We start from the raw sequence: 67,593 nt of genomic DNA on the forward strand, positions 1-67,593 counted from the left end.
CCTATGTTGAAGTCCTAACCCCCAGTACCTGGGGATGGGACTGTATTTGGAAACAGGGCCTTTAAAGAGGCAATTAAGTTAAAATGAGGTCATTATGTGGGCCTTAATTCAGTATGACTGATGTGTTTATAAGAAGAGGCGATTAAGACACAGACGCACACAGAGGGAAGACCATGTGAAGACATAGGGAGAAGGCGGCTGTCTACAAACCGAGGAGAGAGGCCTCAGAAGAAATCAACCCTGCCAGTGCCTTAATCTTGATCTTGAAAGCTCCAGAACCAGTGAAGGAATAAATTTCTGTTGTTGAAGCCACCTGGTCTGTGGTACTTTCTTATGACAGCCTGAGTAAACTAATACAGTCCCCAAGTGACCACAGTGAGCAAAGCCCTCCCACACCCTGCATTTGACATGTAACATAAGCTGGAAATAAACTTTGATCGTGTAAGCCACTAGAACTCTGTAGTTGTTTGTTATAGCAGCATAACCTGCTGTATCTGAACTGAAAAGGATGTATCTCACAGTGGATGTAACAAGAAGGCAGGCAACATTTTTCTTTCTTAGAGAAAATAAGATAATCATCTTGCAACCGATATCATTTTATGTTGATTGAAACATGGTACATGCAGCACTTAATGGTTGATCAAATATGTATATATCCGTTACTCCTTTGCATTTCCACAATTACACAGTTATAGAAGAATGATAATAGTGATAGCAACAATAATAATAGCTAACATATTCAAGTACTTACCTTGTGATAGCTACAATGCTGGGCACTTTCTATATTTTATATTTGTAATCCTCTCCAAAAACCTATGAGGTATTTTTATCATGACCATTCGAAGATGAGGAAATTTAAAGAGGTAAAATGAATCCCTGTACTCCCCACTGCCCCCCAGTAAATTGTAGAACTCAAACCAAGTTCTCTAAACCGAAGGTCTCTGCTTCATTCCAGGAGGCTGTCTATTGATAAAACTTTCCTTTTTATTATGGAAACCTCACTTATATTTTATTTTAGAATATGTAATATACTTGATAGTAATAAAACTTTCATTTTTTAGTTTAGTAATTTAGGCTTTCCAGTGAAATCTAGGAAGCTTTCCTCCTTCGTCTGACTTAATACAACTTCAAATATCTAAATATATGGAGTTAACTGCCACATATAAATACAGGGGAATTTTTTACGCTTCCCATCCGTAGCTCACGATATGCTATTTTTTTGTTCTGCCTGGAAAAACAGCCATTCTCTACATACTGTGGGATGATTTATTCGATTGTTGTTATTCATGGCTAGGAAAAACTTAGAATGCTCAAAATAAGCAAAAACATTTCTGCAGCTGCTGCTGATGCTCTACTCCCCAATACAAAGTTGGCCTCCAATAGCGGTGATCATGCAGAAGTACCAGCCTCACATTGAAGCCATTAGCACTTTAAAAGGAGCGTGTGCTAATGGGGATGTCCTTGTGAACATTCTGATTACTGGGAGAGCGCCCAAGCTAATCTTTGACCCTGAAGTAAGCCCTGATCTCCATCTCGGGGGTGTGGGGGGGCGGTCCTTGAATGCTAGAGCACCCCTTCTCATGTAACTGGAGCTGCGTGGAGCAGGGAAGGATGAGGTGTTAAGAGAGTCCTAATGAGCCATGTTACAGATGTATAAAACAGCTGGGGGGATGATGTCACTAGGCTCACCCTGCTGCCTCTGCTACTTGCTGCTGTTATTAGAAACAGACACTGGAAGAGGGCACCTAGAATGTGTGCCTGTCCCTTCGCGACCACTCTCTGGTCCTAATTAGGTAGGCTGGGCCCCAGCTGCTACACATAAACCTCACCAGGTGACTCCAAACCGCCTAGGTTTATAATCCAGATGAGCTCTGCTGCAGCTTGCACTAGAAGGAGGCCATCTTCAGTGAGGGATTTATTGTACTTGTTACACTGTAAGCCTGACCCCTGGGTGGGTGGGGAGAAAAATGAAATTCTCAGGGAAAGGATCTGAAAAGACTACAATTAATCACAAACTCAGAAAATGTTCAATTAAGAGTGTGATTCTTAAACTGTCTGATATCGGGTGATGTCAGACTCTGTCATGGCTGTGAGTTTAAGACTTATTTTCCAAAACAAACAGGAGGAATCAACCTGTCCTGTTGCTAACTCCAAACATACTTATTTTTCCCCTCATTAAGTCAGAATAGGAACCATTTAAATGCTCACTATGTGCCAAGGGTTTACATAGAGTGGCTCCTTTAACAACTTTAGGAAAGATTGCTGCAGAAGATGTTGGGCTCAGAGAGGTGAAGTGACTTACCCAAAGTCACACAGCCAGGAAGTGGAGTGGAATTTTAATCCAGCCCAGCTATTCTGCAGACCACGTTTCTGGCTTCCCCGACCACATTCATCACTCCCACTTCCATCCTAGGAGTGTTTCCTTGTTATACATTATCATACCACTGGCTTTCCTTTCCTCTTCCAATAATGGTAGAGTACCTTGTATTGTAATAATCCTTCTGCAAATAACAGTACGCCCTGGACAAATCAACTATTTGAAGGCAATGGAGAGTTACCAAAAGCAGAAAGAAACAAAAGGGAAGTTGACTAGGTTTTTTCCTGAGAATATACCCCAATCTACTTAGCCCAGAGTGGTTAGAACTCAAGTAAAAAGCTTCACTTATACTGGATTGAAGAGTCAGAGGATGGAGTTTGAGGCTGCCAGAGGGTAGAAATCAACGGAGAAATTACTGGAAAGGAGGGAGCCACAAAATGTGAAACCTCAAAAATCTGCATCAAAACTACCTCAAATTCTTGTTGACTCCTGAACTGTGTGTGTGTAGGGAAGATTGCAAGATTCTCAGTAAAAAGCAGTATTTGGGAAGTTGAAGAAATTGAGCAGTTTCAGCTTCTATTCATAACAGAGGAGACTGAGTTTGGATTTTAAACTGAACCAAGTCATCTGCTTGCTAGAACAAGAATCAACATTCTTCAAAGGAAGATAACTGAATCCAGAGGCTGTATAAGATATTGCTTAGGGCTTCCCTGGTGGCACAGTGGTTGAGAGTCCGCCTGCCGATGCAGGGGATGCAGGTTCGTGCCCCGGTCCGGGAACATCCCACATGCTGCGGAGTGGCTGGGCCTGTGAGACATGGCCACTGAGCCTGCGCGTCTGAAGCCTGTGCTCCGCAACAGGAGAGGCCACAACAGTGAGAGGCCCGCATACCGCAAAAAAAAAAAAAAAAGATAGTTTAAAATCTTCAATATACAATAAAAAATTATTAGACATTCAAAGAAACAAAAAAAGTGTGACTCAATAGAAACTAACTCTGAGACTATCTAAATGTCTGAATTAGCAGAAGAACGCCTCTAAGGGGTTTTATAAATATGTTCAAGGATTTAAAGGAAAACATTGTTATAATTATAGAACAGATGAAGAATTTCAGCTAAGAAGCTGAAACTAATGAAAAGAAGTAATAACACAATACCCACACAAAGGAATAAATGTACAAATGATGGCCAACTCCTCGTCAAAACAATAACATCCAGAAGGCAATGAAAATGTATCTTTAAAGTGTGAGTGAAAAAAATTATTAACCTAGGATTCTATGTTAAGTACAAATACCCTTCAAAAATGAAGGTAAAATAAAAATTTGGGGGGGGTGGTAAATAAAAATGTAGAGACTTTCTTATCAGTCAGCTTGAAATATAAAAATGCTAAATTAAGTTTTTTCAGGTTGAAAAGAAATGGCATCAGATGGAAACCCAGGTCTACTAGAAGGCTTGAAGAGCATCAGAAATAATAAATATGTGAGTAAGAACAAAAGGTTATATTTTTTCTTCTATTAATTAAAAAAGTCAGTTTAAGAAAAAAAGAATATATTGTGGGATTTATACATATATATAGGCAATGTATATGATAATAATGGCACGATAGGGTAATCACATCAGATTTTTTTTCAGGCTGCATTAATTTATTTATTGCCAAGAGATTACCTACAACCATAACAAGGCATAAAAATTTCACTGTAATTTTTTCACTTTTTATGTAGAAATAATTTCAAAATTAGAGAAAAGTTGCAAAACTGGAAACAATATATAGAACATTCATGTACCCTTTACCCATATTTACCCCCATTTGCTTTATCATATGTTCCCTCTCGTTTCCCCCCGCACACACACACACAATTTTTTCCCCCTGAATCACTTGAGGGTAGGTTGTATACTTGTATACCTCATGGCTCTTTACCCCTAAGTATTTCAGTGTGTATTTCCTAAGAATAAAGATATTTCCTGGGAGTTCCCTGGTGGCCTAGTGGTTAGGATTCTGGGCTTTCACTGTCATGGCCTTGGTTCAATCCCTGGTCAGGGAACTGAGATCCCACAAGTTGCACAGCGTGGATAAAGGGAAAAAAAAAAAAAAAGATATTTCCTTAGGTAACCATAGTTTAGTTATCAAGTTCAGTACATTGTAAGTTGATATAATATTTTAGTCCAATTTTTACCTAATTTAACATTGATACAAACTTTTATTCAATTCTAATTTTATCCATTTTGTCTAAATAATGTGCTATACAGAATTTTTTGTCTTTATTTTAGGATCCAGCCTGGGATCAGGTATTGAACTTAATTGTCATGTCTTTTTAGTCTCCTTTAATCTGGAATAAATCCAAAGCCTTCTGTCTTTTACAACACTGATATTTTTAAAGAATTCAGTTCCTTCTTTTTTTAAAATAGATTTTCCCCCCATAATCTCCTTATAGTTAGATTCAGCTTTTGTATTCCAGGCTGTGATACTGTGTCCTTCTCAGCTCATTGCATCTGAGGGTAAATAATGTCCATCTACCCCTCAAAGTTGACGTTAATTTTGATCATGCAGAGAAGGTGTTCTGCAATTTCTCTACTGTATAGTTACTATTCTTCACTTCCAACTAATACATGATCTGTGGAGAGACACCTTAACATCATGCAAATATACTGCTCCTTATCAAAATCCCCTCCTAGATTCAGCAGCTATTGAGTAAGTATCCTTGCCTGGACCGTCTTTACCATGATGGTTGCAGAATGATTTTTTAACTCTAGCATCCTCCACATTAATCAGTCAGTCAACAACATTCTGCTGTAAGCAAGAGCTCTCCTTACTCCCCATGTACTTTTCTATCTATTTATTATCAGTATTAACTCATGAATCATTATTTTTCAATGTCTTAAAATTAATTGTTGTCCTTAATTTTCTTGGTGCTCAGGTTGTCCCTCATTTGACCAGCGAGAGCCCCTTCAAATGGGCTCCAATGCCTTGTGACTTGTATAGGCAAGTCACATTTTATTTTCCAGCATAACAAAATACTTCAGGCTTATCTTGTACTCACCCTGCCTCAGCCCTGAAATCAGCCATTTCTCTGAGGATCCCTGGTTCCTTTAAGAGACAAGATCTGGACACTAGGTGTGCTCATTGCTCCATCAAAATATTTTACAGAATTCAACAAAGTGATTCTACAATTTATGGGAGGGCTTCCCTGGTGGCGCAGTGGTTGAGAGTCCGCCTGCCGATGCAGGGGACACGGGTTCATGACCCGGTCCGAGAAGATCCCACATGCCGCGGAGTGGCTGGCCCCGTGAGCCATGGCCGCTGAGCCTGCGCGTCCGGAGCCTGTGCTCCGCAATGGGAGAGGCCACAACAGTGAGAGGCCCGCGTACCGCAAAAAAAAAAGCCCAAAAACCTGGGAGACAGCAACCCCATGTGCCTCCAGACACAAAGCCTTCAAAAAGACACACCATCACTTTGATGGTATTCCTGCCCCAAAAGGCATAATGTGAATATAATTGTGAGAAAACACCAGGTAAACTCAGATTTAGGGACACTCTGCAAAATAACTAGCCTTTCATTTTCAAAGAGGTTATGGTCACAAAACACAAAGTAAGGCTGAGGGCCTATTCTATATTAAAGAAGACTAAAAAAATGTAACAAGAAACACAATCCTGGTCCTGAATTGCCTCCTGGTCTGTATAAAAATGACTATTAAATACTAGATTAATTGGGTCAACTGATAAAATGTGAACATGGTCTGTGTGTTATATAACAGAATTGTATTAATGTTAATTTTCCTGGTTTTAATCCTTATATTGTTGTTATGAAAGAGGATGTTTTTGTTCTTAGGCAAGACAGACTGAAATAATTAGAATTAAAGGAGCATCATATATATATGTAGAGAGAGAAAGTAGTATGAATGAATGAATGATAAAGCAAATGGGGCAGCAGATAATAACTGGTGAATCATGGTCAAGGATGTTTAAGAATTCTTTATCTTGGTCTTGCAACTTTTCTGTAAGTTTGAAATTACATCAAAATAAAAAGTTTAAAACTATTCAACTACACATGCTGATAAGTACAATGAAGAGATAAGGCATGGGAAGCCTTTAGCCCAGGGTAAGCCCCTAATCGATAGTACCTATTGTATTGATTCTTGTAGGTAGAAGAAAATGGGAAGGAAGGAGCTGAGTTTCACAACAGTTAGATAACTCCTTTCACTTTTTGCCTAGCTCTCTCCTTACAGATGAGGTGGATGAGGCCCAGAGATGGGGAGCTCCTGAGAAGGGGCAGGGTTCCGTTGGGTTTTGGGTTTTTTACCCTATATCAGGAATATCCACAGTCTCCAGGGAAATGGGGGCTGCATGACATTTCCCTTGATAATATGGGGAGATCTTTTTTGAAGTAGGCCTTAGCTGTTATGTAATGTAATCCAAATATCGAAATGCATCTGCCTTATTCCTGCAGTGATACACAGTAATAGGCCTAGAACAGGTGATGGCTCCGTCCACCAATGTCGATGGGTCTACACTCATGTAGCTGACAAGTCCGTCACTCTTCTGTTACAATATGTTGGTCAGGACGCTGATCAAGACCTTTTAAGCACACAGTAACAGAAAACCCAAACTAGAATGGGCTAAAATAACAGGAAATATATGTAAATAAATAGTCCAGGATCAGACTGAGTTCAGGCATGGTTTGATTCAGCACCTTAGACACTGGAATCTCGTCTGCCTCAGCATTCCACTCTGCTCTCCTGGGTCTGCAGGCTCCACTAGCTGGCAAGCTCCAGGTCCAAACTCAGTAAGAGAGAGCCAACATGCTTCTGTGGTGACAAGAAACAGCCTTAGTGCTGTCTTTGATTGGCCTAGTTTGGTGCGGTTTGAAGCGCGTGCCCATTCCTGAACCAATGACTCTGGTTAGGAGCATAACACACACTGACTGGCTTAGGGCAAAGGTAAGCACTGTACTCCTGGAACAGCTGAAGGACTCACATACAGTCTAAGTGGAAACCATCGTCCAAACTAAAATTGGGAGTTGACTTAAGAGTAAATGGATGTTTGAACATTTCTGAGTTAACCTGACCCAACAATAGCTACTGGAAGGAGCACACCAATAGCTCCTGTGACCCTCCCACTCCACTTACACACACATCCAAACCATAGAGAACTGAGCACCTGAACCAAAAGGAGCCAGTCCAAGCCAATCAGATTCCCTCTCTGTGATAGAGCGATTGTGAATGTGGCCCCAATTCTTCATCCCTTCCAGTAGCCATACCCTTTGCAATGTAACTTCACAGCTTCACCCGTCAAAAGGTAGAGCCTACAACAGGCACATGAAAAGATGTTCAACATAGCTAATTATTAGAGAGATGCAAATCAAAACTACAGTGAGGTACCACTGCACACCAGTCAGAATGGCCATCATTCAAAAGTCTACAGATAACAAATGCTGGAGAGGGTGTGGAGAAAAGGGAACCCTCCTACATTGTTGATGGGAATGCAAATTGGTGCAGTCACTATGGAAAACAGTATGGAGGTTCCTCAAAAAACTAAAAGTAGAGTTGCCATACGATCCTGAAATCCCACTCCTGGGCATATATCTGGACAAAACTGTATTTTGAAAACATATATGCACCCCTATGTCATAGCAGCATTATTCACAATAGCCAAGACATGGAAGCAACGTAAATGTCCATCCACAGATGAATGGATAAAGAAGATGTGGTACATATATACAATGGAATACTACTCAGCCATAAAAAAGAATGAAATAATGCCAATTGCAGCAACATGGATGGACCTAGAGATTATCATACTAATTGAAGTAAATCAGAAAGAGAAAGACAAATACCATACAATATCACTTATATGTGGAATCTAAAATATGACACAAATGAACTTATCTATGAAACAGAAACAGACTCACAGACATATAAAACAGATTTGTGGTTGCCAAGGGGGAGAGGGGAAGGATGGATAGGGAGCATGGGATTAGCAGATGAAAACTATTATATAGAGGATGGATAAACAACAAGGTCCTACTGTATAGCACAGGGAACTATATTCAATATCCTGTGATAAACCATAATGGAAACGAATATAAAAAAGAATATATATATATATATATATCTGAATCACTTTGCCATACAGCAGAAGTTAATACAACATTGTAAATCAACTATACTTCAATAAAATAAATTTTAAAAAATAAAAATGAAGACTAAAGAAAAAGGTTGAGCCTATTTCCCCTTCCCTTGATCCTGGGCTAAGCTTGTGACTTGCTTTGGACAAGAGAATGCAGCAGAAACCAGGGTATACAAGCTCTCAGACTGGACTCAAGAGAGCATGAGTGCTTCCAATCTCTCTTGCTTTCTTCCTTGCTCCTCCGTGAGGACAGGACTGAGCTAGCCTGTTGGAGCATGAGGCACACAGAACAGAGCCCAGTCAGCCCATTTGTGCCTGGTGAGGTCTAGACATATGAGAGAGCCTATCCAACATTCGCAAAGCCACCCAGCTCACCCAAAGCTGACCACAGATGCACACGTGAGTCCTGCCAAGCTCAGCTCAGCTCAGCTCAGACCAGCCAAACCACCCTGCAGCCCACAGACTAGTATGCAACAATAAATGTTTATTGTTATTCACCACTGAGGTGTTAATGATTGTTACACAGCATTATTGTGGTAATAGATAACTGATACACTCTCCTGAAAAACATCGGAGATTCCCAGAGATGGCAGTCAGAAAGGATGGTGCTAAACTTGTAGAGTCATATGGAGATGGGATTGAAAGCAGTGCCAAAATCTTGGTGCAAGCCAAAGTTGTGGGGAGACAGAAACCACAGGGAGGCAAAAAGATTGGTCTGTTGCCTTTCAGAGAGAAACAGATGCCAGGCGGCTCCACAAAGGGAGAAATGGGAAGACAAGTTGCCAGACCACTTTCCAGTTCCCAAAGGCCAGGCTTTGCTCTGCACTTTCTTTCCATGAGAATCCCTTCTATTAATCACCCTTTCATCTGAGCTATTTTAAATGGGTTTCTTTCCCTTCCTTACAGCCTTCCTTTTCCACTGTGGAGTAGATAAGTCTCAGTTATGGCAATCCCATTGAAAACTAACATATTTTCACAGATACATGTGGGACCAAACTTTGTCCAGAGCTTGGGTAATGGCCAGGAATATCAGAATATAGCTGTAGGATTTATACCCACCTCCATGACTCAAAGTCACCGGGGCTTCTGGATGGGCACTATTTTCATTCTGCCCTAGGTCATCAACTTAAAACCAAGCCACACCCCATAGTTTGGGCATCTACTCCTCCAGATCCCTTCATCTCCAGGTGTGTACAGTTAAGGCAGCCCCTTAAGCCTTAACCAAGAGTCACGACTCCTGAGAAATCTGAGATTCTGTCCTAAAGTATGACCATGTCCACAAAATGGCATGGAACCTTCCAAATCTGTGATGGCGGAGTGGTCAGTCAGTTCAGCAATGAAATATGAATTCTGCTTCCAGTTGCTGAATGCACATATTCAGTCTGACTCTGGATTTCTGCACTTCCATTGGCAGAAGGGCACATGATGTGGTTTCTTTTCCCTTAATTCTCAACTACAGATTCACTCAGATGTCTCTTCTTTGCATCATTAAGAAAGAATAATCCTGAGTAGCCACTAGAGGGGTCAATAGGTCAGGTCTCTCCAATCGCAAACTTCTTGGGTCTGAGAAACTCCAAAATTTCCCCCTAGGAAGCTGCATGAAACTAAATGGATTCTTCAAACACAGATCAAACTTCTTTTAAATATCTGACAATAGAAACTGACAGACTGACAAATAGAAAAGGCACAAATATTTAGAAATTCACAGCCTCCATGGATTTCTCCCTCCCTTACATCCTACAATGAATCACACTTGCAGAGTTCTCACCTTAGACCTTTCTGACGGTTAAGAGATGAAAGGAGGGTGTGGGGCCTCCTTTTCTGACTCAAGGAAAGGGTTAAAATGCTTTTTTCCCTTTCTCTGCAGGTGCCCCCTCGGGGTTAAGTGAACTTAACTTTTCCATGTTTAGACCAAACGCCGAAATTCCTTCCTGGCAGGTGTTCATGATGTGAGCAAATTAGGTTTTGAAAGTACTTTTGCTACGAGTCTCAGGCCTGCAATATAGGTTACTTGTTGGAAGTTGGGGGCCAGCCAGTACCGCCTCTCGGAGACACTGGAAGTCGGGGCAGATGAAAAGGAGAGTTAATAAAGCATGGAATACAGAATCAGGAACACCTGGGTTTGAATTCAGGGGCTGGCCCTCACCAGCCGTGTGACTTTGGGCATGTCACTGCAGCATCCTCCCTCGGACAGCGGGTATACCCACGCTTTCCGCACGGGGGCGTTCAGGAATCCGACGAGACGTCACATGTAAACTGTCTGGCTCGTGCTTCGCGTTTACCAAACGGTTGTGTATTAGTCAGGGCTCTTGATTACAAGCTGTGTGGTAATCAAATGGAATTTATTGGAAGGCTATCAGGGGCTCAGAGAATTGGCAGAGAGTAGTGATGAAGTCTGGAACACGGCCAGAAACCAGGAGATTGCTGGAGGGTTAAGCAACAGGGCCTTGGTAAGGTCACGGGAAGAGACAGCCGGCACGCCACCGCTGCCGCTGGAGAGCCTCCAGCCCTTCTTCCCATCACTCGCTCAAGGTGCCAGGTCCTGGAGGGAACATCTGGTTGCCCCCATCTGGATTCCATGCCCACCCCTGGCTGCAGCTGGAGCAGAGGGAGGGAGAACCGGCTGCTTATGCTTCCGTGGCGGAGGCAGGGGCACCTGCACCCGCCCCCTACCCCCGCCATGACTACACACAGGGGCAGGAGGGTGAGTTTCCATGGGGAAATCGAGGGGCTGTTAGAAGGCAGGCTGGCTGCTGTATAGCCCCAAACCCACAAATGCTTGCTGCAGATGTTACTATTTAAATCCAAGAGAGAAGGCAGAGTCTTCTCCACGAGACCTGGGCGGAAGTTACATGGCATGGAGAAAAAAGGGTGGGTTTGCGTTTCCCGCAAGCTCCGTCTGCAGGGGTTACAATGACCTGAGGAACCTAAGAGGCGTAGTGCCCAAGCCTCTACTGATCCTGCCCATGACCTTGGGCAAGCAACTTCACCTGCCTGAGCTTCTATTCTGAGCTGGAAATAGCCATGAAAGTCCAACAAGATGATCCGCCCAGAACAAGAGCAGGCACGTGGCAAACACAGTAAGGGTTAGCATGGTATTACAGTGCCTTCTGCACAGCTTCCCCGGCCGCCTGGGGGTGCCCAGAGCAGAGAAGCCGTGGGGCGAATACGCTACCCATACGATACAGGTATGCTGCCGACATGGGTTGGGGACAGGGCCACAGACTCTTGTGCAGCCTCCAGCAATAACACACTGTTATTAATGACTACGGGAGCCTGGGGTGTGCATTTCTCTCCTAACATAATGCCTTCGCACCTAAAATACTCCCCCGAGTAACACTCAGTTCTGTCCTTGGAGGTTTTCCGGGGACATTGAGCAACTTACCTATTTTGCAGCCCAGAGCTTCCCATCCCACCCACTCGTGACTCTGCTGAAATGTCAGAGAAACCCCAGCCCAGCTTCATGTAACCTGAGAGTTGCCAAGGGCAGCCACCCTACGGAAAGAGAATCTGGTTCAGTGAAAACATTTGAGATGGAGCAGACATACACATCTCTCTTTTTCTTTTTTCTGGAAGATGATTTTCCACAGTTAGCCACAAGATCCATTTTCTAAATGAGAAAATAATGGCTTGTATGTCGCCATTGGGAGCCAAAGCATTTATCATTGATGAACTCGGCAGCATTTATTAAGTACCTATTCTATACGGAGCACTCCATTACATGCCTTGAAGGGATAACGGGGGAAGGCAAAACAAACACAGGATGTGCTCTGCCACTCATTTTCTCCTGGTTTCCAGGTTTCCCAGCCTCGTTCTTTGCTTCCAGTATAATACAGTGCTGACTTTGTCACATCCTTGCTGGAAATCCGTTATGGACTTTCCATTACCTTCAGGAGCCTCTTTGCACAATTTCCAAAGTCTTTCAGGACCTGGCTCCTGCCTACTTTTCCAGCCTTTCTTCCTTCCCTGTCCCTCATGACTTCTACCTCCAGCCATTTGTTCGCTCATTTCCCATTCATTCATTCCCCAAATACTTACTGGGCAGCCACTCCAAATTTGATACTCTGTCAGCTGCTAGCCGGGATACAAAACAATGAGCTCCCTTCTCTTAGGAAGCTTACATTCTAACGTAAGTGAGGAGAGAAAGAAAGAAAGAGGAGTGTTGCAGACTGTGAAAAGTGCCACACACGGAATTCCCTGGTGGTCCAGTGGTTAGGACTCGGTGCTTTCACTGCCAAGGGCCCAGGTTCAATCCCTGGCTGGGGAACTAAGATCCACAAGCCGCACAGCGTGGCCAAAAACAAAAAAAAGTACCACACACACGAATAAACACAAGAGGGTGATGTGATAGAAAGTGATGGGGGAAGGGACCGGGGGCATTTAGATCCTGTGGTCAGCGAAGGCAGCCATGTGTGAGTTGAGAACCAGCCCATCCAAAAGACTTGCAGTTCCGTGATCGTCCAACACATGGTCTCTCCTCTGTGCGCATGCTCACACCACTGTCTCCGCCAAGATGCCCTCTTCGCCCCCCACCCCAATTCCTCTTCTGCCCATAAGGCTGGCTCAGTACCATCTCTGCAGGGTTAGCCAATCTGCCAAAGGCCGGCTTGAGCGCCCCTTGTCTGTGCTCCCCAGATGCCCTGAGCCTCTCTCCAGCTTAACTCCCCACTCCACTGTGACACACCTACTCCACCCCCATGATACCCAGCATCAGGAGAGCAGTCACCCCTGCCTCGTGGGGAGAACCAGGGAAGGAGGAAAAAGCTAGAGGGAGCGTGGGGGGACCCAGATGGGGTCTGAGCTTGGTGAACATCAACAATTTTTTCCAGCATTTTTTGTTTGATTAAATCCCAAAGGACATTTTTCCCTCCAACTCCTTTTTCCTTTAATTTTTAAGCCATATGGTTCTGATTCATTTGTACTTAACTAATTACAACATTGGTTTTGTAAGAGCTATTTGATGTCCGTGAGTCTTCTGAGCCCTTTCATACAATTTTCTAACCCTTTTTACTGTGAAACCCAAAGTGGTCTTTCACCAGCAGTAAACAGCTTCCAGTGCCAGAAGGTTACGGTTGGGTCCTGGTTTGGTCACAGGGACCAGGCCTTGTGGTTACAAGGCCTCGGAATTTGGCAAAATGTGTTTTTCGACTCCCAGTGAAATTCTAAAAAGGTTTTCAGAGAAATAATGGGAAGAAAACACGTAAATAAGAAAAGCAGCTCTTAAAAAGCAAGGCCTTTAACTGCAGAGAAGCCCTCCTGTGGTCATGGCTTCCTCCAGGCTTGCCCCAGGGACAGCGGCCAGGAGCTGGATTGCTCAAGAAAGTCTGGAGGCATTTTCACTTTGCCATCCTGCCCTGCCTCTTAGGATCTTAGAAAGTGGCATTTGTGTAAACAGGTAGGATTTTATGGGGATACCAGTGTTCCAGCCAACTTGGCGGCCAAGTGCCTCTATTTTTGTTATAGAAGATGAAAGGAACTAAAACCAGCTGAGGGCCCACTGGGTGCCAGGTGCCCCGCCATGCCAAGGGCAGACAAAGAGGAAAAAATGCAGTCCTTGCTTGCAAAGAGTTCAGTGTCCAAAGCTGCAATAATGTGCAAGGGCAACTACTATTGGTTGACCTCTTACAATACACCAGGCAGTATACTGAGTGCTTCCAGAACGTTATTTCAATTGATATTTGGGATAACTTGGGAGGATGAGGCTCTTCATATCTCCCACTAGCACATGAGGAAAGTGAGCGACGTGGTTGGTAAGCAGTAGAATTGGGATTGGAACCCAAATCATTCTAACCCCAAAGACCACAGTCTGTGGATCATGGAAAGATGCTTATAGGTAGGCCCACGGATTCTGAGAAGGTGCATGCCAGGAATCAGGCCAACGGTCATCACCCATGAGGCATGGGTGGGCGAGGTGGCGTGGCAGACAGAGACATGAACTAATATTGCTGAAGGCCTATTATGTGCCCTGGCCCTACAACCCCAGGAGGTCAGCCCTATTCACACCCTCATTTTCTAGAGGAGGAAACTGAGGCTCGGATTGCTGAGATCACTTGCTCAAGTCCACGTGGCCAGAGAAGAGAAATGCTAAAATTTGGACCCCATTCCCTCTGGCTCCAAGGTGCTCTCCATTTCCAGCACATCCTTCCAGACGTGGTGACCTCCCTCTCCCGCCAGGTTGATAATAAAACCACCATCGCCTGCGTTCAGCTAAAATCTATGTAAAGTGGGACAGTTCAGATGAAATCTAAATAAGGCCTATGTAAGACAACTGAAATAAGTGTTAAATGGGGAAAGGAGCTCAGCCCTGAGAGAGGGATGAAATCATGGAAATTGGATTTGGAATGATTAACAATGGAAAAGATGTATGAAATGCAATCACCCCAAATGGTAAGTGTGCAAAATTCTCAACAACAGAATGAGGAGGGAGCAGACAATGGCCAAATTTGGATGGAAGCTAAGTGGATAGAAGAGTAAAACTGTGAGACCAAACGTGTCTAGGTTGGTCAAAAGAGAAGGGAGTTTCCAGGTGGATGACAACTTGCAGTTTCTTTTAAAAAGAAAAAGAAGAAAGGAAAACCTTCACAGAGGTCTGCCAAGGCCCAGCCATTTTCAAATAGATTTATCTCATTTTGCACACTTTCTCATTTAATCTTTACAGGCTCCTTCAAAAATTGGCCTGATTCTCAACTACATTTCACAGAGGAGAAAAATAAAGCCTCAGAGACATAATATGACTTTCCCAAGGTCATACACCTTGAAAGCATAAATTGGATCGTGTCACTGTTCTGCATAAAAGCCTCTGATGGCCTCCCACTGTTCCTAGAATAAAACATAAACATGGTACCAGGACCTATAAAAGTCTGGCTCCTGTTGACATCTCTGATGCATCGTAAAATGCTCTCCCCGTCACCCTGAATATTCTAGTCCTAAGTTCATCTTTAGTTCCTCAAACACACTGTTTTATTCTCAACTTCAGATATGTTGTTCCTCTGCCCGCAAAAATATTCTTCCTCTAGCTCCTGATCCATCTGGATCTTTGGATCGTTCAAGCTTTAGCTCAAATGACTCTTCCTCCGAGGAGCCTTGCTTGACTGCACAGTCCACAATGGGTCCTCCCACTGCTCTCTCCGACCACGCCCCATCTTTCACCACAGACTGTGTAACCAGTTTTATATTGGCGTGTTTGTCTTTTCTAGGAGTTTCACAAAAGTCCCAGGATCATTAGATGACTTGGGCACTTGGTCTTGAATTGTAGCCCAATGGAAGGAATACTCTGATTGGTCAAGAGCAGATCCTGTGATCATCCTTGGCATGCAGATGCTGGGGATGAGGGGAAAGGAGAAGAGTCAGTCTCCCCAAGCACATGGACTGAGAGTGGAGTTGAGTAGCTCCCCCAAAGGAAAACTGGGGGTGTCACCAAAAGAAGAGGGAATGGATGCTGAGGATGCAAAAACTCCAGATGCCCCCCATGAGAGTCTAATCCATTCGAAGCAGGAGCTACTTGAGGAGAACACCCTGTTCTCCTGCTCCAGGAGTACGATCTGATTATAAGAGGAAACTTGTAGCAACTGAACCTGTACAAAAGCATTTCCTAGGCCTGGTCCTTGGGATCCCAGCTTCCTTACCCCACAGTATATTTAAATGAGGAACAAGGACTCCTTCTTGAGAAACAATTGAAGGGATGGAGTGGTTTCTAAACAAGACAGATCCTGGGCTGGAGGTTCTGATCTTCACTCTACCACATATCTCCTGGGTGATCCTGGGCAAATCCTCTCACCTCTCTGAGTCTCAACCTCCTAATCTACAATATCCCAGTAAAAATACCCACTTTGCAGGTTTGCTCTGAGAATTCAATGAGTTTATACAGGTAGAGGACTCAGGACAATGACTAGTACAACATAACACTCAAGAGACAATGGTGATGGTGATGATGGTGATGATGGTGATGAGGATGATGAGGATGACGATGTTGGTGATGGTGATGATGTTGGTGGTGATGGTGATGATGTTGGTGGTGATAATGATGATGTTGGTGATGGTGATGATGACGATGGTGATGGAGAAGAAGAAGACAACGACAGAGGAGAAAGAAGAGGGGATAATGATGATGTTGGGGCTGGACTCCAGTCTTCCAGAGACTCAGAGTTGGAAAGGAACTGGAAGGTCATCTGAGCCATTCAACTCCTATAGTTCTCCTACACAAAGACCCTAAGAGATAGGATTTGACTTTGCCCAAGTTGGGACAACTGGGGTTCAAAAGGAAGAAGAGCTTGCCCAAGAAGCTCTTGGGAAGAGACGGGCAAGAAACCCAAGTCAGTTAACTCTGGGTTCTCTACCAAGAGCTTGCTACCACCCAGCAGACTGAGGAATTCTTTCAGTCTAGCAGAGTATATGCCGTACCTCCACATAAACACACCCATGAATTTGTAAATTTGCCTCCGTGTATCGGCAGAGGGGCCATTGAATTATAGGACCCTCATCTCTTTTTCTTTGGGCTTTTTTCTACCCTCCGTGAGCACCAGACAAAAGAAAAGATTCTATTTAAAAAGAAAACACACGCACACAAATTATAAAAGCCACCCCTACTTCAAAAGCAATTTCACATCTGCACTGAAATTCCTCAACTTACAAATATTCGCAGATAAGAACAAAGCCATGCACTAAAGAAAAAGTGGGCCAACTCTGCTGCTCCCCACAGATGGTGTGAAGCAGTCATGCACATCCATTATAGTCTTGGCCATCACATTCTTCATTAGTGTTGGCCCATGAGCTGTTTAAAGAAGTGTCTTCTTACCATGAAAAGAAGAAAGTCAAAGTAAAAACATCTTTGGATACATTTCTGAAGAGCTGAAAAGAACCAAGTAGAGCTACAATCAATGCCAGCACATCACTGGTTCTTTCTTAAAACTCAATTTTACACAGACACGGACACTGCAGAGGCTTATATATAATGTCTCTTTGGGCTGAGAAAGAAATGGACCTAAACACCACCTTTTGGACACGTGCTTGTACATGGACACCTTCTGAATTTCTGTCAGCAGCAATAACACTGAGCATTGCCTTATTTTAACCAGTTAATGGTGTTGTCCAGAGATGACCAAACTTGACATCCCGCTATGGCAGACACTGTTGGTTGCCTATGTAGCAGCCATTCCCCGCCACTTTCTTCCTTCCTAGTGAAGTCTCTCTAATAATAGAAGTTGGAAATGGCAGGTATTTTCTTAGATTCCCTCACATATATAGTACTAACCAATGAAATGTAAGAAGAAATCTCCAAGGAACACCTTGATAAAAAGAAATGGATGCAGGAGGAGAGGGCTTGTGCTTCCTGCTTTGGATGTTACCCCATGAAGCTGTGATGCCTGGAGCTGCCACAGCCATTTTGTAACCATGAAGTAACAAACCTAAAGACAAAAGCAAAAGGTTAAGGATGGCAGAGCTAAAGGATAGAAAGATGCTGGCTTCTTGATGACAAGGTTAAACTGTGAACCATAATCCCAGGATGTTTTTGCCCGAGCTGGAGTAGACCTCCCATCTCCAGACTTGTTGCTGTACCCTGCTGACTTCAAAAACCGGAACTAATATTTATTGAGCATTTACTAAGTACCAGGCCCTCTTTTAAATCACTTCACATGTGTTACATTTAAACCTCACAACAATCCTATGAGATAGGTCCTATCATTAACCCCATTCTCCAGAAAAGGAAACTGAGGCTCAGAGCTTTTAAGTATCTTTCCTAAAACCACATAGCCAGCATGTGACAGAGCCAGGACTTGAACTCCAGAGCTCAAGCCTGTAACCACTTTGCTTTACTATCTCACCCTCCTATTCCTTCTCCCTACCCTAACCCCTAGTAGACTGACATGTCATTCAAATGTTTTCAGTGGGTGTATCTAAACTGTCTTCTGTCTTGCTATGTCCCCCATAATGCCTTGTACACACTTGGGAGCCCAGATGCTTGAGCTACTAACTGCCTGAGAAATCCAAGAAGTCTTCCTGGAAGAGGTTTTTTGAGTAGAGTGTTTATAAAGATAAGTTGGAATTTGCCAAAAAAAAATGGAATGGAGAGGGAGGGTGTACTAGTCAGAGTTCTTAGTTACAAGTACAGACGCTGACTTTGACTCTATTAAATAGGAAAAGAATTCATAAAAAAGGATGCTGGGAGCTCACAGAACTACTGGGCTGAATGGAGAACGACACTCTAAGCAACACAGCCAAGAGAATTGCCCTAAATCATGTCACAGTACTAGTCTAATGAAGACCTCAGAACCACGATGCCCCGCCAGCACCACAGCTCCACCACCAGCCCAGAGGGGGCTCTGCAGGTTCCTTCTACTCTGGGGAATAATTCCTGATCTCAAGGCCAGGCCAAGTGCATCTGACTGGCAGAGCCTGGGTCACGTGCCAAGACCTAGCTGCAACAGACATTGGGAAAGGAGGTGCTGGCATTCTCAACTCCTACTCTGGAAAATGGGCTCTGTACCCACCAAGACTCATAGGAAGGGTATTCAGAAGCTGGATGGCCCAAGATAATGTCAAGTTGTCAGGTGTCCACAGCAGGGGGCATCTAAGGCAAAGGGAACAAATCTTGCAAAGGCACGGAAAGCATGTGCTTATCTTGGCTCAGAGCAATGAGATGGTCACTGCGCTCCTTAGGGTATATATTTAGTGCTGAATTATGCCTCCTGAGTTGCTGTTTGGACAGCCTCCATTTGCATTTCAATGCCTTCCGTCTGCAAGGGCAGACTCTGTTCTTGACAGATCTCAGAAGGCCTAGAGGGGTGCCAAGTGTTCCAGAAAGGTTCCACTGCTATGAGAAGAAGGAGGAGGTAACAGTGGTAGAAGGACAGAGCCACAGTGTAGGACCCTTTTGTCCAAGGTCCAGCTCCCCAGAGAAGCAAGTTCACAAAGAATCCTGGTGCATAAAAACTGCCCTTTCAGGGCTTCCCTGGTGGCGCAGAGATTGAGAGTCAGCCTGCCAATGCAGAGGACACGGGTTCGTGCCCCGGTCCGGGAAGATACCACATGCCACGGAGTGGCTGGACCCGTGAGCCATGGCCGCTGAGCCTGCGCGTCCGGAGCCTGTGCTCCGCAATGGGAGAGGCCACAGCAGTGAGAGGCCCGCGTACCGCAAAAAAACAAACAAAAACAAACAAACTAAAAAAACAACAACTGCCCTTTCAGAAGGCAGTGGAGCCCTGCAATTCTTAAAGGCCCAGCTGCTGCCTGCTGAGTCCTTTCACCCCAAAGCTTTCTCCACCTGCACAGAGCTCAGAGGGGTGAGGGTAACATCTTCTCTAGCTCCTTCTCTCTCTCCCAGCCAGTGGGACGGCCTTCACCCTCCAAATACGGCCTAGAAATCCTGCTCCAGGCTCTGGTCCCAAGAAAGCCACAATAAACTAATGTCAGACAGTAGCAAGAACGTAGCCAGAGCCCGAGTTCTCTGTTGGAAAGGTGTGAGCCTTCTCTGGCCAGAGCAGTGACCCATCCTGTCTGCGCTCACTCTCCTGCCTGGGAGAGCAGTAGCTATGGGGACCTGTCCTCAGAGATATTGAGGAGACATATTCCAGACAGGGCCGGGGAAGGCGGAAGTGACAGGAGGATCTTGACCTTCTCCCCTACTCCCACTCACCCAAAGTGAGCCCTCGTCCAGGTGTCCTTTCTTCACTCCCGGAACGGAAGTCTGCACAGCAGCCCAAGGCAGACACCTGCAGTCATTCTCTGCCCCTCCCTCTCCCCTGGGCCCCAAATCCAAACAGCAGCTCCAGGACACCTCCCAGATCCAACTCGTCTCTCCAGAACAAACCCAAAGGCTCCCTTAATGGGACCCTGGTCTCTAGTCTTACCCTCTCTAAATTATTGCCCCAGAGTGATGGGCAATGTTTCTATGGTCCCAGTAAAACACTCTTGCACGAGAAAGATGCTCCTTTGTTCACCTTAAGGCTGTGGTTCTCCGTCTAAGTCAGTTGTAACCCCCAGGTGACATTTGGCAATGTCTGAAGACTTTTTTGGTTGTCACAACGGGGGGTAGGGAGATGATAATGGCATCTAGCAGGTAGAGACCAGAGATGCTGCTAAGCGTCCTGCAATGCACAGAACAGCCCCCGCAATGGAGAATTATCCCACCCCAAACACCAGTGGGGCCCAGGATGAGAAGCTTTGCGTTAAGGTGGAGCTGCCCCATGCAGGTTCCGGTGGCCCCTTCTAGGCCTCCCAGGGACCACCACAAAGGCTTGCCCCACCATAGCTTCATTCATCTTCGACCTCTGGCCCTGAGTGTCCTGCCTGTGCCCTTTGCCATGACTTTCAGGCCTGGGCAGGACCACAGATGCCCCAGCCCCCAGCCCCCAGCGCCACTGCCTCAGCTCTAGAGGGCCCCCTGGCAGGCCTTAGAGCGCCTTGGCAGCCCTCCCAGCAGAACCAGGGAGACACAAGACACAGTGACCCTCTGACTATTCAGAGACTGGTTTCTCTCCAAAGAGACTGGAGAGGCGCCTTCACTGGTGCCAAGAGGGAGAGACGGGCAGGGGTCATTCTGCTTTGGAGGAAAAACTATGCCAAACAGCAACAAGGCCCCAATCAATCCTTCTGTCCCCCGAGGCCCCGCGTCACACTTGCTGCCAGGAAGGTTAGCCAAGGTAGGGGCCCCAGATGCCTGGGGTTCAGTGGAGGGAGCTGGGACAAAGATGACCACCGCCAGGCTTCAACACCCTCCCGGCCGTGGCTTCCCTTCAGGCCGAGCACCCCAGCCAAGTGGCCAAAGGCAGGTCCTGCTTTCCTGCCTCCATGCCTTTGTTCGCACTGGGCCCTCCCCCTGGAAGGCGTTTTCCCCGCTCACTCTACACACTCGGGCCCTGCCTATTAGCGGCTGCCCAAGAAGCTTCCTTTATCCCGTGGTTAGAACGGATCATAGTGTTTTGAAAGCAAATTTGCTGTTGGTTTCTAGTCCTGACGTCCTCATACTTCATCCTTCCTAATGGACAGTGACTTTCCCAAGGGCAGGAGATCACCATTCCTCTCAAAACCCTCAGTGCCTGGCACAGGGCTGAGCCCCAGGAGATGGACAGCTAGTGCAATAAAGAAGCCACCTCAGCCATGAGCTCTCCTTCCTCTTTGCCTTCTCAGAAGCTGTTCCCTCAGCCTGGAACGCCCTTCCCACCACCCACCCCATAGCCATGTCCACACATGAGGCCATCACTCCAATCTGGCTTCACAGAGTCACCTCCTCCAGGAGACCCCTCCAATCCCCTGGCCCAGGTATGTGCCCTACCATATGAACCAATAACAGCTGTCATCTTTTTTCATAGCCTTTGCCATGTTTTTGTAGATGCTCTCCTAACCAGCCTCTACTTAACGAACTCCCTGGATTGAGAGATGCTCTCCACCCCTTCTCTCTGTAAGATACACAGCTGATGTGCAGAGCAGGCTGCCAGGCCACAGTGCCCTTCATTTTGGGCTAACACTCACTCCCTTTCCCTTCATCCTTTCTGGCAGAGGCCATGTGCCTTTATAGAGGTTAAAGATGCCAGTCACCTGCTTTCCTAGCCTCCTTTGCAGCTGGGACATAGGCAAGTGACCAATCCTGGCCAATGGGAGCAGAGCAGAAGTCTGCTGGGGCTTCTGGGAGAAGTTTCCTCTCCCTCTTCTTTGCTGGTTGCAGTTGTGTCTGCATGAAACTACTGTTGGATGTGGGAGCCATTCTGCACCATGAGGGCAGATGTTACTAATCCTCTGAGGATGGCAGAAAGAAATCTTTGGAAAATACCTGTGATGGCAGAAAGAAATCTCTGGAAAATACCTGTGACCTGAGGACACTGCTGGGCCACTGGGCAGCTCAGGGACTCCCCTGACTCTGGACCCTTTCCTATATGAGATAATAAATGTTTTTACTGTTTAAGCCAGTGGTTTTCACACTGTGGGTTGTACCCCTTAATAAGGCATGAGAGTATTTTAGTGGGGTTTTCTTTTAATGGGATAGAAAAGAATAGACTAGAAGACATTAGATAGCATCCCACAAAATCAAGGTAAGTAGTGTTTATGAAAATGTGCTTCTGTTCATATTTTTTGCATGTGTATGTGTGGGTACACTGAGTCACAATGCAAAATGTGTTTTTTACTATGTACTGAAGGATTATTGAAAGAAAAACTTAAAAGCTAGTTTTAGTGAGAGACTCTGTTACTTGCAGCCAAATGCATCTTATGTTGTTCAGCCCCTCTTTAGCGTGCCTGTCGACTTTGGCTCATAACTTGAGTTGTCTGTTGAACTGGATGGAGGTGAGAAGAAAACTCCAAACAATTGGAGACAATAACCATAAAGTTCTAGAAGGATTATATACCTGTATTAATTCATAATACCTTGCTTCTCATTAAAGAAAGTGGTTTATGAAGAAAAATATAGAACCCCACCCTGCAAACTCAAACCCCCAAGAAAAGACACTTTCCTACATCAAACTATTGGCAAATGAGCATATATGTATATATTTTTGGTTAAAACAAAATATTGATTGGTTAAAACAAAATGATATAGATATCATTTTTATAATTTCTTATGGTAATCAAGGTTTTTTTTTTGTACATGCCCCAGCACAGTACCCAGTACACAGGAAATTCTTAATAGATATTGTTTCAATGGATAAATAACTAAACAAATGAACAAACAAACTCATTGCTTTGTTTTGTTAGCTCATTTGATCCCCACAGAAGCCTTGTGAGGAATTCCCTGGTGGTCCAGTGGTTAGGTCTCTGTGCTCCCACTGCAGGGGGCACGGGTTCAATCTCTGGTCAGGGAACTAAGATCCCACAAGCCAAGCAGTGCAGCAGAAAATCAAAGCTTTGTGGGATAGGGAGGGCTTATATATTTTTATCCTAACATTGGTGATGAATTCATTGATGTTCGCAAAAGTCACACCACTAGTACCGAGAGACAAGCCAAGACAAGCCCCCAGAATTCCTAGCTCATGGGGTTACTCAGCTGCAAGAGGGTTACAATGTGAGGTCATCACATTACCAAAGAGCCTTCCTTATATTCCACTTCCAGTTCTTTGATTTTGTGATTTATTCAGAATGCTGAAGAGAATTCTTCTGTTTTGTGAGTCCCGTTAACATTTGGAGGGTTATTGGTGAGGTTTTATTAGGGAATTGTTTTTTTAAGTGGGAGCCTACAGCCAGAGGCCAACATTTGTTTCCCCCAAAGGGAGTGTTTCCAATTTTATAATAGCAGTTGATGGGAAAAGATTCTTTTTGACAGAAATTCACTTTACAGCTGACTTTGTTGGGTCACATCTATTCAGTCAAGTAAAAGACTCCTGATCCTGAATAGCCAACCAGTTGGTATTAAAAGTTGTTATGTCTTGGGTTCAGCTTTGTCCTTCAACTTCCTTGAGCATCTACTTCTTTTTTTTATTCTAGGACACGCATAGTAGCTTATAAAAGAAAACATATAATATAAATATAAAGTCTTCTTACCTGTGTGTGTATGCTCAAAAAATGTGGGAAGGGGCGGGCATGAGGAAACATTCTAGGGTGCGGGGCAAGTTCTACACCTTGATCTGGGTAGTGGTTTCCCAGTGTACACATGAAAAGGCCATTAAGTCCTTTAAGACCTGTGTACTTTACTGTATATAAGATATACCTAAATAAAAAGTTTTTTAAAAATATGCCTGGCTTTAATTTTATAAAGGGCTAGAACGTGGGGAATGGAACTAGCACATTCTAGAGCAAACCAGTTCAAGTCTATAAACAGTTACCAAGTGCTTACTATGCACATGGCACAGGGCTAGACCCTGAATAAGACAGATTACAGTGATGGTACTAATTATAAATGGTCTTTGACACAAGATGGGTCCTCAAAAAACACTTGTGGAATAAATCGCTGAGTTAATTAATTCATAGCTAGCACAGACAGAGGAGTTAATTTAAATAGGAACAGAGATGTACTGTTCCCTGATGCTGGAAGAAGGAAGATAAAAAGTGTATGAGTATACTGGCTATCCTCTGGTCCCAGGAGATGGTAAATCTGCATGTAAATAGCTGGTCTTATTTCTGGAATATCACAGTCATTTCTGTGGAAAAGATTAAGTTGGCACCTGCTATGTTCCACACATCAAGCCTGACGATGGGGACAGCAGTAAGCAAGCTGTTCCCTGCAGGAGGTGAAGAGAGAGGAATCTGAGGTGGATCCTGTAGGGCATGAGGAAGTTATTGGATACTTCACCGTGGAAGGGTGAGAGAGCAGAAACACGAACTTGGAGGGCTAAGCGGGAAGCGAAAAGGGCCAGACCACAGGTGTAGATTCCTCTTTTGAAAATTTTGTATGAGAAGCAGAAGGAGATTAGACAGTACCTGGAAAGGGACAATGAAACAAAGATTGTTTTATGATATAGCAGGCTTGATTATGTATGTAGACTAGGGAGAAAGAGAAAAGAAAAGAAAGGGGTTGAAGATATTGAGGAGAAGTGAAGCGATGGCTGCTGAATTAAAGTGTTGGATAAAATGGGAGAAGAAAGGAGGGAAGAGCCTTTTGGCAAGGCTTCCGTCACCTCTCAGCGATTGCAACAGACTCTTCATTGGTCTCCCTGTTCCTACCCTCACTCCTCCTGTCCCTGCTTCCGAAGAAGCTGTGGCAATCTTCCTGAAATATAAATCCAAGCATGCAACACTCCTGTTTAAAATGTCCAAAACCTTCTTACTCCATGTTGTATAAAATCCAAACTCCTTGCCATGAGCCCTGTGTTGGATGGCCCCAGCCTCCTTGTCTCAGCTCTTCTCTCCATTTCCTTCTTCCCTCGCTGTGAGCCACCACACTGACCTACCCTCAGCTCCTGACATGGGCCCGTCGCCTTTCTGCCTCAAGACCTCGGCACATGCCAGTCACTCATTCTTTTTTTTGCGGTACGCGGGCCTCTCACTGCTGTGGCCTCTCCCGTTGCGGAGCACAGGCTCCGGACGCGCAGGCTCAGCGGCCATGGCTCACGGGCCCAGCCGCTCCGCGGCATGTGGGATCTTCCCGGACCGGGGCACGAATCCGCGTCCCCAGCATCGGCAGGCGGACTCTCAACCACTGCGCCACCAGGGAAGCCCCAGTCACTCATTCTTAAAAGCTCCCCTGCCCCACTCATCATATGGCTACCTCATTCTTATCTTTTGGGCCTTAGGATTCTGGTCACCAATTCTGATGTGTGGGACGGTTTCCCACACCATTAAACAATTCTCAGACACCAGCTAGATGTGGTACAATTCAACTTGATTCTGACAGTATCAACCTGGAGATAGCATCAGATCCCACAGGTTAAGGGCTCAGTCCTACAAAACTGCCCCTCTCCCCCCGCCCCCCACACACACTGCAGATGTCAGTTGCAAGTCCAGGTTGTTACCTGTGCTTCTGAATCACTAGCTAAAGATTGGAGGTTCCCATGACCTGGAGTTTGGATTTTATACAAACTGGAGTTTGATTAATCTACTAGAACAGCTCACTGAGAAGTATATTGCTTACTTACTGGATTACTGGCTTATCATAAATGGATAAAACTCAGGAACAGCCAGATGGAAGAGATGCGCAGGGCAAGGTGTGGGGAAGAAGCATGGAGATTCTATGCCTTCTCCTATGCCCACAACTCGCCCCACATCTCCACATGTTCACCAGCCTGGGAGATCTCCAAACCCTGTCCTTCTGGGTTTTTATGGAGGCTTCATTATGCAGGCACGATTGATTAAATCACTTGCCCTTGGTAACTGAACTCGATCTCCATCCTGTCTCCCCTTTCCGGGAGGTGGGGTGAAGGGTTGCAACTCAACGTTCCAACCCCATGGTTGGTTCCTCTCGTGGTCAGTGCCCATTCTTAGGTGACCTAGGGGCATTCCAAAAGCCACCTCATTAACATAACAAAAGATACCTTTATTGTACTTTTGACTTAGGAAATTCTAAGAGTTTTAGGAGTTCTGTGCCAAGCATGTGGTCGAATGCCAAATACATATTTCTTATTGTAAATCACAATACCACAGGCCTCCACTAAAATGTTATCTTCTCCACAATGACTTCCATAACTATCCATTGTAAGGTAAGCTTCTTAAGCTCTTCTTGGTAGGACATAGTAAGTAGAGGCAGGATACATGGTCTACTGTGACAACAACCAATAAATGGATAACTTATAAAAATCATATCTTAAGGACATTGTAGAACTGTGGAAGCAAAGAGGACTAGATGAGCTAAGTTCTCAATCAGGAAGAGCCCTTTCTAGTGATTGAGGTGGCCAGCCATTTTATTACCTGGGGATATTTACAGACATGGGCACTGGTTACGGATCAGGTTTTCCATAGGCAAAGAGAAAGGAAAAAAAACAGTGAAATGGTAGACTTGAATCCTACTAAAACAATCATTACACTAAAAGTAAATAGACTAGAAGAAGCACTTCTGGAATGGTGGAGTAAGGGCCTCCAAAAATCTGCTACACCGTGAAAGCAATAAGAACGCTTGCAAATATTGTCAAAACTAACAGTTTCAGAACTCTGGAAATTAACCAAAGGCTTGCAACCGTCCAAGGAGATGATCTTTAAAGCAGAAAGAGAGAAATGACACATCCTGTGCAAGGAACCCTCAATGAGGTTAACAGCTGAGTTATCAGAATCCATGGAACCAGAAGATATGGGATATGGGATAATATATGTAAAGTGCTTAAAGGGAAAAAAACTGACTGACAAACCAAGAATTCTATATCCAGCACAACTGTCCTTTAAAAATGAGGGACAAATTTAGGCATTCCCATATAAACAAAAGTGGAAGGAGTTTGTTACTACCAGGGCTTCCCTACAAGAAATTTCAAAGTGAGTCCTTCAGGTTGAAACGAAAGGGCACTAGACAGTAACTCTAAGCCATAAAAAAAGATCTACAGTAACAAATATAAAAGTCAGTATTATTATATTTTTTATTTGTAATTCCACTATTTATTTCCTACAGGATTTAAAAAATAAAGGAATAAAAAAAATTATAAATCTATGTTACTGGAAATACAATGTATAAAGATGTAATTTATGACAACAACATAAAGTGTGGGAATAGTGGAGAATGCTACTAGAGATAATAAAGGAATTCAGCAAAGTTGCAGGGTACAAGATCAACATGCAAAAATCAGTCACATTTCTATACACTTTCAGTATACAATGTGGAAAGGGAAGTAAGAAAACAATTCCATTTAAAACAGCATCTAAAATAATAAAATATCTAAGAATAAATCTAATCTAAGGGGTGAAAGTGTTGTACACTGAAAACACAAAATATTGTTGAAAGAAATTAAAGAAGACCTAATAAGTAGAAAAACAACCCACGTTCATAGGTGGGAAGACAGAGTATTGTTATGATGACAATACTACCCAAAGTGATCTACAGAGTGAACACAATCCCTAACAAAATTCTGATGCCCTTTTTTTTTCAGGAATGGAAAAGCCAACCTTCAAATTCATATGAAGTTGCAAGAACCCTGAATAGCCAAAATCATTTTTAAAAAGAACGAAGTCAGTTCTGATTTCAAACCTTATTACAAAGCTACAGTAATCAAAACAACGCAGTATTGGTATAAAGATAGAGTTGTAGACCAAAGTACTAGAATAAATATCCCAGAAATAAACCCAGACATCTGTGGTCAATTGATTTTTTGACAAGGGTACCAAGTCCATCCAAAGGGAAAGAACTGTCTCTTCAACAAGTGGTACTGTGCCAACTGAATTTTCACATGCAAAAAAATAAAGCTGGACCCCTACCTCACACCATACAAAAATTAACTCAGAATAGATCAGAGACCTAAATGTAAGATCTAAAACCACAAAACTCTTAAAAGAAAGTATAGAAATAAATCTTCATGACTTTTGATCTGGCAATGGACTTTGATATGATACCAAAAGCATGAGAAACAAAAGAAAAACTAGATAAATTAGACTTCATCAAAATTAAAAATATTTGTGCCCCAAAGACATTATTATAAGAAAATGAAAAGACAACCTACAGAATAGGAGAAAATATTTGCAAATCATATATCTGATAAGGGTTTAATATTCAGAACATATAATGAACTCCTACAACTCAACAGAAAAAAGACAAACAACCCAATTAAAAATGAGCAAAGGACTTGAATAGACATTTCTCCAAAGAAGATATACAAACGGCCAATAAGCACATAACAAGACACTCAATGCTGTTATTCATTAGAGTAATGCAAACCAAAATCACAATGAGATACCACTTCACACCTGTTAGGATGGCTATAAGCATTTTTTTTTAAGTGTTGGCAAGGATGTGGAGAAATTCGAATCTGCATACATTTTTGATGGGAATGTAAAATGGTGTAGCCACTATGGAAAACAGTTTGATGGTTCTTCAAAAAGCTAAACATAGAATTACTATATGACTTGTTAATTCCACACCTAGGTGTATACGTAAAAAAATTAAAAACAGGGACTCAAACTTCTATGTCAATGTTCACAGCAGCATTATTCACCATAGCCAAAAGTTGGAAACAACCCAAGTATCTATCCACAGATGAAAGGATAAACAAAATGTGGTACAAATATACAATGAAATAGTATTCAGCTATAAAAAAGAATGAAATTCTGATCCATGCTACAACATGGATGAACCTTGCAAACATTATGCTAAGTTAAGTAAGCCAGACACAAAAGGACAAATATCATATGATTCCATTTACGTGAGGTATCTCACGTAAATGGATAATAATAAGCAAATTCATAGAGACAGAATGCAGAATAGAGTTTACCAGGGAGGAAGAGAGGGGAATATAGGGAGCTATGGCATAATGATTACAAAGTTTCTGTTTGGGGTGATGGAAAGGTTTTGGTAATAAGTATGAGTGATTTTTTTTTTTTTTTTTTTTTTTTTTTTTGCGGTACGCGGGCCTCTCACTGTTGTGGCCTCTCCCGTTGCGGAGAACAGGCTCCGGACGCGCAGGCTCAGTGGCCATGGCTCACGGGCCCAGCCGCTCCGCGGCATGTGGGATCTTCCCGGACCGGGGCACGAATCCGTGCCCCCTGCATCGGCAGGCGGACTCTCAACCACTGCGCCACCAGGGAAGCCCAGTATGAGTGATTTTTGCACAACATTGGTAATGTAATCAAAGCCACTGAACCATACACTTAAAAATGGCTAAAATGGCACTTTTATGTGATATATTTTTACCACAGTAAAAATATTTCAAAAACAAAAGTAAATGGACAAAATACTCCAATTAATAAACAAAGATTGTTAAGACTGGACTTTCTAAAAGAACCAACTATGTGCTGTTTTCAAGATACACTTTATTTTTTGTTTGTTTGTTTCTTTGTTTTGGCTGTGTTGGGTATTCGTTGCTGTACACGGGCTTTCTCTCTAGTTGTGGGGAGCAGGGGCTACTCTTCGTTGTGGTGTGCAGGCCTCTCACTGAGGTGGCTTCTCTTACTGTGGAGCACAAGCTCTAGGCACATGGGTTTCAGTAGTTGTGGCACACGGGCTCAGTAGTTGTGGCTCGCGGGCTCCAGAGTGCAGGCTCCGTAGTTGTGGTGCACGGGCTTAGTTGCTCCGCGGCATGTGGGATCTTCCCAGACCAGGGATTGAACCCATGTCCCCTGCACTGGCAGGCAGATTCTTTTTTTTTTTTTTTAACATCTTTATTGGAGCATAATTGCTTTGCAATGTTGTATTAGTTTCTGCTGTATAACAAAGTGAATCGGCTATGTGTATACATATATCCCTATACCCCCTCCCTCTTGCATCTCCCTCCCACCCTCCCTAACCCACCCCTCTAGGTGGTCACAAAGCACCGAGCTGATCTCCCTGTGCTATGCAGCTTATTCCCACTAGCTGTCTATTTTACATTTGGTAGTGTATATATGTCAATGCTACTCTCTCAGTTCGTCCCAGCTTACCCTTCCCGCTCCCCACGTCCTCAAGTTCAAAAGAGAAAAATATCGTATGCTAACGCATATATATGGAATCTAAAAAAAAGAAAAACAAATGGTTCTGATGAACCCAGGGGCAGGACAGGAATAAAGTCGTAAATGTAGAGAATGGACTTGAGGACATGGGCAGGCAGATTCTTAACCACTGTGCCACCAGGGAAGTCCCAAGACACACTTTAAATAATAAAAATAGATTGAAAGTAAATGGATGGGAAAAGATACATCATGAAAACACTAACAAAAAATGTTGTGTAACTATACAAATATGTAAATGTATAGCCAAAGTAACTGTAACTAGAAAGTAAAACTTAAAGATACAGAGGAACATTTCATGACAATAAAAGGGTCAGTTAAACAGAAAGACGAAGCAATCCTAAATTTGTGTGCACTTAATAATATAGCTTCAGAATATATGTAGAAAAATAGACTGAAAAAAGTAAAAAGGGGAAAAAAAGTAGAAAAAATAGACAAATCTACAAGTATAGCTGGCAATTTTGACACATTTCTCTGAATAACTGGTATAAGAAGTAGACAAAGTCAATTAGGATACAAGGGATTTAAATAACAGTATTAACCAACTTGACCTACACTGAACACTATACTCAATGACTGCAGAATACATATAAGTGCACATGGAATACAAAATAAGCACTAAAAAGAAGTCTCAACTAATATCAGAGGAGTAAAATTATACAGAATATGTCCTCTGACAACAGTGGAATTAAACCAGCAATCAAAACGGAAAGATAACTAAAGTATTCCCACTCTCCCTCTTCCACCACCTAGTCATTCTCCATCTAGCTCCAGTCATAACATTTATTACAGCATGATTTTAAAAATATGTTTCATTTTTTCCCTTCTCCCCACCTAGACAGTAAGCTCATGAGAGAAAGACCTCATCTACTTGTTTACTGTGGCATCCCCCAGTGCATAAAACACTGTCTGACTCAAGATGGGCTTTCAATAAGTATTTGTTGAGTGAATTTAAAGCACTGATGAAGGGGTTAATCTTAAAAAGAACCGGATGTATTGTCCCCTGATACTGGAATAAGGAAGATGAAGATGTGGGAGCATTTTGATCAGGACATTTTTGGTTAGTAGTAAAAGAAACCCAGCTTAAACTGACTTAAGCAGAAAAGGAAGCTTCTGGTTCCCTTAACTAAAAAGACCAGTGGTAGTGTTACCTTCAGGAGTAGCTGGATCTAGGGGCTCAATGATGACGTTTGTTTCATCTCTCTTCCTTTCTCCATCTCTTAGAGCCATTTTGACTTCAATCTCATGTAGGACTTCTCCTCATGGTGAAAAGATACTCATGAGTATCTCCCAACCTTTATCCTCCTAGCTTAGTCATCCCAGCAGAATGTAAACTTCTCAGTCTGAATCATTCCAACAAAACTCTGAAGTGATTTCTCATTGGACATTCTTTGGTCCTATCTATATCTATTCAAAATCCAATTACCAGGGCCTGGCAGATAGATGCTACTTATTGGATGCCTAAATTCAAGGGGAAGGGTCATTCCCATCCAAACTAGACACACTGAGCATGGCAAGCGTTCTCCCAAAGGAAATCTGAGATGCTGTCACCAGAAGAAAGGGGCACGTATGCTGTGCAGGCAAAACCTATAAAGGCCCTCTCTAGGGCAGATGTAACAAACTTACGGATAAAAAATAGAAAGCTGTGAAACATCTCCCCTAACAGCCTCAGTGGGCCACTGTGAAGGAGATGGTAAAGGTATGGATGAATCTGTGAAGGGTGTGGGAGATTGAGCTGAACAAAAACAAGACAAAGAGTTACAAGCTACAGTGGGCATGGCAATGATGGTATCCGTCTTCACGGTTGTACAGTTCTATTTTCAAGTCACCTGGGGATTAGAGTGGAGAAAGCTGAGAGTAGTACTGTCCCAGAGCTGGGGGTTTGCTTGGTGGGTTGCATGGAGGGGCAGAGGTACAAAGGATTGAAGATTCTGGAGGGGGAACAAATCAAACAACCAGTCATGAGATCGGACAGAGCAGTGACAGGAGAGGAGTAACAGATGAAGAGAGCATGAAGAGACCTGGGAGGCTCAGTGGGGCACAGAGCAGGCATGAAGTGTGAAGGACCACCTCCACTTTTTTCTGGAGAACCTCCTGCCCACCCCTGCCCCCATGTTTAGCCATGTGCATAATGAGTTGTGTATCACATCCAGACTCCATGTTGGGCACATGACAAAGCCTGAAGATCATTGTATTTTATTCTCCAACCACAGTGATTGGATCAGGGTGAACACATGACCCAAACTAGGCCAATAAGAGCCATCCCTAGGAATTTTGCTATTAGTCTGTTAAGAAATAAGCTTTCCCTTTCTGCCAGGATAGTTAATCAGCCATAAGTCTGCAGTTGCTAGAGGTCTACTCTGCAACATCAGGGGCAAACCTCTTTGAGAACAAAGTCTGTAAAGAGTGAAATGAAGGCTTCCCTGGTGGCGCAGTGGTTGAGAGTCTTCCTGCCGATTCAGGGGATGCGGGTTCGTGCCCCGGTCCAGGAAGATCCCACATGCCACGGAGCGGCTGGGCCCGTGAGCCTCAGCCGCTAAGTCTGGCCATCCGGAGCCTGTGCTCCGCAACGGGGGAGGCCACGACAGTGAGAGGCCCGCGTACCGCAAAACAAAACAAAAAAAAAGAGTGAAATGAGCTGAAAGAAAGAAAAAAAGAAATGCCGGATCGTATCTTTGGTCATCTGGACTCAACCATTTCTGGAGTTCCAGATCTATCCTTAGACTTTTCAGTTAAACCAGAGACTTCCTCTTCCAGGTATGATGAAGTAGACCCCAGCAGATCTACGCTCCCTCTGAGAACTGGAAAAGTTGGGGGGAAATATCTATTTTTAAAGACTACTTAAAGACACTGGAAATCCACTGAAACAACCAGAACTAGAGGGAACAAGATTCAAAGAGGAAGAACTGTGAAGGGTGAGTTGGATTCTAGAGACACATTTTCCTTAGGGGCACTTTTTGATTCAGGGTGCAGGGAAAGGAGACGGGAAGGCAGGCTTTTCCTGAGCAGAGCTCCCTACTAGGGGACAGAGAAACTGACAGAGCTTTTGTAAGTCTCACAGGTCTAGAGAGACAAACCTGGAGACTAAAGAGGCCAGGATTACTATGAGAAGGAGGGGACAGAGATCTGAGCCTGGCACTAGTTTTCCCCTCAAGATATCTGTGAAACTCTCAAGCTAAACAGAAAGACTTTAGAAACCAGAGTGGTGTTTTCAGCAATCTTATGACGCTGGGGAGCCAAGGGCTGGAATTCAGGCCTAGCCAGAGGGAGGGGTCCCAGTGAGCACACCAGTCTCTCAACGGGAAATCCTGGAGGACTGTGCCCTGTGAGCAGGAGGAAACCAGAGTTATATGGAGGCTTCCCTAAACTGCAACCTAGCCTCAATTCAGCTCAGTTTGATTAGGTTAAGGTGATTAGTCCCACACTATCTGCCTAACTGAGGAAAAGGGGAATGAACCTTCTCTGAAGAAAGAAAACATCATCTGGAGACTTACAACTTTTTTAAGCACAATGTCTGCTATTTAATCAAAAATTACTAGGTATGTCAACAGACAAGATCACATGACTAGAAAAAAGTTTAAAAAAGATAGAAACTATTGTAGGAACCAATAAATTTCCTTTTTTGTTTAAACCATTTTGAGGTGGGTTTCTATCATGCACTATAGAAAGATTCTTAACTAATACACTCAGAGGCCTTCACTGCCCACTCCAGCCCATTAACATCACAGCATCCATGGCAGAACTTATACCACAGTTTTCTCTCCTGCTTTATCCAGGTTTGAACTAGAGAGAACACTTCAGACCCAAAGGTCCTGATTTTTCACTAAGACATTATTGGGTTTCCATAACAAAAGTTGTCATATATTTACATTCCCTGTCTTTCAGCAGCAATAGCAATCGTGGCTATCCACTTGTGTGGAACTTTCTAGTTTATCAAACGGTTCACATACATTACCAATAGTCAAAGTCACATGGAGTATTTAAGGTAAATATTAGTTTCTCCATTGATAGATGAGTAATCCTGAGTATGTGGCTATACCTTGGGTGTGGATGAAGAAGCTAAATATTAGGGAGGTTAAATGACTTTCCCAAGGTCACACAGAAGTACACGGCAGAATAGTGTATTGGACCCAGGCATTCTGACTCCACAGACAATGGGTCCAGTAGCCCTGCATTCTAGTCCTAGTTCTAGTGTTCATTGGCTCTGCAACCTCGAGACAGTCACTTCACCTCTCTGTGCCTCAGCATATTCAACTGCCCTCCAACGCTGTATGTATTGCCCTCGACCTTCCCTGACAGTCTTCAAAATGTATCTAGTCTATACTCCCAACTTTTAGAACGAAAAGATCTTGCTATGAGGTCCCTGGATTCCCATTTAGGTGGATCCATTCACACCACGGAATTATAAATAAATTTTGTGTGATTGTGTGAATGTGCATTTTGTGAGGGCATATCAGAGTTCTATGACTCCAAAAATTTAAGAATCCTGCCTTAGAGCCATGCTGGATGAGCAGCTACACATGACATGCCTTAACAGGTTTCCTCTTCTCCGGTTGGATTTGCAACTGAACATGAACTTTCAATGCCTAACCCAAGGCAACGATAAATGTCAGAATTACAGACACCAAGGCAAGGCCAATTCAAAGGACAGTTTAGGGTGTGAAGTTTTTGTTTCCTTCAATAAAAATAACACTCATCATGATAGTGCTTCTAGCACTTACAGCTGATACCTCCATTTTGGTTTTGAGCTTCATTAAGAATTCTGTCTTTAAGAAAGGAACGGAAATAATGATACCCCACTGTATGGTTCTAAGAGGTTAAAAGAATTGTTCGGGTTCAACAGTCAATGCCTGGTCCCTTCTTTTTCTCTCTTCAGAGGCATAACCGGGACTTAGAATCGGGAGTTCCTGAAATTGCGACTGCTGGCCATGTGGGTTCTTTATTCCTCCCTGGGGTGGAATCAGTTCAGTGAGAAGGGGGCAGAGTCCTAAGCGCATTTCTTCCCCACACCCCTTTCCTGTCTTCTAAAGCCCAGACTCAATAGGCAGCCCACACAGCTCCCCTCCCAGGACGCCATTCCCAAAGCACAGAGAGACGGCAGAAGTAGCCAGGATCCACAGCATAGCGTTAACAAATCACATTTTCTTAATAGCATACTATCCCCTTAGTCACATGTGTGTTTGTGGGCATGCTGGAGATTACTAACCAAGTGCAGCTGGCCTCATGCTGACAGCCAGGACACACGTGTGTGAGTGCATGCGCGCGCGCGCGCGCATGCACACACACACACACACACACACACACACACACACGTTTAGAGGATGCCTGCGGCCAATTTCTTGCCTGGCAAACCAGAAATATTTCAGTGGTTTATAAATATGATCCCCATCCATCTTGGGACACTTCTCAGGTTCAAGCCCATCTGGGTCAGGTGCTCACAGGGCTCTGAGTTCCTTTCCATCCACACCCACACTGCACCCCAGCAAGCCTCCCACATCCCATCATGCACAGCGAACTCCTCAGCACTGAAGAAACACCTAAACTGGACAGTTTCACAGGCTGCATCAGTCATGTCTTGATGTGTTCTTTTTTTCTCTCATGTTACTGAAATGTTATTTTTTCCACTCCTATACCACCACCTCTCACCCCTCCCCAATCAGTCTGTTGGAAAAGATGTTTATTTTGCTTTTCCCTTGGCATAATTTAATATCAGACAAGTGCATCTCTGATGCAGACAGTATATTCCTGGGGCATACGTTGGAGATTCTGGTTGATTAGAATTACAAATGTGTCATGCAATCCTGGCCAGGTTGGAATTGGCACCCTGCCATCATGTTTATGTCCTTTCGGCCCTGCCAGTGGTTGCTAATATTGTCGGGAGGGGCGGGGCGCTTTTCTCAGCAATAAGTTAGGATTTCATAAATAGTTGGCAGGGCCTTAAAAGAAGCCTGCTCTTTAACCTGAGATAATGTATGTTTTCTTTCTACTTACTTGGAGTAGGTCGTGTTGGGAGCCACCCAAGCTCACTTTTAAATCATGTCTCTACACGCCAGACGCAGCTTTTGAAGTCGTCTGCCCCAGCCCACAGGGAAGCCAGAGCCCTGGCCTCTACCAGCGGCCCCACTGTGTGCCCCACCGCCCATAACAGGAAGTGTGTCAGAGCCGGGTGGGCACAGGGTGGGTGGAGCAGGCCCACAGGGCTCGGTTCCACCAAACGGAAAATCCTCTGACGTGTCCTCGGTGTACGCGTCTGGAGCTCCAGCAGGTCAGATGTCACCCTTGCCTCCAAGCCTCAACACCCTTTGTGTCTGCCCTGTTGGCCTTCAGATGTAGCACATGGCAGAACAGCATGCTTTTTCAAAGTGCAGGCCACAGGAAATCACATTTGAAGGGCCTGGCATGGAGGGTATTTTTATACTGTTCACTTTTTCCCTTTTCTTTTCATCTGTTTTCTGCATTTTTTTCAGTTTGCTTTCGCTCCTTGATTTATTGTTGTATTATTCTATTTTTAAACCAAGACATACTTTCCCAACAGACCCTTTAATGTAACTCATATGAAAATTAGTGATGGGTGGACCTCAGATGGTGCAGGGGCTGGTTCCAGTAGGAATTGACTTCCCAAAGTGCAGATGCTTATCTGAATCCACACCAGCTGCTGTGGGCTAGGGGAGCAGAGCAAGCAGGAGAAACAACCTCCTCTCTTCCTGCCTCACTAACCAACCTGGGGCTCAACTGGGTGGGCTCCTGCCCCTTCTGCTTGAACTTGTAACGAAGGGTGTCCTCGTCCCAGTTTGCCTCCCCTTCCACAGGGAAACATGGGCAATCCAGTAAGGATCATGGAATCCCCAACACGGGAAGGAAGAAAACCAGTCTGACCTAACCTAGCGTGCTCACCATGGGGACTGGTCTATGGGAGCCGGATTTCAGAGCAGGATGGGATGATGGGTCTGGGTCCTACTCAAACCTCTTTGAAGCTCCTCCGTGTCTCAAGGAAACCACATGAGCACCAAAGCCAGAGAGACCTGGCCTGAGATCCCTGCTAGCGTTGTGGCCAGGGGTGAACCTCTTTTAACGATCTGTGCCTCAGTTAGAATCTGAATGAAATGCTTTTCTTCTAGGGTTGTAAAAATTAAAGCAATGGTTTGTCAAAGAAATGGCAGGTGCTCGGTAACGTGGTAGCTGGTCCTATGATTCACAGATTTGTCCCTATCTCCCCATTCAGTCTGAATTCATCTCCTTTCCCCCCATCTTCCAGCTGAGAACTGGTCAGTCTCCCTTCTATTTATTTCTTATGTGTCTTATGGGTCTCTCCTCCCTCTGCCCAAATCAGAGAGTTTATGAAGGATAAGGACCATACACTGTGTGGCCTGGCAGTTAGAAACACAGACTTTAGACACCAGTAGTCTATCTTCACTGCTCATGAGTGAGCTCATTCATCCATTCAGCACAGCTGACTGAGTTCTTTTAAGTGTTGAGGATTCTGCAGAGAGCAGTATAAACCTGTTTCCCACAGCAGGAACCCCTGGTCCTCCCCTTCTTATTTCAGCCTCAGCTGCGGCAGACATTTCAAGCTCAAATGGGCCTCATGCTGGCAGCATCCACCTAACAGGTACACTGCATCACGTTCTGCTTCCTGTCCCAAGAAATCTTCTGACATCTGAAGGGCCTATTTGGATCTTATGCAAATGCAGCCCAGGAGTGTGGGGTTAACACTCCTGGGAGCTACCCTCAACCAATGGGAAACAAAGCCAGTGGAGACATCCTGCAGCCTCCTGTCCTTCACGTAGACAATTCTGGGAGATTTCTGTACACCTGTCAGAGGTCCTAGGGGAACTGAGCCCCTACTGTCTACAGCGATGACCTTGGTAGCGCCCCCTCCTACTGACTTTTCCTTCTGCTCTCTCCCACTCTCCCTTCTCCCTCCTTCCTGCTTCCTCCCAAATCAACCACCTGCACCTGAATCCTTGAGTTAGGCTCTGCTTTCAGGAGAACTAAAGCTAAGATAATTTCTGCTCTTATAATGTTTATAATTCAATGAGTGTAGAGAGACAATAAGTAACAAAGAAATCAGATAGTGGGACTTCCCTGGCCGCCCAGTGGCTAAGACTCCACGCTTCCAATGAAAGGGGCGTGGGTTCGATCCCAGGCTGGGGAACTAAGATCCCACACGCTGCACGGCACGGCCAAAAAATAAATTAAAAAATCAAAGAAATCAGATAGTGCTGTGAAGAAAATTAAAATAGGCTGATGCAACAGAGAATGATGAAGGGTCTAACTTTATGCTGGGCGGTCAGGAAAGGTCTCTCTCAAGCCACAAGAAAGAGTCACCCTTGTGATGTCCAGGGAGAAGAGCATCCAGGGCAGCCAAATAGGTGGGAGAAGGCCCTGGGATGAGAATGATGTTGACATAGTCTAAACACCTGAAGAAGGTCAGGGTGGTTGAAGCATGTGGATGGAAAAGAGAATGGTCCAAGACAGGCTCAGAGAGGGAAACAGAGCCAGATCAAGTAAGTTTTGTATAAGTCAGGATAAAGAGTTTAAATCTTATTCCTAGTACGTTAGGGACCATCGGAGGGTATTTTAAGCAAGCTAGTGTGACATGATCTGATTTACATTAATTAACCTCTTCCAATCTCAGTTTGTTCCTCTGTACTTATCCATAACACTGGTGGTAATGAGGATTTAATGAGATCACGTGTGTGAAGGGCGCAGTACAAAGCCTGAAATAGATCTACTCCATGTGTATGTTCACTATAATTATTATTCCTGTTCTGTGTCCATAGCTTACTCTACAGGGCCCAAAACAAGACAGGCATTTACATATTTACTGGATGGTTTAGAATATGAACAACAGTCAAAGAAATTCTCTCATGATAGAAGATTATAGTGTTCCATGGATTCAGATCCCAACTCTGCCACTTAGGAATAAGTCACCCACCTCTTTGAAGACTCACCTCCTCTGCAAAAGAGGGAACATGGTATCTATCCCGTGGGACTGTTGTGAGCTAATGCATTTAACATGTGAGGTAGATGTGGCTTCTGGTGGGCAGGATGGGGGTAGGGGTGTGCAGTGGTGATTGAAGCACAGTTTGGGGTTTCTTGAAACTCCATATCAGAGCAACTAGATAGCAAAATCCAACTAGATAGCAAACTCCAAATCAGAGCAACTAGATAGCAAAATCCAAAACCCATGTACAGCATGTACACCCAAACTAAGTAAAAGCGAATGCCCACAAATCCTGAAGCACCAACAGCCATAAGACCGGCATGTCATTGACATCTGTGAGGGAGAAAGTAGGAGGAAGTAACAAGGTATCTGATGGCCCTGAGTACAGAAGAACCCCCGCAATAGCACAGAGGTGTTCATGAGAAAGTGCAACAGGCCAATTTGAAAACAGCAGCTGAAACTAGTAGAGATTTTGCCAAATCTAATAGGGGATGAGTGCTATCATTAAGGGCTGAGGACTGGGGTAGTTCAGTCCCTACAAAGTCTCAAAATGGACCCACAGGGGTCCTTTCCAAGACAGGATCCTACAACAAGGAGAAACTGTTGGGTATGGAATCAAAATTAAACAGAGCAAGGAAAACATAGAGAAAGGAATGAAAAAGTACAGATAAAGTGGGGGAGGGGAACAGAGCCAGGAAATCTCAAAAAAACAAGCTGCTGTATTTTTTAACTTAACATGAAAATAATAGAAGAGGGAACTGTGAAGTTATAAAAGCTTCCTAAATCAACTTTCATTCTAGAAGTTCAGGAATATTAGATTAACAGAAAAAGTATCAAAAACAAATTCCTTACAAAGTTACTGTAAGAAAAAAGATTAAAGAATAGAAAAATATTCCAACAAATAATAAGAGAACACCAGAAAAATCCTTTAAAAAAGAGATTAAAATTCTAACATATTTCAAAATAAGATATTAAGAATAACATACATCAAATTTTTAAAACCTCAGAAATCAGATAATAGAATTCAACACAGAGTTAGAAATAAAAGAAAAAAATAATTTTATAGATGAAGACTAAACTGGAGGAAACACAAGTGCAGACAATACAACAAATAATGCCTTAAGAGAAATACAACATGAAAAAGAGAATTAAAAAAAAGATTTAGAAAAAATAATAATAATTTGAGAGAAAGTTACAAATACTGAACATAGGCAAAGAAGATCCAATATACGGATAAAAGAATTCCCAAAAGAAAACCAAAGCAAGACAACAAAACTGATACTAAAATCTATGATTTGAGAAAATTTCCTAACTAAAAAGATTTGAAACTGCCTATTGAATTAGGACACCATGCACCTGAGAATTTAGTGACCTAACTTGACCAATACCAAGTCATATTTTAGTGAAATTATTGAAATTTAAAGAAAAAGAAAAAAAAATCCTTTGGGCATCTAGAGAAAAAAAAAAGATTGTGACTCATAATGGAAAGAAAATGTGATTTTCATCAGACTTTTTGACACCAGTGCTTTATGCCAGAAGACACAGGAAAGAAAAAGTGAGCCAAGGATTTTATATCCAGCAAAACTAATTGTTGAATATAAAGGGTACAAAGTGTTATCAACTCCAGGAATATTATTTCCATAAGCCTACTGTAGACTCTACAAGAGAACAAGCTTCAGACAATAAAAACACCTAGTGGGATAAATTATGTGTCGAACTAAGACTAAATGAGAGTTAAAAGGGAGAGATTACAGCAGAAAAATGGTTCTTTGTTCTAACATTGTGGATATAGTACAGCCATTGTTTTAAATGAGGAAAAATGGAGCTAATACATGAGAACAACTGTTTCCAGTAATTTTAATCAGTGGTGGTAGCACTGATATTGTTATTTTGAGGTTGCTATATGTATAAAGTGGTACCAAGCAATGAGTAATTATGGTCTATTCTAATTTGACCATCTCCTGTGTCCTTAAGAACAAAGATTCTCAATGTGGAAGAAAGCAGATACAACTATAACATAGAAGAGATTAACTAAAATCTCTGAAGTCCTAAATTTGAATTAGAAACATCAGTATAAACTCACAAGATATTCGTGCATGTGTGTGCATGCACGTGCATTCTACTGAAAGAGACCCAGGAACAGTGACCAGTCCAGTGGCAATGAACAACCTTAGCACTCAGATTGTGATCTTTAAGTACTACATCCTATTAGTAGAAACTAGGGCTCCTTGGAGAAATGGCTGATTTCATATCTGGAACTGGACATACACAACAAGCCTGGAACATCTTGACAGGCCAGATAGCTTCAAGCTATCAAAGGCTGCCAAAGTTGTATCAAAAGGAACCAGAAGCCAATGTGCAGAGACTCCCACTTGCCAAAGACAGGACAATTTGAGCTCCAGCAAGGCTAAGAGTGGCAATGTACTGAAATCCATCAAATATGTTAAATCCATGAGTTTGTCATTATATGTTTAAAAAACTAATTGGAGATTATAATACTAAGTGAAGTAAGTCAGAAAGAGAAAGACAAATACCATATGATATCACTTATATGTGGAATCTAAAATATGACACAAATGAACTAATTTACAAAACAGAAATAGACTCACAGATATCGAAAACAAACTATGGTTACCAAAGGGGAAAGGGGGTGGGGGAGGGATAAATTAGAAGTTTGGGATTAGCAGATACAAACTACTATATATAAAAAAGATAAACAACAAGGTTCTACCGTGTAGCACAGGGAACTGTATTCAGTGTCCTGTAATCAAACATGATGGAAAAGAATGTGAACTCTATATATATATAACTGAATCACTTTGCTGTACACCAGAAACTGACAAAACAAAACAAACCCAAAACCCAAAAAACGAATTGGTTGCTTTTGGTGGATGACTGGGATCCAATTTATTGTCTTGAAAACTAGATAAATAAGGGAAGCAATCAAGTGTTAACCTGTCTTTCCTATATACACGTACCAATCAGTAACCCAACAGTAGATTGGGGAAGCCATCTCCTTAAAAGTTGTTGCAGGAAATATGTAAAAACAAAATGATAGTACTAGGTTATCACTATTTTTGCAACCCCCAGTGAATTAATGGATGTAGCACTGAGCAACAATGACTGCCAAAATCACAAAAAAGCAAAACCAGATATTATAGTCCCTCATGAAAAGTATACACCACCACCTGCAGTCCTGCCAAAGGGATTAAACCTGCGTCTGATCAAGCCTCCACCAGCTGCCAATTTGCAGGAAATATAGGGAACAAAGGAATGTGTTAAACTGCACCGAGAGAACGCGGACAGCAAAATCCCTTGTGTTGGGGAGTACTCAGGTCAGCTGATCTGGGTTCTTGAACACATACATTACAGGGGGGAAAAAAGAGTACGGGGGAACCTATAGATTAAAAAAGAAAGTATTAATATCTGGCATAGAGTAGGCACTCAATGAATGTTTACTCCTGTTGGTTGAATGGATGACAGATTGATCAAAGACTGGATGAATAAGTGAATTTCTCGAGAGTGGAGACCTCATCTGTCTTTGAGCACTGCTGCATCCCCAGCACCAGCACAGTGCCTGGGAAACAGTAGGTGCTCAATTAATATAAGCTGAAGGGATGGACAGCTATGTCTTCAGTGTGTTTCACCAGCACAGGTGAGCATCTCATTTATTCTCACAACATTCCCCATTCAGAATCCCCATGCTTTCTGTCCTCTGGATTTTAACAATGCTAATGACATAAACTGTCTTCCTTTTCTCTCTTCAAATCCACACACCTCAATTTCTCTAGAGGCTCTCCCTGATTAGCACAGTGCACCTGGAGCTCTCTCCCTTCTGAACCTTGAATTCCAGCTATACTTACTGCTTCTCTCTCATATGGTACAAAAGCCATCCTCATAGCCTTCTTGCATACAACTTGAGCTGCCTAACCCGACATCCGGGATCCATCATGAGCTGATCTCTGCTAGTTTCCACCACTGCCCTCCTGTAGCCAGTTACTCAGATGCACCATGCTCTTCCCGTTAGGCCTGCCTGATGTTGCACACGTGGTCCCCCTACCAGTACCACTCTCCCTGCTCCTTTCTCTGCTCGTGGGTTCCTTTAAGATTTAACTCCTCTGGAAGCCTTCTTTAGAGTCTCTCTCCATAGATCTCAGGCTGAGGTGCTCTTCCATATTCCTTATACTATAGTGTGATGGTCTGCCTACAGGCTGCCTTCCTCAGCAGACTTGGAGTTCCTTGAAGTCCAATTGGATCATTTGTCCCTGTGTCCCCAGGGCCCAACAGAGCACCTCAAATCCCCATCCTCCAAGCCCCCATAAGTATACTTTTCCAATGTCCCCTGTCTGAGACACTACGATTCACTGTCAGAGCCGTGCTCTCCCTTGCTTGGCTAGTTTAATAAACTCAGTTTCCCTGCTGGTTCTTGAATGGACTTCAACAGAACTGAGGGCAGCGTCTGGCACTAGTGGATACTTGGGAAGATGTCTGTAGGCAATGGAGGGATTATAAAAGCAGACTGAGTATTGTGGATCAGACATGAATGATGGATTAAAATTTTGTCATTTTGTTATTATTTATGATTTTTCAAAAGGGCACAGAGAAGGGTAGTTTGGGTTGACAAATATGTATTTACCTTACTTTACCTTGGAGACAGCCAACCTCTCCCAGCTTGATCTATTATTTCAGAGACAGAAAAAATAACTTGCTTATCCCGAAAAGAAGGGGAAATTTATCTGAAAAAGTATTATTCTTTTATTCATCCAAACATACACACACACACAAATCCCTTCTCCCTTTGGTAGTATAGTCTCTGACTTTTTAAAAATGGTTGTTCCTTTCTGCTTGAAAGGCTGTATTAGCTATCCAGGGAATACTAGCCCTTTCCTTGGACTCAAAAAAGTATTTTATCCATTAAAATCTAACCAGGGTGTAGTAACCATAAAATGCAGCCACTCTGTTAGGAAGACGGATATCCTCAAAGATTTATGTCTGGCCGTCTCAAAGAAAATGTGTAAGATGGAGTTTTCTCAGAGACTTCCTGGCTGCACTCCACCCCACACATAATTTCTGTTTGTATAAACCTCAGATCAAAACTCAGGAAGGGTTAAGGGAAACCTTTCTGAACCACAGGTTATGTCTGCTTACCACCCTCGGTTGACCGTTTGGAATGAATTAACCAGTCCCTAACCAGCACACAACTGGTGTTTGGATGGAATTAAGCAGCCTCTTCAGTCCAAATGCTCAGATCGTCTGGGGTCTCAGATTCCATCCAGATTGGGGATGAGGGTCTACTCAAAGTCATTTGCATGTCCCTATAATTGTGGCAAGAGATAATGAAAACACACCACACGATTAGTCTCCAGGATATGGTGGAGACCATTGGAAACATCAGAATTCGGGAAGGGGTGGAGAAGGGGGTGTGACTATTTTGAATGAACCTGAAAGAAAATACTTCCCGAAGCTTCTTTCAGAAGGCGATTTCAGTTCCAATTTTTCATAAGGTTGGAAAAAGTTAAGCAAACGAGAACTATAGACACTTGTTTATAGAAGGTTTTTCTCTTTAATTGCTGTTTCTGTTTCATGAAAGAAAAGTCCCATAAAATAAAAGCTCGTTTCTGGTTCAGCGAAGCAGCGAGACTCCTGAAAATGCCACAAAAGAGGCTGACTTGACTCTGGCCAGCTGAGGAGCCCTGAGGACTTGAAGGTCTATATATTTCCGTAGCAAGGTATGTGCTTTCCCACCCTCCACCCTAAAGGTCTCTCCATACATTTGAGACGGTTTTTAAATCTGAACTGTGGGACCATCTGGTCTCTGGCAAGCATTCCAGACAAGTGGTTTTCTAAGAAGCCAAGTTCTGGTTTGACTCTTTGATTGGAAAAGTATCTATTTCACTAAGGGTGATAGGCCCCTGGATGTATTCTCACCAAAAAACCCATAAATCAATACTTGAAATGCCAGCAATGAGTTGTAGGGAATTCTTCTGGTCTGCCTTCAAGGACATAAAACATCACAAAGGTCTTCTCTTTGGCAGAGAAGGGCCTGGCATGAAGAGTTGGCCCAGGGTGTGTGTGGAAAGAGTCAGACGTGGGAGTCAACAGGTTCGAATCCGGACTCTTCCACCAGCAAGCCAGTCTGACTTTAGGTGGGCCTCTTCACTTCTCCTGAGTCTGACTTTCCTCCTGTGTAAAATGGGGGCATTACCCTCAGTCTCGGGAAAGGTGGAGGCTCAGGGAGATGACATTTGTGTGATTCCTTCCACCACGCAGCAGGGCCTTACTAAGCATTGGTTTGAAATCCACATCCCCACCATTCCAGTAGAGTGATGGAGACGCGAAACCTCTCTGAGGTCACTGAATCCCTTCCAAGACCTCCATGTGGGGTCTTCAAAGAAAACAGAGTTTTTTACCTGCTTTCATGAATGCAGTTAACAGGCTCATAAACCCTGGGGCTGGTATAAGGCCCCAGACAGGAGGGATTCTAAAGATGGAGAGGAAGATATTTCCCCTTGGAGCTGGTGCCAAGAAGAGGTGGACCAAAAAATGCGTGGGAAGTATTTGCTAGTAACTCAATTAGACAACTAAATAGAGAGTAAGAATCACCAAGCCACATGCTTCGGGGCCAGACAGGTAGCATAACCACGTCTGGTAACAGCAGGAGAACCCAGGCCCCATCTGAAGGCAGCACCAGGGAAGTGTCACCATTCAGGAACATGAGTCAGTGTGGCCTCTTCAAGAAAAGACAGAAATCTGGATGTACAAGCTTCTAACTTTTTAATATTGACAGGTTTTTTTTAATGTAAACATCTGTCTGCAGGCCAGACGGGTAGGGAGAGATGGCTGTGGTTTGAGGGCTTCACCAAGAAGGTGGGGCTCATGCCAGGTCTTGAATGAGGAGTGGAATTTAGATTTGCTTATTTGCGTGTACCATGTGGACACCTCTTGGGAGGTGGTATGGCTAGGTGGTTATGGACTGGGTGTCTGATTCCTCATCTGCAAAATAAGAAAAATGAAGTCTGTTCGGAGAGCGATAGTGAGGATCAAGTGAGATCAAGCACGTTAGATTCTGCACAATCAAGAGCTTGGTTGTATTAGCCATTGTTATTCCAATTATCTTGGCTGTGGTCATTGCTATTGTTATCGAGAGCAGAGACAGATGGCATACACAGCTCTGCCACTCTTCACCCTAGCTCACACCATTTGGAGAGCCCACGCTTCCACTACTTTGACACAATGGTCCAGTGAAAGAGACGATACCCCCATTTTACAGGTGAGGAAACTGAGGCAGCATAGAAAAGTGAAGAACCCACGAGGGTTACACAGAAAGTAAGCTTCTGGAGGAAAGATGGGAACCCAGGTCTCCTTGGCTCCACAGCTCACCTTCCATCTGCTCCACGGAGTGTGTCCTGGATTCCACGAGCCCCACGCCCATTAAGCTTCTTGTGGGTTCATCTCAAGGAGGCCCATGACAAACCGTCCTCACCTTGCCCGGCCCCACCACCCAACCCCATCATAGGCTCCTTTGAATTGGGTTGTAAGGCTCGTACACAAAGCCCAGGAAGCATCTTGGACGCAGAAAAGAGTTTCATGGTGTTCCTTATAAAAGCACAACCTGACATGCAGCTGTTGTGTCAACGATCCCTCTATTCCCAATTGCCAAAAACCCCAAACAGCTTAAAACAAAAAGAAACTGGCTCCCGGTCTGCAGGTCTGTGTCTACACGCTCACTCTGTTTTTATTAACTTGGCTTGTGTTTCCCAACCCGCAGGTCTGGGGCGGGTCTCCCAAGAGTAGGCACAGCTCTCCTCAGGACCCCACTGGGGAGGGGATGCCGGGGCAGTGGGGTCAGGGAGCGAGGGCAGTCCGTACTGGGGCAGCACTGTCAGCCCACAAATGTCCCAGACACGGATGTTTTGGTCTCATCTTGAAGCCATTTCCAGCCAAGGCGGGGTTCAGGGGGCCGGTTGCCAACCCCAGACACTCACCCTCGGCCACGTTCGTTTGACAGACACTGCATGCCAGGAGTGCCATGTATTTGCAGCATCTGTACGGGGTCTTCACATCCATGGGCCCCTGGCCATTGACCTTACTCAAATTCAAATATGAACAGTCAGAGAAGGGAAGAAACCTCCGGAACGTATCCAAACAGTGCTGCCCTCCCAACTCAGCACCAGGGACTGCCCCTCTGAGGGTAACTCTGCTGTTGAAAAGGATCTTTTAGTCCCATATGTTCCTGTAACAATTTCAACTTATGCTCAGATGAAGACACAGTGGTCTTTCCCATTGCCGCAAGGAAAGGAGACCGCACTGGACTTTTCAAGATCCTGTGATTTTTCTTACTGGACAACGTATGCTTTTTGCTATAAGTGCTTCTCTTTAAGACCCAAATCTTCCTGTAAGACAGTAGATGTTAAGAACTCGGGCTCTGGAGGTGAATAGGCCTTAATTCATATCCTATTTGTATGATCTTGGGTGAGGCCCTTGATCTCCCTCAACCTCAGTTTACCAATCTGTAAAACAGAGATAGTATGTTTCTACAGAGCTGCTGCGAGGATCCATGAGAACAGATGCAAAGCACTTAATTCAACAGCTGACAGTAGATGTGCCACAAAAGGGAGCAGTTATTATCACCACGGATCAAGAGGACACTGAAGCCTACAAGGTAGAGTGTGCAGCCCAAGGTCTCCCAGTGAATGAATGACAAGGGTGACATCTGTTCTCAGGACCCCCTTGGCTCTATAGCCCGGGACCCTAACCACTATTCCATCACAGCTTCTTTAAGGGAATCCAAAGCTGAGCATGGACACCCCTTCATGTTCACATACGTCATCATTCTATGCAACTTTTTTTGGCCGGAGCAGAGCCAAACCCATCCCCCTCTTTCCTGCATCTGCAGAAGCCCTTCTGTCTGCCGAAAACCCAGGTTCCACTGGGAGGACTTCCAGAAAGAGCAAAGTCACAGATTTTACACTGACACACACTGGCGTCTCCCATGGCAAAGGAGATAGTCACCCTTCCAGCCCCAGCAAGACCAATTATGGGAGTTCGGGGGGATGCCTCTTGATCATCTCTACACCCGTCAGCAGGGCCCTTCTCACATCCAGCATCAGGTGAGTGGCTGGGCTATCACATCTCAGAATTCTATTCCTAGGTCAACTTTGCATGGACTCGGGAGCCCGTGACCTTGGGAATTCCACAACCACCCTGGGATTTCTCCCTCACCCTTCCACCCAAGTCCCGATTTAACACACAACTAACTGAGGTGTGTCCTCCACACTACGATCTTCCCCAGCCCTGCTCCTGCGGGTGGCAGCTAAAGTCATGTGCATAAGGACCCAGGTGTCTGAGGAATTCTCAGAGCCTTGTCCTCGATCCATTTGTCTGCAGACATTATCTAGACTGCACGTCTCCGAGACAGGCCACGACAGAGCGCATTACGAGGTGAGCCCGCCTTAGTTTTCCCTCCAGCTTTCCCCCTTTTTTTACTTCTTGGCCTCAGCGCCCAAAGTCTTCTGGACATATTTTTCATTTTTCCAAATATCAATTGCTCTTTTATTCCCTCTTCGAAGCAGTGAGTAATAAGAGTTGTGTCTGGTCCTAAAATTCCGACTGAAATAAATTAGCCCAATGACCAACAGGAGGTGCCTAGAACAATAACAGCGGAATATTTGGCATATTACAAAAGAACCCCTGGATGTCAAAGTACAGTAAGTCTAGAAGCACATTACAGGGCTATGTTGCCAAAACGGGTATGCAATGAGCCATCCAGGCAGCAGAACGCCTCATAAATTAATCCCGCTTTTTTTTTCATTTTTGGTCCACTATTCACAGTTCTTCTAGCCCTCTGGTTAATGGGGTATGCAGAAGGGTATTTTTGGTGTGGCCCGCGTCCCCAGCAGGCAAGAATATGCCAAAGCTGTGTGCAAATGTATACATTTGTCCCCTCATTCGTCTGGCATCCCAGGTACCACTTGCTGCAGTAACAGGGGCAGGGAGAGACACAGACTTTGGAGGTAGCAAGCTGTTAACAAATACTGAGCTCCTACTAAGTGCCAGGCATTGTGCTAAGTTCTGGGGATGCCGCAGAGGATGACAGGGAGACGGTCCATGTCCTCAGGGCACTGGTAACTCAGACACGTCCCAGTCGATCTGAGCTGGGTCTCCATCTTGGAGCAGATGGGAGATGGGGACAGCAAGCAATGGTTTGCTCTGCATCCCAAATCCCTCTTTTCCTTGAAGGAATCCCCCAGATGTGAGGCTTGGGAGGAGTGGGGGCCAGACACAGCCCTGTCTCCCACTCTGCAGAAGCAACAGAAGCCCAGATTCTCCTCCCTACCTCAGGGGTGGCCAGGGGCCAGGCCTGTGACAAGGCTCAGTCTAGCCATTGCCCCAGTCCAGAGCTTTGAATCTTCCGGGAATGTCCCAGACACTGTGGTGGGCTGGAACAAGTCCCCCAAAGATATCTATGTCCTAATTCCTGGAATCTGTGACTGTTACTTTATATTGCAGAAGAGGACTTTACAGGTGTCATTAAATTCAGGATTTTGAACCTCAGTTATCTGGGTGGGCCCCAATGCAATCCATGTATCCTTATGAGAGGAAGATTTCACACACACAGAAGAGGAAGCAATGTGACCATGGAGGCAGAGACTGCAGTGATGGGGCCACAAGCCAAGGAATGCTGGCGGCCACCAGAAGTTGGAAGAGACAAGGAAGGGATTCTCCTCTAGAGCCTCCAGAGGGCATGCAGTCAGCCTGATGCCTTGGTTTCAGCCCAGAGATACTGACTTTGGACTTCTGGTCTCCAGAAATGTGTGAAAGTTAACTTCTGTTGTTTTAAGTCACTTAGTTTGTAGCAATTTGTTATAGAAGACATAGGTAGCTAATGCAGACACCAAGAGAATTTGGAATTCTTTCATGTCTTTGGGATCCAACATTTGCCCTCATACAATTCTGGGTTCAGAATGTTCCTGTGACACGCCCTGGCCTGTGGTTCCTCTCTCTGGATCTCCAGCCTCTCCATCTATTTTTCCAGGAGTTCCCTTTGGACCTCCCTCCAAAACTTACTTTTTCTAAATTTAGCGAATGATAAGGACTTCTGTTGCCTGCCATCGTTGGTAAGAAGCCCCACACGGCCAGGCTGTTATGAAAATTAGGGACAAGCCATGTTGGAGCCCAGCACAGCGCCCATCCCACAGCAGACACACAATAAATCAGAGTTCATAAACCAGTGGCCTGCATTTCACCCATACAGTGCGTTTTTTGTTTTTTTCCTAAAGTTGAATTTGTTACCAACATTTACGAGTCAGGAGATTTCACATAAAAGACTGAATTTCTAGCTTCTCTTGAAAAAAGTCAGAAGACCTTATGACACCGGATCTTACATTCTCACAGCAACAATTGGCTGGCCTTTCCAGACATGCATGTTATAATTTGCCGCAGTCCCCACCAGGCCTTTTTGTTGTACACCCAGCCCACTCCTCTCATTTTATTAATTGTTCAGTACCTCTATGCATTTGAGTTTGTAATCCTTGTTACACATGCAAGTCAGACCCAGGTTAGGACTGGGTTCCAGTGTAAGACCCAGGTTGGGAGGTCTTTGCCCAGGAGGCTCAGTCTCCCCAGATTCCCTTTCTTCTCCCCTCCAGCTAGCCAAAACGGCCTCCTTTATGGAGCCATCCCAGTCTCCCTTCTCCATACCCCATTAGGCCCCACCCATTCTTATCCAGGCTTGCCTATTAGACCACGTGTATCAGTTTTCTGGATAGATTTTTCATAGAAAGTTTTTGCCTTCTTAAATTTACTGGGCGAGACTTTTGCATTGAGTTGGCACTGGAGCAGCCAGTCTATAGACTGGAGAAGCAAGGAAGAAAAAGGAGGGGGGAAAGGAGAGAGAGAGGGAGGGAGAGAGGGAAGGGGAGAGGGAGGGGGGCTAACTGGGTTCCTACTTTGAACCAGACCCTATCCAGTTAGATTATCCCAGTTGGCCCTCCCAGTATCCCCACAAGGCATACGTTATTACTGGTCTCATTTCTCAGATAACTGAGACTCAGAAACACCATGACACAAGGATTCGAACCCACATGTGTTTGGGAGACAGAACTCAAGCACAGAGCACTGCTTGGTCTCCGCCTGGTAGGTATGGGCAGACTGCTCCCTGCAAACGGTATAATTTTTCCATTAGTGATTTGCCTGGAACTCTTTTTTCACTCACACATTTTCCATTCATCCCCCCACTCCCCCATTCACTCCCACGTTCACTCAGGAAGCCTAATTCCCTAGTCCGCGGTCCCTCCCTCCTTTCTCATCCCCTCCCTCTTCCTGTACTGGGTAGTGGAGTGCTGGCTGGCAGGGGAGGTTGGGAGGCACCCCGCCCAGAGCCCCAGCTCCTAGCACCTACCCTGCCCCAGCCCGCAGCCCACACCAGCTTCTGGGCAGGCGCTCTGAGGGCCGGGCAGGGATGCTTGGCTTCCCTCAGTTTCCTGCCCCAGGAACTGGCCCTCAGAACTAATCACAGAAGCTCCCCAACTCATCAATGCTCTTCAGAGCAGTTTCCTGGAAGAATTCATTGGGTTTCTAGGAAAATGTTTCCGGTTGTCTTCTCTTTCCATGGCTGTAATTCATTACTTTCGATATGCCACAATTAGTTTAATGGGCAGTCCTGGAGTAACTGCATTTCACATTTGAAACGTTTCCTGGAGGTAAAACCCAAGAAGCCAGTAGCTGCCCACGTGCAAGACCATGGAGATGACGCAGATGGCCTTGTGAAGAGTCCCCAGGTGGGAGCAAGAGACTTGAGATCTGGTCTCTTTTTTCCGAATGGCTTGGGGAGATCCCTTTCTTTTTCCGGTCTTGAGTTTTCCCATGGAAGGGGCAGTATCTCATGGCAGTCAAGACCCTGGGTGCTGGAATCAGACCCACGGAGTTCAGATCTCGGCCCTGCTTCTCTGTAACTTTAGGAAAGTGACTTAACCATTGTGAGCCTCAGTCTCCTCATCTGTAAAATGGAGAGAATAATATAATTTGCCATCCAGAGTTGAAATCATAATACAGTGAGTCAATACATATAAAGCACTTTGCATAGAGCCCTGTGCTCAGTAATTTCTTGATGTATCTGAGCTGTGGATGATAATAATAATAAGGAGATGCAGGAGAAAGGGGAAGAAGAAGGGACGGAGATGGTTTGACATTCCTGGGTGCCAAACTGGGGTCGTCATGAAGTTGAAGAGGAAAGAGGGAATATAGCTACTTTTGATATTTCAAAAAGCTTAATGAGGACACATCTACTCACCCACAATAAAGCCACAAAGGATAATGAGAATGGCAATTTTCTTGGCTTTTGGCTGAAATTACATTAACCCCTTGGGGTAAACTAAAAGGCTTTGGAGTTAAATAGACCTGCACTCAGACCCCTAGCAGAGTGTATGATCTTGAATAAGGAGAGTAACGTCCAGACAGACAGACAGCCCCAATCTTGCAGGGCAGTTATGAGGATTAGATGAGATAATGTATGGAACGCACTTAACAGGGGTCTGGAACAGAGTTGATAACTACTGTGGCGAATATCCTTCCTCGGCGACCCTGGGCCTCAGCTTCTTCATTGGTAAAATTAAAATCATACCACCTGCTTTCCTCATTCAACAAATATTTTCTGATCCAAGTACTATAAATACAAAAATGTATTCACCAGACATAGTTCAGGGCCTCTCAGAACCCACATTTTGAAGTTGCTCATTATTCATCCATTCAACAAATATTTTTACTGAACATTTAGTATGTAACAGGCTGCAAAATGGGATTTAGAGATACAATGGCTAGTAAAACAGACTTAATCCCCAACTATCTACAGAATTATAGCCTGGGGAAGATGTAATAAATAAAGTAGTGAAATGCCTAGCATACAGTAGGTGCTCAATTAATAAAAGTTATCTGGGTGCTAATCAGGAACTTTGTATGTGTCACTTCGGGAAACTTAGATCACCAAAATGTTGAAAATTAATGATTTCTTAACACATGAAATTTCTTTGGTAGATGGAGGCTTTTAAAATATGAGGGGAGTGCAAAGTAAATATTTAAATATACACTTAAAACATGTATAGGATCTGTATGCTGAAAACTACAAAATGCTGATCAGAGAAAAACTAAATCAATGGTAAGGCATACCACATTCATGGATTGGAAGACACAACATAATAAAGATGACAGTTCTCCCCCAAGAGATCTGTAGGTTTAATGCAATTCCTGTCAAAATTCCAGCTAGCAAGGTTTTGTTTTGTTTTGTTTTTGTAGACACAGACATCTTATTCTAAAGTTTATATGGAAAGGGTTAGGCCCTAGAAGTGCTGAAAATAATCTTGACAAAGAACAAAGTGGGAGAAATCACTCTACTCAATATTAAGGCTTACTGTATAGTTATAATCAGGACAGTTGGTGTTGGTGTGGGGATCAATACATAGATCAATGAAACAGAGTAGAGAACCAGAAATAGCCCCACTCAAATATGTTCAGCTTATTTTTGACAAAGATGCAAAAGAAATTCAAAGGAGAAATGAAACCATTTTCTACAAATGGTGCTGGAGCAAATGGACATCCACAGGCAAAAAAATGAACCTTGATCCGAACTTGACACCTTATACAAAAATTAACTCCAAACATATCATGGACTGGAAGGTGAAGCATAAAACTATAAAACTTTTTAAAAATAGGAGAAAATCTCCTGCTTCTAGGGCTAGTGAAGAGTTCTTAGATTTGACGCCAAAACCCATGACTCACAAAAGAAAAAAATTGATAAGTTGAACATCAGCAAAATTAAAACCTTTTTCTCTGCAAAAGTTCATGTGAAGCAGATGAAGAGACAAGCTACAGACTGGGAGAAAATATTTACAAACCATACATCCATCTAGTATCTGAAATATACAAAGAACTCTCAACACTTAACTGTAAAAAAACCATTCCAATTAGAAAATGAGCAGAAGATGTGAACAGACGTTTCACTGAGGAGGAGATACAGATGGCAAAAAAGCACATGAGAAGATGTTCAACATAATTAGATATCAAAAAAATGCAAATCCGGGCTTCCCTGGTGGCGCAGTGGTTGAGAATCTGCCTGCTAATTCAGGGGACACGGGTTCAAGCCCTGGTCTGGGAGGATCCCACATGCTGCGGAGCAACTAGGCCGGTGAGCCACAACTACTGAGCCTGTGCGTCCGGAGCCTATGCTCCGCAGCCAGAGGCCGCGATAGTGAGAGGCCCGCACACCGCGATGAAGAGTGGCCTTGCTTGCCACAACTAGAGAAAGCCCTCGCACAGAAACCAAGACCCAACACAGCAAAAATAAATTAATTAATTAATAAACTCCTACCCTCAACATCTAAAAAAAAAAGGGAAACCTTAAAAAAATATGCAAATCCAAACCACAATGAGATATCACTATATATCTACTAAAATGTCTAAAATAAATAATGAAAACACCAATGCTAGGGCGTATGAGGAGAGACGGTATTGTTCCTATATTGCTGATGAGAATGTAAAATGGTACAGCCACTCTAGGAAATAGTCTGACAGTGTCTTATAAAATTATCATGCAATTACCACATAATCCAGCAATTGTCCTCTTACACATCCCAGAGAAATAAAAACTTAGGTTCACACAAAAACCTGTATTGGCATACCTCGGAGATATTGGTTCCAGACCACCTCAATAAAGTGAATATCATAATAAAGCGAGTCACACAATTTTTTTGCTTTCTCAGCCCACATAAAAGTTATGTTTACACTATACTGTAGTCTATTAAATGTGCAACAGCATTATGTCTAAAATGATGTGCAGACTCTAATTCAAAATACTTTATTGCTAAAAATGCTAACCATCATCTGAGCCTTCAGGGAGTTGTGGTAGTAATATCAAAGATCACTGATCACAGATCACCATAACAAACATAATAATAGTGAAAAAATTTGAAATATGGCAAGAATTACCAAAATGTGACACAAAGACATGAAATGAGCAAATGTTGTTGCTCTATGCAGGGTTACCACAAAACTTCAATTTGTAAAAAATGCAGTCTCTACGAAGTGCAATAAAACAAGGTATGCCTATACAAGAAAGCCCATATTAGCTTTACTCATAAAAGCCAAAACCTGGAAACAGCCCAGATGTCTTTCAGGGGTAAACTGTGGCACATCCCTGCCATGAAATACTACACACAAAAAGAGAGGGACAAACTACCGATGCAAGATAATCGGGGTGAATTTCCAGGGGATTATGCTAAGTACCAAAAAGCCAGTCTCCAAAGGTCACAGACTATTTGATTCCATTGATACGACATTTTTGAAAAGATAAAATTTTAGAAATAGACAACAGATCAGTGGTTGCTAGGAATTAGAGACAGTGGGGAGGGGGGCGCAGAAGGGAGGGGGCACGGATCAAACGGCAACACAGAACCCTGTGGTTTGGGAATTCTTCTGTATCATGACTGTAGTGGTGGATACCCAAATCTAGCCATGTGACAGAATTATTTAGAATTAAATACACGCACAAATGAATACAAGTGGAACTGGGGAGATTTTAATAAGATTGATAGATTGTATCCATGGCAAGAGCCTATGTTACCATCAGTGGAAACTGAGTAAAGGGTACCCAGGATCTCCTATACCATTTCTTACAATTGCATGTGAATCTAAAATTATCTCAATAAATTCAGTTAAAAATATTTTATTGTTTTTTTTATTTAAAGACTTGCATCTTATAAAAAAATTTGAAAAGAGAAGAAAAAGGATCAGAAAAATCACCATCCTGAAATAAAATCTTTCGGTGTATTTCTTTCTGGTCTTTGTTTTTTACATTTATATGAAAAACAAGTTGGGGCTAAACACCAGGGTGGTGCAGAGTGGGGGCCTGACTGTCCCCACCTTCTGTGACATCAGAATTCATGGCTTGAGAGATGCTTGGTGACCAGAGGCCGGGGAGGTGAGGGTACCCTGTTCCACCCAGGCAGCCTGACCTGAGATCATGGTGATCCAACAGGTGCACAGCAGGGGGCGAGTGGCAGCTGAGAGAAGGGGAGGTCACTCTGAGGACAAGAAACAGGTGAGGCCAGACCAGGTGTACATGGCTTTCCTCCCATCTGGACTCCATTTGACACTCCAGGAAGACTGTAAGGCCCTCAAAGTCAGGAACGGGCTTTCAGCCCGACTCTCCCTAGAGCCCAACCTGGTGGAACACAGCAGGGCTCAGGAGCTTCTTCTAGAAGTCATTACTGACACTCTTATTTAATTCTCCACACTGCCAGCAGAAGCTATGCTCCAGGAGGGCTGGGATTTTTATTTAGCTTCCTGTTGTATTCCTAGTGCCTAGAATAGTGGTTGGTACATAACAGGTGCTGAATGAATGAATGAATGAATGAACCGAAATAAACAGGATAATACACCTGAATTGGAGAGGTCGTGGAGCTTTTGTTCTTAGGGCTGAAATTCAAACCTCACATAGGATTTTGTCAAAATGGAAAATGTTAGCACTTATGTGCACAGCCTGGTGCTTCTACCCCTCTCTCTTTCATGACATTCCCGAGAAGCAATTATTAGCAAATGGGTAAGCTGAGGTCGGAAAGGCAAAAGGCCAGACAGCAGGGATATACTGGGATTTGAAACCAGGGCCATCTGATTCCAGAACCCTTAGCAAGGTGACCCTGCACTCCACCGCCTCCCAGGTGGAGAACTGAGGGAAGGATGTAAAAGGAGGCTGGGAAGGTCATCTGGGCCTTGCACACTGTGGAAAGGGGTGGGATTTTATTCTGAGATTAGTAAGAAGCCATTGAAGGGTTTTAAGCAGAGCGATACATGACTGACCTATATGTGTTTTCAAAAGATTTGTTCACTCATACATTTAACACACATTCCAACGCTTCCTTTATGCTGGACTTTGCGGGGCTCCCATTATGCTGCAGCTTTTGCTAAAAAAGTGTCCCACGAATCTCAAACCCCAGGAATGCTCCTTTTAGAAAAGTCATTTAAAAGCTTCTGTGGTTTGGGGAATGCTGATACCCTCGTTCCCTTCTTGGAGATTTACACAGCTCATTCACATAATGAAGGCTCTGACAAGTCCTGCAGCAAGGAAATCCACATAACTTTGTTTACCACAGCATTTCCCAAATCAATTTGATGACAGAGTCCCCACCTTGCCTTTTTGAAAGACCTTTCAGCATATATCAAAATCCACTTTACAGGTGAAGAAACTGAGGCTCAGAGAGAAGAAATGATCTGGCTCAGGCCCCACAATAGCACAAGAGAAGGACTAAAACTCAATTTTAGTCCCTGTTCCCTGCCTTTGTCTCCACCCTGCACACACACACACAAAATATAGCAGCAAGTATGCTGGTGAAGACACCATCCTGTAAAGCACATTGACAGAGGAGTGGTTAAAGAAACAGAAGAGCTTTCAGACCACAGAATGTTCATCAGCCGTTATAAAGAATGAGTCAGTTCTATGTGTCTTAGATAAAGAGAGTCTCAGGGAATATTGTTAAGGAATTTAAAAAGTGCCTTAATCTGAAGTGTACAATGATTTCACCTTGGGTGTCCACACCCAGGCAGTTGCTACCCAGATCAAGCTATAGAGCATGTCCAAGTTTCCTCCAAGGCCCCTCCCAGCTCACACTCCGTAACCACGATTCTGAGTTCTATCATCACAGACGAGCTTTGTACATCCCTGAATTTCATGGGAATGGAATCAAACAGTGTGCCCCTTCATGACTGGCTTTTTTCACTCCTAGTGTGTGTGACAGACTCAGTCACGTTGCTGCTACGTAATTAATTTTTACTTTTTTTTACAGTTAATAATAATATAGTTGCTAGTATATATTTTTGAAAAGCTATCCAGGGAAGAGACAAATTATGCAAATCTCTTATCTTCTTTGTTTGCGGTAGCCAGTCTAAATCTTGCTTCACAAAGACAGGTACATAAGAAATGTATTATTTCAAGTCAGATTAAATCTGGCTCAGCCCACATCCAGTGAGCTGGGGGGAAAGTCAATGTCGGTCACTACTGTGTCCACCTTAATCCTCTCTCCACTTTTGTTTGCCCCTGACACCATCACTGTCCCAACTCACATTGTCTGTTGAAAGCAGTTGTCTCTGAATTCCCTGTGCTAAGACCTCCCAGCCACACCACAAGGGCCACCCAGGAGAGGGAACTGGGCCCCTCCCAAACTCAGATTCCCTCTCTATCTTCTCCCACCTCTCCAAAAGGCTCTCAGTTTTCTCCCCTTCTGATCCTGGCACACCCATCAGAATCTCCTAAATGGTCTTGGACTGACCCAAGTTCCAGGGAGCAATGTTGTCTTCAGGCAGCCGTTTCAGTCCTGCACCCAAACCCCAAGAGGTAGACTTCCAACTGCAGCCTTAACACAGTAACTGGGGCTAAACTAGCCCTCCCATTCATTGTAAGCAGCCATGAAATTGACAAAATAAATGAAGCAACTATTTTCCGGTGAGGGCAGCAGACAGCACAAAAGTGCAATCCCTGAGAAAAGAAAACTGGTGATTGCCTCAACTCTTTCCCAACGACGGCTGCACCAAGAGTTAGAGGGCGAACAGAGCCCAGCAGTCCTGCTGAGCTGCAGAGAGTCTGCGCAGCTGAAGCAGCTGGATTCCGTAGGACAAGGCATTGGAGAGGAAGAAGAGCTGTGTGTCGAGAGGACCCCGAAAGCCCAGGCGGGGATCTCCGTGACTTCTTGGCTGTGGGCTGCGTGCAAAGGATTAGATTACTCACGGCTTACCAGACAGCAGCTGCTATGGGGTTTAGAGCAGAGATACTGGAAGTCCAGCAGTGCTGGAGGTGGATGGAATTCTGATCCAGCTAGAACCATGAAACCCCTTAAGATCCCAGGCATCCATTTGAGAGCACACATGTATGTACAGACACACACACACGCACACATATATATTCTATATTCATACAATATAATATTACTCATCAATAACCTCGAACATGAAAACATGGAGACATCTCAGAAGCATTATGTGGAGTAAAAATAGCTCAACAAAAGAGTATATAATATATGGTTTCATTGATGTGAAGTTACAGAACAGGCAAAACGGCTCCACAGTGACAGAGAGCAGATGAGTGGTTCCCTATGGCAGGGGCGGGGGGAAAGAGGGGGTTGACCGCAAAAGCACATACAGGAACTTTCTAGGATGATGGAAATGGTCTACATCTAGATTGGAGTGGTAGTCCACAAGCACAGACATTTGTCAAAACTCATCAAACTGTCCATGTAAAATGTGCATTTTACTGTATGTGAATTATACCTCAATAAAGTCAACTCCTTTTAAAGATCATTTCAAAGAAAACATGCAAAAGCGAGGCAAGGAATGAGAACAGAGGTGGGCCTTCCTTCTCAGCAGGGAGAAAGGGAAAACACCAATGAAATGTCAGTAAGTTGCCATGTCATCTAATTCTGCAATATTTGCGGGTTTTGTAGTAAGCACACGTGACTTAGATAATTAGAAAAAAGTTAAGCTCTAACCATGACCTTATAGCAGCCCCACACCTAGCCCTCTGTGAGGGAAGCAGGGATGCACGTATACCCTCCAGAAATTCACCTCCTCCCTCCTCCTCTTCTTGCCCCCAGACACTGTTGGCGTTGCTGATCTTGGTGCTATATGTGGGCACAGGAATATCAGGTGAGCCTTCTGGAATCTGAGGAGGAAGGAGCCATGTCCACACAGAGTCAGGAGCATATTCTGGAGATGGCCGCATGCCAAGGGGGCCTCCACAGCTTGCCTTCTCCCATCCTCTTCATCCCATTGGGATGATCAACCGAGTTTATTCCAACTCACTCTCCTTTCCCTTATTAAGAGGTGGTGTTTGTGCCTGTTTCAGGAAGAAGTTGGGAGGTGTCAGAAAGAATCAGAGAATGTAACTACGTCCAGAATCCTATGACTTCCCAGGTAACATATTCAAGAAGGTACTGAGGGACGTCAAGTTTGGCTGAGGAAATCTGAGAAGGCTTCCCAGAGGTGTCATTGATGGGTCTCGGCCGGGTGGAGAAGGTGGGGATGGGTACTTTGGGCAGAAGGAAAGCATTGCAAAGGCTCGGGGAACTTTTAGAAACCAGTGGCAAGGGAGGGTCTACACGAAAAGGCTCAAGATGCAATGTGAGTGTCTGCCTTTCAGGTGTTTGAATACCAGACCAATGACCCCTCAGAAGAGCCAATCAAGGTCATCAGGACCTGGTGGAAGGAGAACTTGCATGTTTTCGTGGAGAAGCTAGAGAAAGGGGTGCGAGACCTGGAACAGCTGGTGCAAGACCTGGAGGAGTGGCTCGATGCCCTCCTGGGAGACGGGTACCCAGAGGAGCCCAGCGCCACCCTCAAAAATCACTTGTGAGGGGCCAGGGCTGGGACCTGGGCAGGAGGCCAAGTGGAAGGGGGCAAAGATTCCCAGGGGTTCCTCTAAGTAGGGCTGAGCTGTGACACTTGAAGTTTAAGGCAGCCAAGAAAATAAAGTAGTTGAGACACTGAGAAATCTAGTTGTCACCACTGCTGGTCCATGAAAGCTGAACCCAGGTCAGGAAGACACCAGGCTCTGCTGAGATACCATCACTTGTAGCAGGACTCTGGTGCACAGGAACCAACACCAGCCTCAGAGCCAGCCACAGGGTCAGGACCCTTCTCTTCCACTTTACTTGAGTCACTGTGCAAAACTCCTCAACCTCTCTGCAACAAAATATCTCATTAATAAGAATCAGGGAAACAGACTTTGCCTCACAGGGTTACACTGAGGATCAAACGTGTATATATCGTGTATGTCTGGCATATAGTAGGTACCTGATAGACAGTTCTTCCTTTTTCACATTCCTTTTTCCTTCCTCCTTGGAAGTCAGCAGGAGGATGCTGGGTCTAGAGTATACAGATAGTATGTGGCAACTCAACCTTCTGACACTGCTGGTAGAAGCGTAAGTTTCCAGAATCCTTCTGGAGGGCAATTTGGTGAGAGCTATCAACACAAATGCATTTATCCCTTGACCCAGCAATCAACTTCAGCGATTTATCATATGTATCAATATATGCACATTGTGAAGTTACACACTTTGCTTCTAATAGCAAAAAAAAAAAAAAAAAGGAACAATCCAAATGAAAATGACATCAGTAGGGCACTGGTAAGTACATCCAAACAATGAGATACGCCGTAGCCGTGAAAGAGAAAGAAGAGGAGGCTTTCCTACTGATCTGGAAAAGCCTGAAAGATATGTTGTTAAATGAAAGAAATGAGTCCACATTTTACTGTTGATGACGAAGTTGTGATTGAATACGCATAAAAACTCTAGATGGATACAAAACAGGGGGAGCTTGAAGGGAGCTGAACTGGGGCAAATTTATGACAAGGACAGGAGGGAAACTTTCCATTGTTTACTTTTCACACTTTCCTATTTTCAAACTATGTGAATGTTTTGCCTATTCAAATATTTTTTAAAATAAAATTACCTATTATTTTGCTTGCAGACAAGGACTGGAATAGTGTATACAAGCAAAAATAACAATATCACTATGATGAAATTATGAGTGACTTTTAATTGTTTTTTTTTTTTGGCCATGCTGCATGGCACAGCTTGTGGGATCTTAGTTCCCTAACCAGGGGTCAAAGCTGTACCCCCTGCAGTGGAAGCACAGAGTCCTAACCACTGAACCACCAGGGAATTCCCTAATTTTTTAAAAATAGTGCCAAGAGAAAACCTCTCTCTTTTGATTATTTTTATTAAGCAATGAGAATGCTTGTCTAGGATTTTCCCTTTTTCCCTTGACTTCCAGGAAACTCAGAGTTCAGCTGTCCATTACAGGAATTATATTGGCCTCACTTCTTTAGGTTATTTATTTCCCCTTCTTATGACTTTTTTGTTTTTTATTTTAACGGAATTGTTCTATATCTGCCAATTATTAGGACCACCTCCAATCTTTGAAAAGTCATGAGGGTTCCAGTTAAAATAATCTCAGAGGATATCTGACTTACAGGGAACGTCACAGCAATCCATTTGCCAGAAGGAATGAATCAATTGTCATTTGGGTTGGAAAAACTCTTTGCAAGTTATGGTCACAGTTTGCCTGGGGGTGGGAACCAGAATCTGTTTTTTCTCATTTGCAGTTATTTCAGCACGAGTTCTACAGGAAGAGGTTGATTGATATTTCCTGGTGTTCATGTTTACTATTACCATACAAGTTGTAGTTATAAATCCAAAATCGTGTACATCGTGTATGTTCTATGGGTACTTTAAAGGGTTCTCAGGCATAAATATGACAATATACAATACACACTTTAGACTTTAAACCAAGTTGTAATTCTCCTGTATCTGTAATATATATGTATGTGCTTATATGAGACTTATATATTATATGTACTTATATATTTTGTTATATGTAAAAGTTTAGATGTTTATATATGTAATTTGGGGGATACGTGAAAAAAAAGAAAGCAGAGCCTAGATCCTTGAGGACTAGGACCACCCCCGTGGACATTACCAGAGCCTTTGAGGAGTTAGTCCCCTGAAAGCTCTTGGATGCCACTCATCTTCCCCTCCCCCCCCCCACAAAAAGTGCCTAATAGGGACCCACTGACGGTGGTTTCTGTTGGTTTCCTGCCTCGTGAGCCCATAAAGAACAGCGAGCCCTTCAGGGTGGCTCAGGCCATGAGGCCCAACAAGGGAACCGGGATCTCACAGGAACTGAGAGCATATCACGACATGGGATGGTGGAGACTGGAACAGGAAGGTCTTTATGAACCGAAGGTATCCACCAAGGCACTCCAGGAGCCCTCGCTGCAAGAATCTGGGTTCTCTCTAGTGTTCCACCTTTACCTTGCCTTTCTCCGGGTCTCTGCTTCCCTTTGTGTGAAGACTCCATCTCATCTGCTTCCCGTGGCTTCCTTGCCCTCCACTCTGTGTATCCCTTCTTGAGCTCCATGCTTCTGCTTCTGAATCCTCGTAACTCTGATTCAGTCCTAGTCTCACAGGCCTCTCTCTTCCTCACGACCTTCTAACTTCTATTGACTATGTGATTCTGCCCGTAGTTCCCAGGTCAAACTCTAGGGGGAGTGGATGGGATAAAATTGGCCCATCTCATTCACTGGTTTCTGGTGCTGAGCCAGGCTCTGTGCCAGGCAGCCTTTGGACTGAGTGAGCTTGGGGAGGATCAGGTGCTCCAGGACAGAGCTGCTCATACAAGAAACAGCCTGGGCCCCTTCCTGACAAGAGGCTTTGGACCACATGTGATGATCTGATTTACATTTCCCAATGGGGTCAAAACGTGGCAGAGAGAGTGACGGCAACCCTCGTACCTGGAGCCCCAAGAGTCTATATCAGCAAAGCAGAATTATGTGAGACAAACATTCAAAGGCTGAACACAATTGCTAAGAATGAGGTGGGAGGGTCCTGACCACCAGAACCACATAGATGCATGGGGCAGCCCAAACAGAGAAGATTTAACTCTCTGCCTTCACTTCCTGGGTGTGAAAAATACAAATGACACACTTCAAAATAAGAGTATGACTACCTTCTATAACTTTGAAGTCTTATAATTTGAATGATTTTAGCAAAATGTTGCCCAGTAAACCTATTAAGGAGCCCACTTTCATATCTACAGAGTGGATTTCCCTTGAGAAGAGAAAAAGGCTTTTGCTTAAGAAGGTAACTCTACATTTCTCCGAAGAAGACACACAGATGGCCAACAGTCACATGAGAAAATGCTCAGCATCACTAATTATTAGGGAAATGCAAATCAAAACTACAGTGAGGTACCACCTCACACTGGTCAGAATGGCCACCGTCAAAAAGTCTACAAATAATAAAGGCTGGAGAGGGTGTGGAGAAAAGGGAACCCTCTTGCACTGTTAGTGGGAATGTAAATTGGTGCAGCCACTATGGAGAACAGTATGGAGCTTCCTTAAAAAACTAAAAATAGAGTTAGCATATGATCCAATAATCCCACCCCTAGGCATATATCCAGAGAAAACCATAATTCGAAAAGATACATATACCCCAATGCTCATAGCAACACTATTTACAATAGCCAAGATATGGAAGCAACCTAAATGTCCTTCAACAGATGAATGGATAAAGAAAATGTAGTGCGTGTGTGTGTGTGTGTGTGTGTGTGTGTGTGTGTATATATATATATAGAGAGAGAGAGAGAGAGAGAATGGAATAATACTCAGCCATAAAAAAGAATGAAATAATGCCATTTGCAGCAACATGGATGGACCTAGAGATTACCATACTAACTGAAGTAAGTTAAACAAAGACAAATATCATATGATATCACTTATATGCAGAATCTTAAAAAAATGATACAAACTTATTCACAAAACAGAAATATACCCACAGACATAGAAAACAAACATGGTTACCAAAGGTGAAATGGGAGGAGGGGTAAATTAGGAGTTTGGGATTAACATATACACACTACTATATATAAAACAGATAACTAACAAGGACCTACTGTATAGCACAGGGAACAATACTCAATATTTTGTAATAACCTACAAGGGAAAAGAATATGAAAAAGAATATATATCTGAATCATTGCACTGTACACCTGAAACACAACACTGTAAATCAACTATACGCCAATTAAAAAAAGAAAGAAAGAAGGAAACTCTTCCCAGCTTCTTCCATTCAATCACGGTTGTGAATAAGATATACACACTATGAGGGACTTCCCTGGTGGTCCAATGCAGGGGGCACGGGTTCGACCCCTGGTCAGGGAACTAAGATCCTGCACGCTGCATGGCACGGCCAAAAACAAACCCATATACACAATACTATATATATAATAGATAACCAACAAGGACCTACTGTATAGCACAAGGAACTCTACTCAATATTTTGTAATAACCTATATGGGAAAAGAATCTAAAAAAGAATGGATATATGTACATGTATAACTGATTCACTTTGCTGTGCACCTGAAACTAACACAACATTGTAAATCAACCCTACTCCAATAAAAAATTTTAAAAAAAGAAAGAAGTATCGATTGGACCACGCATGTGCCAGCCACCGATGAATGAGACGTTTATAGGCTAATGGTGAAAACAAATGAAAGAAACAAGTAGCAAAGTCAGGACAAGGCAATTTCAGAGAATAATAAATAAAAGAGTGGACACGAGACCACTTAGCAAATCACTGTAGTTCCAGGTAGAAATGGAGGCTTGGCGTGGGGGAAAAGTGCCCAGAATCAGGAGACATTCTGAAAATGTATTCAGTGGGACCTGCTGATGGATGAGAATGTGGGAGAAGAGTCTAGAAAGCTGTTGGCCAGGCCTCAGGACTTCCTCTCTTTTCAGCAAGGAGGAACCTGAGCCATGAGTCGGGTTTTGACCCAGGTAGCCCAAGAGGGCAAGATGGAAGAGACAGGTTTGGTCTGGTTAAAGGGAAAGTGGCCAGTTGGAAAAATGTCATGACCACTCAAGTATCCACATTCCTTTCCTTTGTCTCAGGCACCTGGAGCATGAGGTCAGCATTACAACAGTTAAAAACTTTTAATTAATTGTAATTGATGGTTCTCTCCCTTCTCTCTCTTTTACTTAATAGATTTGGCGGCCTTCCTAATGCTCCCTCTTTGGCTAACACTGATTCATTCTACTTTTTAATTTGCTCGTCTTATTGCATTTGGTCAGCTGCTTTTCTGTTCTTTCACCTTATATATATTATATAATGGGGGGAAAACCCACAATCATTCAGATAATTCATGTTTTAAAGATAAGAATCTGATAATCTAGACAAAACCTAGGTAAGGTAAAGTCCACTTGTATGTTAGCCGTTAAGTAGTTCATAAGCATATTATGATTATCGGGAAGAAATAAGAAAACTGTGACAGCTGACATTTAGAAAATGCTTCCTGCATTTCTGTTTTAGGGGCTCGGTCAAGTGCTATTGTTATTTCCAGTTTATGGGAGGGGAAACTGAGGCAGGGAGCGAGTCTATCATTGTTAAAATCATATCATCAATAAATGGGGAGCCAGGATTCAAACCCACACCGTCTGGCATCAAAGCCCTCACACTAACCCAATGTGCTTTACAGCCTCCCCTCCGTTAAGTCCAGCCAGGATAATCTCTTTCTCTCTTTAAAATGTTATCCTTTTATTGATAAGGAATCATATGCCAATTAAATTTAGAAGGCAGTCAATACTACATGTCAGGTACATATATAGAGAAGTAGAAGTCCTATTTCCTGCCCACATAGAGCTGGTCTGTCTACCATGAAGCCAAGAAACAAAGATGGAAAAAAAGAAATCTCTAGCTTGTTTTAAAAGCCATTGGGTGAAGTGCCAAAGGCACCTAACTAATTGACAAATGAGTAAAATATTTATTGACTTGACTAAGAGTTCAGAGAAGGGATAGGGCGCTTGAGTTGGCACTAACGTGAAAATCTGTTAGTCCAGTTATAGAAAAATGCTGAAATTTGAATTAGGCTATGGCCGAGAGGAAATCGTGGGAGAAATGGAAGAAAAGATGAACGATGGGCGGGGGCAGAGAGGGGCCCTTCCTGCTAGAATCACATCTCAGGTATGGGTACTGTAGCCCAAACGAAACCCAAGGGTCAGATCTGAGGTCTCAGGTAAGATTTGGAACCAGCTTCCCAAAGGTCTTTGTGAGAATAAGGTTTAAAAAAAAAACCCTTAAGAAGGAGGGACTCAGGCTCCATTGAAATTATTCCAAGACCAGGAAGGTTCATTTTCAGTCTTCATGTCATATTTTTGATGATGTCAAATAAAAAAGTGGAGTTAATCTGTTCCCTTAATCCACAAATTTGTTCAACAAAATTGTGAAAAGCACTAAATCCAATTTGGTTCAAATCTGGCTGTCAGAAGGATAATTGAGGGATGAAACCAAAGAAGACGCCTTTTGGGGCATCCAAATCCGTTCTGTTGTGACACTTCCAGGAGGAAGAGCATCCTTGCCTTAGGGCAGGGCCAGAGCTTTAGTCCAACGGTGCTGCTGGCCTTCTTAGTCCAGTGGCTGAGCCTTCAGCAGAAGGCCCCAAGTTACCTGAGTGCTTTGGCCAAATCACTTCCTCACTCAGAGCCTCAGTTTCCCTCCCTGTCATACAGTGCTACTACACTTTTCTGAGCAGCTGTTGAGACACTAAGAGGACATGATGACAGTAAAGCACAGTGCTAGGAAAGCTAGTAGGTGCTTAGAAAAGGAAGCATAACAGAAAAGTCCAGGTAGATCCAAACACAGGCT

At 43.8% G+C, this 67,593-nt stretch overlaps 1 protein-coding gene across 1 annotated transcript; it reads left to right on the top strand.

The window, feature by feature from the left end:
• Nucleotides 1–56,366: 56,366 nt before the first annotated feature.
• On the top strand, nucleotides 56,367–60,743 carry SMIM23 (small integral membrane protein 23). The gene is made up of 4 exons (XM_060146560.1): nucleotides 56,367–56,444; nucleotides 59,986–60,037; nucleotides 60,237–60,304; nucleotides 60,531–60,743. Exons 1-4 carry the CDS (start codon nucleotides 56,367–56,369, stop codon nucleotides 60,741–60,743), a joined length of 411 nt encoding a protein of 136 aa, XP_060002543.1.
• The last annotated feature ends 6,850 nt before the right edge of the window (nucleotides 60,744–67,593 follow it).

Source organism: Lagenorhynchus albirostris, chromosome 3, assembly GCF_949774975.1.
Source record: "Lagenorhynchus albirostris chromosome 3, mLagAlb1.1, whole genome shotgun sequence".
NCBI lineage: Eukaryota > Metazoa > Chordata > Mammalia > Artiodactyla > Delphinidae > Lagenorhynchus > Lagenorhynchus albirostris.

Bases quoted from the DNA above. Each gene is read 5' to 3' on its own strand.
- SMIM23 (XM_060146560.1), top strand. From the start codon at position 56,367: ATGGTGATCCAACAGGTGCACAGCAGGGGGCGAGTGGCAGCTGAGAGA. The intron at 56,445-59,985 runs GTGAGGCCAGAC...TCTTGCCCCCAG, and splicing joins ACTCTGAGGACAAGAAACAG to ACACTGTTGGCGTTGCTGAT. The intron at 60,038-60,236 runs GTGAGCCTTCTG...TGCCTGTTTCAG, and splicing joins TGTGGGCACAGGAATATCAG to GAAGAAGTTGGGAGGTGTCA.